Consider the following 72,089-nt stretch of genomic DNA (forward strand, 5'->3'; position numbering starts at 1 on the left):
AATCGTTTTGAATTTTAAATTATTTAAAGTCAAAAGTTTATAATGTTTAATTATTTAATTTTGAACGCTTTTAATTATTAATAATACAATTTAATCAGATTTTTAATGATCCAGTTTCCAAAATTGGAATCTTAAAATATTTCTAGGAATTCAATTATTATTACAAGATATTCTTAGATATTTTAGCACGATAGATTATTTAAATAATACTAAAAAAATATTAATAATTTCTTAAATTTGTCTCTAAAAGTCCATGAATTTGAATAACAATTCAAACAAATTTTTATTTTATCTACTAAAACTCAAAATTTAGTACATATTTAGGTAAAATTAATATAAATACTTTATTAAATTAAATTTAAACAGCTTAAAATTACAAACTTTACAAGTAAAAATTTTGGTTTTTAAATAGATAAATGTTTAACCAATAGTTGATTTTTCAAACACATAGCTATATTTTCAGTTTAAAAAATTAATTTTCTACAAAAAAAGATTTATTTTAAAAAGAAATTTAGTTTCACTTTCCACAAGTCGTTTTATTTTCACCGAAAAGAATTTGTAAATAACATGAGAAAAGAAAAATTTTCAACAAAATAGTTGAATCTTTAGATAAAATTATCAATCTTTAACTGCACTAGTTAAATTTTTAACCAAGACGATTAATTTCTACCAAAGAAGACGAATTTTCATGAAAATTCATGAGTTTTCAATTAAAAAGATAAATTTTCAACTAAAAATATGAATCTTCAACAAATAAATTTAATTTTGAACAAAAGAGTAACCTTCAAACAAATAATAAAATCTTCATTCCAAAAAGCTGAATTCTGAACGAAAAATGTAGTTGATATTTAAACCAGAAAAAATCAAAACAATGTAATACAAGGAAAAAAGAACTACTTTTTAAGAAAATACATGATTTTTCAAGTAAAACCAATCAATTTTCAACCGAAAACAGAACAGTTGAATCTTCAGTTAAAAAAATTAAATGTAAGCCAAAAAAACGCATTTTCAACAAAATAGTTTAATACAGTAATATAAAGCTACTTTTACAAATGAAGAATCATTGTATTGTACAAATATAATGTATTATTGTAAAAATTTAACATTTTCTAATTTATTAATTTATTTGAGACAAAAAATGTCTTTTCTACTATAAAAGGTGACTTTTTAACCAAAATTTATTAACATAAAAATTATACAGAAAAATAAATTTTCAAACCTATGACGAATTTTCAACATATAAAGATTTTTCACTCAAGAAAGAAATAAAAGTTTATCTACATTGTTGAACCTTCAACTTAAAAGACGAATTTTCTCTACAAAAATTAAATTTTCATTCAAAAAATATGATTTGAGCAAAAAATTAATTTAACAAGAAACTGATACATTTTTCCCAACAAACATGAAATTTCAAACTAAGAAAATTCTCTTTTTATCAGAAAGGGAGCATTTTCAGCTAAAAGAGATCAGTCTTTAAAAAATTTTAAAAGTTACATTTTCAGTTGAAAAATTAATTTTAAACAAAAAAACTTCAATTATTATTTCTTAACAAAGTAATTCAACCAAATCATAGAAGAATTTTTTAGCAAAAAGTTGTATTTTCATTAAAAAAAAAACATAATTTATACTAAAACAGATGAATTTTTAGATCAAAAAGATAAATTTTCAAAAAAATAGTTGAATTTTCTGCTAAAACAGATTTTAGTTGACTTTTCACAATCAAAATTTAAATTTTGAAACAAGAAATAAGTTTCTACGAAAAAAATTTAATTTATAATCCAAAAAGACATACAGATTAATTTTCTACCCAGAAGATTAATTTTCAACCCAGAAGATTAATTTCCACCAAAAAGTCAAATATTCAACTAAAAAATATATTTTTTTAAACCAAAAAGTGTATAGATACATTTTCAGTAAAAAAATTATTTTTCAATAATAAAAGACCCAATTTTTAGTCAAAAATATTAACTTTTAGCCGGAGAAAAAACTAATTTTCAACAAAATAGTTCAGTTTGGAACCAAAGAGATGAATTTTCAATTAAAATTCGGAATCTTCAACCGAAAAAGTTAATTTTAAACAAAAGAGAAACTTTCAACCAAGTGATTAAATCTTCATTCCAAAAAACTGGATTGTGAACGAAAAATGTAGTTGATATTTAAACCAAAAAATATTAAAATTAAAAAAAAACAATGTAATACAACAAAAAAGAATTGTTTTTCAAAAGATAATACACGAATTTTCAACCAGATACTTGAATTTTTAACTAAAATTATCAATCTTTAACTGGATTTGGTAAATTTTTAACCAAAAAGATGAATTTTCAATCAAGAAGATTAATTTCTACTAAAAAGTCAAATATTTAACTAAAAAAGATGATTTTTCAACTAAAAAGTGAATAGTTAAATTTTTAGTAAAAAAAAATTAATTTGCAACAGCAAAAACCCCAAATTCCAAGAAAATACTTAAAGTTACAACTGGAATAATTAAATTTTTAGTCAAAAATATCAACTTTTAGCTGAAGAAAAAACTAATTTTTAACCTTTCTCTTACATGAGCTGCATGATCTCCATTCGTTTGCAAGATATATCCCAAATATTTATACTCTTTGACTTCTAACTTTATTCCTTTCCATCTCCCTGCCCATTCTTTCTTCCTTCCCCCTCCTTTTCTAAACTTCATTATCTCTGTCTTTTCTACATTTACATTCAGCTTTTTCCCATCTAAGTATTTCTCTAATCCTGTAATTAATCCCGCCATCCCTTCGTCATCCGCTGCCATCAACACTATGTCATCTGCGTATGCCAGTATATATATCTTTTCCTTCCCTACCCTAACTCATCCCCAACCCTTTCTCCTCATTTCTTCTTCCAAGTCTGATTTTAATAAATTAAATAAAAGTGGGCTCAGAGTACACCCTTGTCTCACACCTCTCACCAACCAGAAACTATCTCCTACTTGCTCTCCTACCTTTACTCTGCTTCTTCTCTCTCTAAAAACTTCTGATACTCTCTTTATTAATTCCTCTCTTATCCCTCTTATCAAACGCCGCCTTTAAGTCCACGAACATTGCTATCATTGCCCTTTTGTCCTTTTTAATTCTCTTATTTACTATCTAGTTCAGAACATATATGCTGTCCATTACCCCCCTTCCTTTTTTAAACCCTGTCTGATTCGGTGACTCGATCTTTTTTTCTTTAACTTCTATCTTCAATCTCTCCGACAAAATAGTTACATATACTTTACACAGTGTTGGCATCAACGTCACCCCCCTATAATCTTTAACCTCCTCCCCCTTGCCTTTCTTTACTATTGGTATAACTACTCCTTCATTCCATAACTCTGGCCACTCCTCTCCTCTCCATACTCCATTACACATTATCCTTGCCCATTCCTCTAGTTCCTAACCTCCATGTTTCTATACTTCATTTGGAATCTCATCTATACCAGGTGCCTTTCCATCCTTCATTATTCCTAAAACTTTAACTATTTCTTCCTTATCTCTTTCTCTACCATATTTTCCTCCTTTACAACTTTTCTCTCTACTCCTCCTAGCAAATCCAAAAAATATATCTTCCATTCTATCATTTCAATATCTTGGTTTACTCTTTTTCTTCTTTTTCTTTCTATATTTACTACCTTCCATACATCTTTTTCAGTCCTAGCCTTCACCGCCTCTTCCTCAAACCTTTTAGTCTCTTCCTCTTTCTTTTGATAACACAACTCAGTATACTCTTTCTTTTTTCCCTATATTCTTCCCCATTACTTTTTTCTTTTCTCCACTTTCTTAATTCCTTTTTGACCTCCTTTTTTTCTCTTTGCAGTCTTATCCCACTAACTTCTATTCCCCCCTTTACTAACTTCATTTTTGTTTGTGCACTCTAATCCTATTTTTATTTCTCCCATCATTTTTTCCATCTCCTCGTCCACATTTCCCTCTCCCATTTTGATATTTCTTATTTTTTCTCTAAACTGTTCTTTTATTTCCCTTGACCAATCCCCCTTTCCTACACTTTTTAAATTTGCTCCCCTTTTACTCATATTACTATTGCTTTTTTGTGCCTCTAATGTCACTATTAAGGGAAAGTGATATATAAGTGGTATATAAGGTGGACACTAGGGGCAGACCGGAGGACGCCAGGAAATATGGTGAGAGAAGAAGCGCAAAGGGATAAGTTGAGTATTAGAGCGGGAAAGAGGGCATGGAAATTTGAAACGAAGCTGTGGGAGGGAAAGGGGAGGGGAGTTGGCCAGAAATTGTTTGATGGAGGTAGAAGAGAGGAGAGGGAGGGCGATCGAATTAACGAGATGGGAAGAAGAATGGAGGGAGTTCTTTAATGATAGAGAAATAGAAGACGGGACTGGAATAAATTATGAAGAATTGGAAAAAAGGGAGAGGGAAAGACAATTAATAGAAAGATGGGGGACCGATTGAGGAATCAAAATACAATAAATGGTATAAGATGATAAAAAGGGAAGGGGTTTCAAAGTCTTTAGAAAAGGGATGGGGAGAGAGAAGGTGGACCAGAATAGCAAGATTTAGACTGGGAAACGAGTTAAGGGAGAGGATGTACTGTGAAAAAGAAGAGAACAGAAAGTGTAGAATATGTGAATGGGAGGAGGAAACATGGGAGCATGTATGGGAAGGATGTAGGAGAGGAATGGAAGATAAAGGAAGCTGGCAAGAAAATGTGGTTAAGATTCTAGGGGAAGATGGATTAGATGAAGAATGGATGAAGGAGTTCGAGGGTGCTAGGGGAGCGAATGAGGGAGAATGAAAGAATGCACGTGAAAAATGTAAATGGAGGTATAAAAAAGTGAAAGGAAACGGAAGTCGCTTAGATTAGTAGTAATGGTAAAGTAAAATTTAAGTAGACTAAGATGCATTTGCGTTCTCATTCTCTCTCTCTCTCGCTTGCACTCTTGCTTTCGTTTGCTCGCTCACTCTCTTGCTAATAAGTCCTAAATTGCGCTATCGCAGGAAATAGAAATAAGGAACTAGATATAAGACTTTATGAAAATAGTTGTGAATAATTGTATATATAGAAAGGTTAAGATTGTAAAAAAATTTAGGTTTAAACGGAATGATTGTAAGGAATGGAAGTCATGTAAACCCTTAGGGGACACATTATGAATAAAGAAGAACTAATTTTTAACCAAATCGCTCAGTTTTTAACCAAAGAAATTAATTTTCAATAAAAATTATGAATCTTCAACCAAAAAATATTAAAATTTAAAAAACAAACAATGTTGTACAACAAAAAAGAACTATTTTTCAATAAATTACATGAATTTTCAACAAAACACTTGCATTTTCAAATAAAACCGATCAATTTTCAACCAAAAACATAACAGTTAAATCTTCAGTTAAAAAATTTAATTTAGGCCAAAAAAACCGCATTTTCAACAAAATAGTTCAATACTGTAATAGATATAAAGCTAATTTTGCGAATGAAGAATCATAGTTATTCAATTTAATTTTATAATTAAAAAAAAGTTCACACTCTATAAAATGCTCCGACTTTTCCAGGTATTTAAAAATTCCCTGACAAATCCAGGTTTAAATTGTTACTCTTTTTGAGACAAAATATCACTAATAGGCTTGATTAGATTTCTAAATTTTGTAATCAGAGCCAAGAAAGAAGAACTTAAAAATCATTTGCGAAAGAAAGAGTAAATACCACACTTTTAAGATTTGTAAAACTTTATTTTCCAAGATTTCGGCAAATCGATTGAAGAACGATGTCAGCTATTGAAATTTCATCTCCCATTAGATACTGTCCTTTGATTAAAGCACGTAGATTTTTCAATTTATTTTTACTATCCAAACAATGTAAACTCTCATTGATCCGATCAAGGAACGCGTCAATTTGATAGGCGTAAAGTGCCCCGTTGCTCTCATACCTTAAAAGATTTGGTTTCCTCTCTTCGACTAGACGATTCAAAAAACGAGCAATATTAGTTTCTCCCGAAAATTCTCTTATTGCCGAGATTTGCATTTGCGGATCGACCCCCACAATTTTCCAAATGAAGGTGATTTCAAAATCCACGTTTTTTCTACTCGTTCTAAATTCTGAACAAAATTCTACAAGATGATCGGGAAGTTTCTGAACCGACGAGTGCGAATGTACTGATACAGATATTGAAAAATCCCGTTTAAAAATTGATAGCAGAGTCTCCAGAGTATAGAGTGGATATTTTGGGTCGCAGAAGATGACAATGTCCTGAACACATGTTTCTTGTCTCTGATTGACAATGCTTTTCGACAACTCGTCGCTTTTTCTTCTCTTCTCTTGCACTGATCGGGGATCGTTTCTGTTGATGAGAGAAGACGCGTTAAATCATATAATAGGTTCTAAGATCCAGAAAAATTTAGAAAATTTAGAAGAACGATTTAAAAAATGGAACGATGAAAGAATAATGCAGTTTAAAGTCTAGAAAACGTTTTATTAAATAATTTTCAAATAATTTAATAACATTCCAATGAGAATATAAATCCAAAATATTTATTTACTTGTCTAGTCGACAGAGCGGATTGTCGTGTACCATCTGTAAATCGACTTTGGGTCCCACCAAGTCTCTTATGTTGTTTAAACCGTATTTAATCATAGTCGGCCTGTGAAATAAATTTTAATTAAAAAAAAATTAAATAACTATATCAGGGATCAGAGTGAAAAAGGAGCTAAAAAAAGGGAAAGTAGAGTAATTTCTTCAGGAAAAAGGGGAAAGATTAAACATATATATTTGTTAGAAATTTTTGTATTTTTAAATATAGTTAGGATATTGTTTAAAGATTTCTGAAATTAAAGAATTTATTAAAAAACATTGGATATACTTAAATCGTTGGAACTCCATTCATAGCGATGTAAAAAATCCGTCAGCAAATATTTAACATTTTAAATAGTTCAATGTTCAACTAAGAAAACAAAATTTTAATTTTCTACAGAATACTTTAATTTTCAATGCAAAAAGATGAATTTTCATTTTAAAAAAGTCTAATTTTAAGCAAATAGTTTCATTTCTTTAGCAAAATAGCAGAACTTAAAAGGATTTTCTAACAACTTATTGAAATTTTAATCAAAAAGATGAATTTTCAACCAAGCAGGTTACATTTTCAACAAAAAATGGAATGGTTCAATTTTTAGTAGAAAAAGTTAATTAAAAAAAAAAAAGTTCTATACCAAAGAAGTTATTTTTCAACTAAAATAATGAATCTTAAAAAAAATCCACCTTTTAACAAAGCGGTACAGTTTTCAACCAAGAAAGATTTTTCAGTTCAGAATAAGAAAATAATTTCAACGAAATTGTTAAATATTCAATCCGAAAATTTGAATTGTCAACACAAGTTAATTTTCAATCAAATATTTAATTTTTTTATAAAATACTTAAATTTTCAATGCCAAAAGATGAATTTTCAACAAAACAGTTGAATTTTCCATCCGAAAATATGAGTTTTCATAAAAAAAGTTCAATTTTAAGCAAATAGTTGAATTTTCATTATAAAAAAGTTTAATTTATTTAGCCAAATAGCCGAACTTTCAACAAAAAGAAGGATTTTCTAACAAATTGTTAAAATTTTAACCAAAAAGATAAATTTTCAATACAAGAAGATTAATTTTCTACAAAAACTGACGATTTTTCAACCACAGTTCAATTTTAACTGATAAACAAAATTTCAACTAAAGAAGGAATAGTTCAATTTTTAGTCGGAAAAGTTAATTTAAAAAAAGAACTTCTATACAAAAGAAGTTAATTGTCAACTAAAATAATGAATCTTAACAAAAAATTCACTTTTTAACAAAGCAGTTCAGCTTTCAACCAAGAAATATTTTTCAGTTGAGAATAAAAAAAAAATTTCAACCAAATTGTTAAATATTCAACCCGAAAATATGAACTGTCAACACATAATAATTTTCAATCAAATATTTTGTTATAAAAATACTTAAATTTCCAATGAAAAGATGAATTTTCAACAAAACAATTGAATTTTCCATCAGAAAATATGAGTTTTTATAAAAAAAAAGTTCAATTTTAAGCAAATAGTTGAATTTTTTAGCGAAATAGTTGAGTTTTCAACCAACAAGGAGGAATTTATATCAAAATTGTTGATGAGTTAACCAAAAAGATGAATTTTCAACGAAGAAGATTAATTTTCTACAAAACAGAATTTTCAGCCAAATAGTTAAATTTTCAACTAAAAAACATTAACTTCTAAGCAAAAATGGAATAGTTCAATTTTTAGTTGAAAAAGCTACTTTTCAAACAAAACAATAAAACTTTTAACCAAATAGATGAATTTTCAACTAAAATGGTGAATATGTAAATAAAAAAGGTAATTTTTTAATAAATTAGTTAAACTTTCAACCAAGAAAGATTTTTCAGTTGAGAAAGAAAAGCAGTTTCAACTAAATTGTTGAATTTTCAACAAAATACATTTTTTATTTTATTTCAAAATCTTAAAAAATGTACATTTTGTTTTCAATTATTTTAAATTATGTTAAAAATGTTTCAGAACTATTATATTTCTTTTTAAATAATTACAATTTTTCCTAAAATGTTGTGAAAAGATTCTGCAAAAAAATCGCTAAAATAGTCCAGATTAATTTTTTTTAATTTGGAAGTCTTTTTAAAACTTTTAAAATATTCTCTTAAAAATAATTTTTCAGAATATAAAATAATTTTAAATTTTCCTGGGATTCTTAACAAATTTAAATGATTTCAAATTTTTAATTATTTTAAAATGTTATCAAAACTTTTAAATATCACTTCGACTTCATAGAATTGTTTCTAGGAATAATAGGTGTTCAATATTTATTTATACATTCAAATTAAATAATTTTACTTCACAATTAAAATTCTTTAAATAGAACAATGAAAATTGTCAAATTTAAAGTTTACTTTCTTTGTTTCGTTTTGAAAATGTAATTAATAATTACTGATTTAAAATTAACAGTCAAATATTTCTAAATATTAAAATATTTCTTTTTCTTGATTGAAAAGTTCAAATTTTCAAATTGCACATTGAAACAATATTTGAAATTTATTAAAAGTCTTTAATTATGAATATATTATTTTGAATTTTAATAAATTTCCAATCTGGCATTTAAAATTAATTATTCACTTTTTAATCTTTTAAATTCTGTTCAATTTAATAAAGCATAAGGTTTATTCACAGTTGATCAACTAAAAATGTTTTTATGCAAAACTGTCGATTTCAAACGCTTCTAATTTGTAATTTTTTAATTCTTCAAAACTGAATTTTAAAATTCTTTAAATGAAAAATTTTGTAAGTTAAAAGTTGAACTGAAGAAATGAAACTTGGACAGATTTTTTTCCTACAAATTTGTCAAATTCCCGGTCAAAAAATCAATTCACTGCCATTTCCCGGACTCATTTTCCAGAAATGTTTTTCTAGTTATTCCTAGTAGAGTGAGTAGAGGATGCCCAAGAATTTATTTTCAAAATGTCCTGATTTTTCCTTTACTAATTTTCCATCTTCTTTGATTATTAATTTTCAAATAACAGCATTATAATATTGTTTTTTTTTAACATAAAATCTTATATAAACGCAAGAAAATGGAATTTCAGATACAAATTTAACATTTTCTAATTTATTAATTTATTTGAAACAAAAAATGTCTTTTCTACTATAAAAGATATGTTTTTAACCAAAATTTATTAACATAAAAATTATACAAAAAAATCATTTTAAAACCTAAAATACGAATTTTCAACAAATAAAGATTTTTCACTCAAGAAAGAAATAAAAGTTCATCTATATTGTTGAACCTTCAATCCAAAAGACGAATTTTCTCTACAAAAATTAAATTTAAAATCCAAAAATATGATTTGAGCAAAAAATTAATTTCCCAAGAAACTGATGTTTTTTTACCCAACAAACATGAAATTTCAAACCAAGAAAATTCTCTTTTTACCAGAAAGGGAGAATTTTAATTTTAAACAAAAAACCTTCAATCAAGAAAACAATTTTTTGAGAATGTAGTTTCACTTTTAACCAAATAGTTGAATTTTCAATTAAAATATAAATCTTCAACAAAAAAGATGATTTCTTAACAAAGTAATTCAACCAAATCAAGGAAGAATTTTTGGAGCAAAAAGTTGTATTTTCATTTTAAAAAATGAGATATCTACTAAAACAGATAAATTTTTGAATGAAAAAGATCAATTTTCGAAAAAAGAGTTGAATTTTCTGCTAAAACAGATTTAAGTTGATTTTTCACAATCAAAATATGAACTTTGAAACAAGAAAGAAGTTCTACGAAACAAAAATAAAAATTTTAATCCAAAAAGACGAATTTTTAAACATAAAGGATGCCTATTTAACAAAATTGTTTAATTCTCTACTAAATAGTTGCATTTTCGTCCAAAAAAATTACATTTCTCTTAAAGCAAATAAATGTTTATTAAAAAAAAAACAAGTTTAAAAAGCAAGAGTTGGATTTTAATTCAAAATAGATTCGAGTTGTCTAATCAAGAATAAAATATGAATTTCCTAACATAAAATAAGTTTCTACGAAAAAATTGTATTTTTCAATTTAAAAAATAAATTTTTTCAACAAAAATGCTGGATTTTTTAACAAAATAATTTATTTTTCAACCAAAAAGTTGAAGTTTTATCCACGAAAGATTAAATTTCTCTTCAAACAAATGAATTCTTAATGTAAAAAATATTTCAAAAATCGTTGAATTTTCATCCAGAAAAGATATCAGTTCTCTTTCAACGCCAAAATCTTAAATTTAAAGAAAAAGTACATTTTCTACGAAATTGTTCAATATTCAACAAAACAGCAGAATTTTCAACCAAAAAGTATGACTATTGAACAAAATAGTTAAATTTTTAACAAATAGTTGCATTTTTATCCAATAAACTTAAAAAAAAAAAGAGTTGAACTTTCAACCGAACAGTTGCATTTTTATTAAAGAAAGATGAAATTTCTTTTAAGACAGATGAATGTTTAATATAAAAAAAAAATCAAAATAGTTGAATTTTCATCCAGAAAATATTTCAGTTCCCTTTCAACACCAAAATCTTAAATTTAAACAAAAAGTACATTTTCTACAAAATTTTTCAATATTTAACAAAACAGCAGAATTTTCAATAAAAAAGTATGCCTTTTCAACAAAATTGTTGATTTTTCAACAAATAGTTGCATTTTTATTCGAGAAATATGGAATTTCTTCTAAAACAGGTGAATTAAAAAAAAACTTTAAAAAATGTTAAATTTCTATCCAAAGAAGATTCCAAGTTCACTACCCAACGCCAAAACAACAATTGTAAACAATAAGTTAATTTTCTTCTAAACAGTGGAATTTTTAAATAAAGAGTATGACTTTTTAATAATATGGTTTACTTTTCAAACAAACGGTTGCATTTTTGTTTAAGAAAAATAAAAATTCTACGAACACAGCTAAGTTTTTAAATAACAAAAGGAATTTTCAAAAAAAGAGTTGAATTGTTGCATCCAAAAAGATTTCAATTTAATTTTCTACACAAAAATATGAATTTTAAACAAAAGGTAAATTTCGTAGGAAATAGTTGAATTTTCAACAAAACAGTTGCATTTTTATTCAAGAAAAATGCAATATTTCTAATTAAAAATAGTATTCATCCAAAAAGATTTCAGTTGACTTATCAACAAAAAAATATATATAAATTTTAAATAAAAGGTTAATGTTCTACGAAAAAGCTCAATTTTTAATTTTAAAAAATACGAATGTTTAACAAAACAGTTGAATTTGCAAACAAACAGGATGTCTTTTTAAGAAAACTGTTAAATTTCCAACTAGACAATAAAATTTATGAATGGAAATTTTTATCATTTATCGATCACCGAATAAAAGTTTTAATAAAATTTCATTCTCATTTTTAATACTTGAAAAATATTTAGTTAGAAAATTGGAAATCCCGAATATCGCTTATTTAAAGAGAAAATAGAAAGTTTGTTAAAAATAGGAAAGACTATGATCCCTGCTATAACTTTTTTCCACTTTTAAGATCGTATCCTTACCTTTCTAAAGATAATCCCCAGGCAATGACATTGACATTTTCGGGGAGGCCCATGGGAAGTAACATTTCAGGTCTGAAAATCCCACTGTTTCCAATTTCGATCCATTTTCCCAATCCATTATGAAAACAAAATATTTCCATGCTCGGTTCGGTGTAAGGATTATAAGCAGGTTTGAATTCAAGCTGCGTGATGCCAAGTTTGCTGAAGAATTCGTAAAGAGTGCCGATTAAATCTCCGAGGGAAAGGTCAAAATCAGCCACGACACCCTCGATCTGATGGAATTCGGCAAGATGGGTCGCATCCAAAGTTTCATTCCGGAAAACCCTGTCGATGCTGAAATACTTTACCGGCTTGAATTCACCATCCTGCATGAGTTTGTACAACATTCGTGCGCTCACAGCTGTCGTGTGGGTGCGAAGAAGATTTTTTTGAGCTTCTTCAAATTTCCAATCGTATCGATAACCCTGGGATCCGTAGCCTCCAACGCTGTGCACTTCCTTCACCTTCTTCAAGTAATTCTCGGGGAAGCATGTACTCAATTTTGGCTCTGAAACAATAACAGAAAATTCATTTTTGGAATAATTTTCTGTTTTATGCATTTTATTGTAGTCTCAGAGATTAAAAACGATGAACAGGGTGGGTATTGGACGGACGATTTCAAATTGTCGGTCATTTCCCGGTCAAGTTTTTCAATTTTCCCAATTAACTAAAAGTAACATATTCATATTTAAATTTACAGTTAAATTTTCAACCAAAGTGATGAATTTTCAAATAAAATGATAAATCTTAAACTGGCATAGCAAATGAAGAAGATCAGGATGGCTGTTAAATCGAAAAAAAAATCCCGGTTCGCAAACATTTTTACGGCCAATGAAATAAAAAAAATTAAAATATATTCTAAACATTTTTCCATACAAAGTAATAAACAATAAATTAAAGCATTCAAAATGTTAAATGAAATTAAAATAAACTGCTCCATAAACTGTTCCAAAAATATAAATCCACTTTAAACTTTTCAATACTCTAAATTAAAGAATCAGGGAATGAACTTGAAACATTTTCAAAATTATATTATTTTAAATAATTTTAAGCTACACATTAAAAATTCAAAAAATAATAATTTTAATCCTTTAAAAGCTTTAAAATTTTATTTCAAAATCTTGAGAAATCTAGAAGTGGTTTTAAATTTTTCCAAATTCAAAATTATTTTTTTATTTTTTTTTGGAACTTTTAAATATATTTCAAAATGAATTAAATTTTTTCTATAACTTTTAGAAAATCCTGCAAATTAAAAATAAAAGGAATTTGAATTTATAAATAATAATAGAACACTTATTATTGTTTAAAAGATTAGAATATTTTTAAGAGATATTTAGAAGCTTTAAAAAGATTCGAATTAAATTTAGAACTTGAAATAATTTCAAATACTTACAGCTGAATTAAAAATAAAATGTAGATATTTTCAGATTTCGAGAAAAAATGTTGAATTTTTTAAAGAATTGTGAAAGACTTCAAAAGAATAAAAAAAATTCTTAAGATTCTTAGTAAAACAATTTCGTTTCAAGTTGTTTTCTTTGATTTATTTTGTTTCAATTTACTCGTCTCAAATGAACAGTGAAATGTTGTTAAATATGAAAAACTTATTATTTTTTCCACATTAAGACATTTGAAATTAAATGGGATGAAAATTAAATAATTTAGACACAAAATATTTTAAATTCAATAAAAACCTTTAGTTATGACTATATTATTATGGATTTATTTTTAATTTGAAAATAGTGAAACGCACGTTTACATTTTTTGATGGCTAAAAAAATTAATAGAAATAATATATTAATAAATTTATGTATTAAATTTGATATAAAAAATAATATAAAAGAAGACTTCAAACTCTGAATTAAAAATATATTATTGATAAATCATGAAAATTTTTATTCAAAAATAAAATTATAGGAATAAATACTATATGAATTTCAATTCTTATCAAGACTTCCATATTGAAACAGTTACAAATTGGAAATTCTCAAATTTTTAATAATTTTTTTATTTATATTTACAGTTGATAAAATAAAACTGTTTTTTATTTAACAGGACTTAACTGCAAATTCTTTTAATTTTTAAATGTTTAAATCTTCAAAACTGCACTTTAATTATTTTAAAAATAGTTAAAATCGAAATTGATCAGATTTTTCTTCTAAAAATTCGTAAAATTTTCGGTTTCCCGGTCCGGCGGACACCCTGTTTTTTATTGAAAGATCTTCGATTTTAAAAGCTTCTAATTTTTAATTTTTTAAGGCTTTAAAACTGCATTTTAAAATTCTTTAAATTAAAACATATGATTTAAAAACTCAAAATCTAAAATGTAAAATTTTTAAATTAAAAGATTTTTAAATTAAGCATTCTAAAGTGAATGATATAATAATTTGAAAAATCACAATTTGAAAAATTATTTTAAAAACGGTTGAAATCAAAGTTGTATAAAATTTTTATTCTAAAAATTTGGTAAAATTCCCGGTCAAAAAATAAAAAGATTAATTTTTCAAGAAAATACCTGAATTGTAAACGAAATAATTGATTTTCTAGTTAAAGAAGACAAATTTTCTACAAAATAATTGAATTTTGAACTAAAAAATAATTTTTAACCAAACATAAGAGTTTTCAACCAAAAAAATTTATTTTGACTAAAAAAGATAAATTGTCAACCAAAACTTAAATAATTAAATTTTTAGTTAAAAAAATTAATGTTTAACAAAAATATAAATTTTCAACTACAAGTATAGAGTTTTCCATTGGAATGAGTAACATTTTGAGTTAAAAAAATTCCTTTTAACAATCAAAAAAACTAACTTTCAAAAACAAAAAAACTAAGTTTCAAAAAAATAGTTACCTCTTCAAACAAAGTGATGAATTTTAAAATAAAAATGTAAATATTTAACTAGAAGAGTTGCATTTTGAACCAGAAAGATGAACTTTTAACCAAGAATATTAATTTCTATAAAAAAAGCGAATTTTCAACTAAAAAATATCAATTTTCCACTAAAAAGTGAATAATTAAATTTTTAGTAAAAAAATAAATGTTTATAAAAGAAATGCATTTTTATAAAAAAATTATACAATATTCAACTTGAATAATAGTTACATTTTCAGTTTAACAAACTAAATAATTTTGAAACAAAAAAGACACAAATTTTCAACAAAATAATTAAATTTACGGCAAAAAGATCCTTTTCATCCAAACAAAAAACAAGTTTTCAACCAAATAGATCATATTTCAAGTAACTAAATAAATTTTTAATTAAAATTATGAATTGTCAACAAAAAAATTAATTTTAAACAAAAGAGTTCAACTTTCAACCAAGTAATTTTTTTTCTAACCTTAAAGATGAATTTTTAAATAAAATGATAAATATTTATCTTCATTTTATATTATATTTCTACCAAAAAGTCGATTTTTTAAACAAAATACGTGAATTTTTAAAGTCATATTTAAATTTTCAATTTAAAAAGACACATTTCCATCAAAATTGTTGAATTGTGAACTAGAAAAGATCAATTTTCATCCACAAATGAAATAGTTAAATTTTCAGTTGAAGAAATTAGTTTTCAAACAAATTGATGAATTTTCAACTGCAATATTTAAGTTCCATACCTTTCAAACAAATAGTTTAATTTAAAAAAATATATATATAAATTTTCAACCAAACAGTTGAATTTGCATTAAAAAAAGAGAAATTTCCAACCAAAAATAGAAAAGCTGAATTTTGTTTAAAAATCGAATTCTTAACAGTAACAAAAAACGGACTTTATTCGTTCAATTTTCTGCTGGAATAGTTAAATTTTTTTTAGAAATTGATTTACAATAAAGTAATTAAATTTTTAAAAAGAGTTAAATTTTCAAGTAACATGATGTGTCTTCAAACTTTCTAAATTGACAAAAATGATTAAAAAAATAAAAACTTGAATTTTACTACGATCAGAAGTAAATTTCCGTTTTTTTAAATAATTTTTGTATTAAATTTACGGTCATTTCCTGTTCTTTCCCGTTCAAGTCGCCACCCTCCAAATGTTTTGTAGAAAAAGACTAAGATATCTTTATTGGTTGATAATTCGTCTTTTTTAGTTTGAAAATCAATTTATTTTTATAGAAAATTAATTTTTCAGGTTAAAAAAGCATTTGTTTAATTGAAAATTCATCGGTTTCAGTTGAGGATTCAATTAATTTATTGAAAATTCAACAACTTGGGTGAAATATATTTTTTTTCTTGACTGAAAAATCTTTTTTTTGCAGAAAAACTGATTATTTGGTTGAAAAGTCGTCTTTTCTTTAGATAAATTAAATTTCGCTACGTTAAAAAATCATTTTTCTGTTTGTTGAAAATGTAAGTTTTTGGTTTAAAATTAATGTATTTTGTTGAAAATTCATATTTTTTATAGAAAGTTAATCTTCATATTTTAAAATTCATCTTTTCGGTTGAAAATTCGACTATTTGGTTAAAAATTAATCCAGTTTATTGAAAATTCATATTTTTCGGGTTAAAATTTCGACTGTTTTGTAGAAAAATCATCCTTTTGGTTGAAAATTCGACAATTTGGTTGAAACCTGAACTCCTTTATATATATTTTCTTTCTTTATAATTTATAATTTTAGTTGAAAATTGATATCTTTTTTCAAAAATTAATTTTTCCGTTTGTTGAAAATTTAAGCTTTTTAGTTGAAAATTTAACTATTACATTTTTTGTTGAAAATTCATATAATTTGAGTGAAAAATCAACAACTTGGTTATGTATTGAAATACCTTTTTGAAAATTCATATCTTGTTTGAAAATTTAATATTTTTTGTAAATAAAATTAAAAATGTTGGTAAAAAATGAATCATCTTGGATGACAATTCATATTTTTGGTTGAAAATTCAACTGCTTAACTAAAAGTTGACCTACTTCGTTAAAAATTCATTTCCTATGAATATAAAATCTTTTTTGTCAGAAAAATCAACTATTCTGTTGAAAATTCGTCTTCTTTATAATACTCAACTATTTTGGTTGATTTTTTTCACTGTCTTGACTGAATATTTTTTGGTAGAAAAATCTACTATTTTTCTGCAAATTCGCATTTTATGACAAATTTACTGTCTAATTTAAAATAAAAATATTTCTTTGTTGAAAATTCAACTGCTTGGCTTAAAGTTGAACTACTTTGTTAAAAATTCATTTCTGAGGGTTAAAGATTCATCTCTTTGGTTGGAAATATACTTTTTGTTGAAAATTCATATTTTCAGGTTAAAAGTGCCACTTCTATGTAGAATTTTTTTTCTTTTTTGGCTCGAAACTTGAACAATTTTATTGAAAACTCTTCTTTCTTGATTAAAAAATCTTTTTCGATGGAAAAACTAACTACTTTCTTGAAAATTCTTCTATTTTAGATCAATTTAAGTGTTTTTATTAAAAATTAAAATATTTTGTGGATGAAATATCAAACAACTTAGTTAAAAGTTGTATTACTTGGCTAAAAATTAATTTTTGGTTAAAGATTCATCAATTTGGAAGAAAATTCATCTCTTTGATTGTAAATTCGCCTATTTGGTCATAATAATAATCTTGAGGGCTAAAAATTTAACTATTTGATCAAAATTTATCTATTTTATTGAAAATGTAACATTTTTACTTCAAATGTTAGGAATTTGAATATAAGTTACTACATTAATTTTATTTAAAAAAATTTATTTCCCTATTTTCGTAAAAAATCTACTTATTTCCTCTGCTTAAAAAATATTTCAAATTTATACCATCAAAATAAATATTTTTCAAAGCATCTTGTGTTATAATACCTAGACTTTTTGTTTATGATTCTTAAAACAATAATCAGAACTTCGTAAAAAAAAGAAGAAAAGGGTAAAAATAATAAAAAAGGGAAAAAATAAGATAAAAAATAGCGAGATTACCAGCAACAAAGAACGTATCATGAGCGTCTCTCGCAGGATGTTGTTGAGGTTGGAAAAGAGCGTCAAAATTCCAAAAGGAACTCTCAACATAATTGTTTGTCGGCATCTCAGTGAATCTGCAAAAAATCTCTTTTCATTTCGACGCTCTTTGCATCTTAAATTTACTTATTTGTTACTATTTTTTTATATAAAATCATCATTTACGAACCCCATTTCAAGGAAAATTTTCCTAAATTCGGCACGAACTTTCAGCAAAGGATGTAGATGACCAACATCGAGAGCTGAGCCCAGGGCGTCAAAGTTGTAAGGTTTAAACTTTTTCTCCTTCCAGGCATCGTTGACTAGTAAATCGGCTGTCACGTCAGCTTCTTGTTTTTCGACTTTAGTGGAGAAGGATTCGCCTTTGCTTAGCAAGACGCTTTTTATTACGCTATAAATAAAAACGTTGGGCATAATTTAATTAGAAATGGTTTTAAGTAAATAAATTATTTGATAATCAGTGTGTCTACTCAAATCTTCGAAATAAATTCCCTGACAATTTCAGGGGTTTTCAAGCTTTTCAAGATTTTTCAAGATATTTTTTATAGCAGGCAGCCATTTCAATATTTCGAAACAAATTATTCAACACAATTTTCCACAAAATAGTTAACTTTTCAGTTAATAAAAAAATAATTTTTAACTAAAAATATATTTTTTAACGAACTAGTTCAAGTTTCAATCAGACTGATGAATCTTCAACTGAATAAGTTGAATTTTCAACTAAAAAAGATTAATTTTCAACCAAAAATTCAATAGTTGAATTTACGCTGAAAAATATTGACTTTGGTTGAAAATTAATCTTTCTTGTTGAAAACTGAACTATTTAACTAAAAATTCTTCTTTTTTCTAAAGTCGCCCCTTTTGGTAGAAAATTAATATTCTTTGTTAAAAATTTATCTGCTGTGTTTAATATTCAACTATTTCACTTAAAAATTTATTTATTTTGGTTGAAAACTCACCTGAGAATTTAACTATTTTATTATTGGTAGAGAATTGACCTTTTTTTAATTGAATTTTCAAACAAACTGATGAATTGGTAAATGAAATAGTTGAATTTTCAACCAAATAATTGAATTTTTTACAAAAGAAGACTTCTTTGTTGGAAATTGTTGTTTTTTTTTTATTAATTTTGACTGAAAATTGAACTAATCCAGTTGAATATTCCACCATTTTTATTGAAAATTCTTCTCCTTAGGATACAAATTAATTTTTTAAATGGACATTTAACTATTTAATTATTGCTTAATAATTGACCTTTTTAGTTAAAAATTCAACAGTTGATTGAAATTTAAACACTTTTATTAAAAATTCATTTTCTCGGATAAAGATTCATCATTTAAATTAAAAATTCATCTCTTTGGTTAAAATCAGTTTTCAAAAAACATTTACAAAGAATTTAGGTTTTTAACCAAACAGTGGAATTTTTAATTAAAATTATAAATCATCCAACAAAAGAAAATAAATATTTTTTAACAAAGGGGTTTAACGTTAAACCAAGTAATAGAATTTTTGACCAAAAAGATAAATTCCTAACTTAAACTATAATAATTGATATTTCAACCCGAAAATATTTTTATTTACATCGAAAACAGTTGAATTCAACCGAAAAATACATTTTCAACTAAGAAAGATTATTTAGCAAAGGGAAAAAGCAAAATTCAATCAAACTTTTGAGCAAAAAAATTAATTTTCTACCAAAAAAAAGACGAATTTTTAACAAAAAACATTAATTTTCAACTAAAACAGATCAATTTTCAACCAAAAACCGAATAGTTAAATTTGAGGTTGAAAAGATTGCTTTTCAACCAAAGAGATGAATTCTTTAATAAAATGATGGAATATTCAACTAGACCGGCAAAAACTACAATTTAAAAATTGATTTTCAACAACGAAGAAACGAATTTTCAACAAAATAGTTCAATTTTCTACAATCTTCGACTATGAAAAATTATTTCTTAACAAAATTATATATTTTTTAATCAATTGTTGATTTGTCAATCAAGAAGATTAATTGCATACCCAAAAGGAAGAATTTTCAATAAAAGACATGAGTTTTCAACTAAAAAATATAAACCTCCAGCCAATAATTAATTAATTAAACTTTCAGTTAAAAAACTAGTGTTCAATTAGGAAGATGAATTTTCAACTAAAACTAGGGAATATTTAACTAGATCAGATCAATTTTTAGTTTACATTAATTTGAAAAAAAATGTTAACAAAAAAAATCAACAAAGAAGTTAAGTTTTATTTTCTTTTGTAGAAAATTGGACTATTTGGTTGAAAATTAATCTAAATTGAACTATTTGATCACAAATTCTGGTATTTTTTGAAAATCCGTCTTTATTTGCAGAAAATAAATCTTTTTGATTTAGAATTTAATTAAAAAACATAAATTTTCAAGCAATAGTTAAGTAGTTAATTTTCTATCTAAAAACTATTTTTAAACCAAAGAGATTAATTTTGAACTTAAATTATGGAATATTCAACTGTAGTTTAATTTTCCGTTAAAATTAATTTTCAAAGAAGAATAAACCATTATTAATAACAACGAAATTTTTAATAAAGAAGTTAAGTTTTATATTCTTTTGTAGAAAATTATTATTATTATTATTATTATTATTATTATTGGTTTATTATTATTGGTTCAAAATTAATCTAAATTGAACTATTTGATTAAAAATTATTGTAATCTTTTTGAATTGATATTTCGCTAAAAATATTAATTTTTAACCAATAATTAAATAGTTAATATTTCAGTTAAAAATCGTTTTCAAATAGATGAATTTTTAACTAATACGATGGAATATTCAAGTGGGTTAGTTTAATTATCAGTAAAAACTAATTTTCAACCAAACATAAACCATTGTTCATGACAAAATTTTCAATGAAATCTTATCTTCTTTTTTAAAAAATTTGACTCTTTGGTTGAAAATTTATCTAAATTGAACTATTTTATTAAAAATACTTGTATTTAAAAAAATTCTTTTTGGTTAAAAATTCAACTAATCCACTTACAGATTCATCATTTTGGTTTGAGATTTCGCTAAAAAAGATTTATTTTCAACCGAAGGTAAACCATTTTTAATAACAGCAAAATTTTTAATTAGGCCTGATTTTCTTGTCAAAAATTTGACTATTTGGGTGAAAATTTATCTAAATTGAACTATTTGATTAAAATGATTGAATTTTAAACTAAAATGATGGAACATTCAACTGGACTAGTTCAAAAAACAAAGAAAAATTGAATTTAATAAAAATAGTTAAATCCAATAATATAAGGCTAATTTCAAAAATGAAAAAAGATGTTTATTTTTATATTATAATTTTTTTAAATTTATACACGGTTTCGAACAAATTTCCTGAATTAAAAAAAAATCCCTGAAGTTTTCAGGGTTTTCCAGGCATATAAATGTTCCCTGGCAATTCTAGGTTTCCGAGGTGAGTAGACACCCTGAAAATTAGAAAAAAATCGTCTTACACTTCCTGAAGGAATTTTCTCTTCTTGTACTCCTTTTTAATATTCTCTGGAACTTCAGAAAGGTTCATTAAATGAACTTGAGGAGTATCGATGATGGAAGCTACTTTTCTTTTGACTACGGACTTGTCATTTTTGTCTATTTCTACCCAGCCAGCTGCAAGTGCCTTTGACAGTCCTACTTTTGCGTAAGTTACGGTTTTCATTATCTCAGCTTGCGGTGAACCGTTTTCCGAAATTGCGTTATAAACCGCAGCTTCGTGACTTCCAAATTTTAAAACGTGCTGACCTTCCTCTGTCAGTTCCCATCTTTTCGTATTTACTTGATTCGCGTTGATTAACTAAAAGCAGGATAAATAGAACGATATTTCCAGAAAATAGAGGAATCAAATATTTTAATAAAACTGATGTTAATACCATATTGAATTTAATATGAAATACTTAAAATTCCTATACTATCAAGAATCAATAAATGGCATTTCCAATAAAATAGTTGAATTTTTGACAAAATAGATAATTTTTAACCAAGAAAGGTCAATTTTCAACCAAATAGTTAAATAAAAAAAAAACTGTTAACCAGACAAAAGTCTTGAATTTCAAAAAAATATTTGACTTTTTAACCTGCAAAGATGATTTTTCAAGCAAAAGTTATGATTTAAAATAAAAGTTGAATTTTCAACCTATAAAGAGGAATTGGCAACCAAATCGTTTTTTTTAAAGATCAGTTGAATTGACAACCAAAAAAAAATGGATTTTTAATTTTAAAAACATGACATTTTCTCGAATTAGTTAAATTTTAAAGAAAAAAAAAACTTCACTTTCGACCAAAAAAGATAAATTTTCAATCAAAAGGTAAATTTTTTATCAAAATAAATGAATTTTTAACAAAATAATTAAAGTCTTCACCAAATAGTTGAATTTAAAAAAATAACTTTTAAACAGACAAAAGTCTCGAATTTCCAAAAAATTTCAAAAAATATTTGACTTTTTAACCTGCCAAGATGATTTTTAAAAATAAAGTTGAATTTTTAACCTATAAAGAGGAATTTGCAACCATATGGTCCAGTTTTCAAACAAAAATGATTAAGCTTTAACCAAAAACAGGTTCATTTTCAATCTAATACGTACATTTTCAAGCCAAAAAGATGCATTTTATAGATCAGTTGAATTTACAACCAAAAAAAGATGCATTTTTGGTCAAAAAGATAGATTTTTATTTTAAAAACATGACTTTTTATCAAAATAGTTGAATTTTAAAGAAAATAATTCAAGTTTTAACAAAATAGTTGAATTAAAAAAAAGCAATTAATTTTCGGACTAAACAACCATATAGTTGAATTTTTAACATATTAAGAGGAATTTGCAACCAAATAGTTGAACTTTCAAGTCAAAACGACGTATTTTATAGAACAGTTGAATTTTTAACAAAAAAGTTAATTTTCAATAAAAAAATTAATATTCTATCCAAAATAATGAATTTTTTATCCCGAAAGACGAATCCTCAACAAGATAGTTAAATTATCGACAAAAAATTGACTTTTTAACAATATAGTTAAATTTGAAAGAAAACAGTAAATAATAAACCGAATGGTGGATTTAAAGAAAAATGAAAATTCAACCAAAAACAGTCGCTTTTCTTAAATAAAAAGTTGAATTTTCCAGTAAAAAAGGCGCATTTTTTAATGTCAGTTTAAATATCATAAAAAAAGAGTTAATATTTAATGAATTAATGAATGAATTTAATTAAAAAAATGGATTTTTATCAAAATATTTGAATTTTCAACAAAATAGTTAAATTTTCAACCAAACATTTGAATATTAAAAAAAAAAACAATCATTTTTCAACCGAACCAAACAAAAGTTTAACTTTCAAGCCAACAAGATTAGACTTCAACCAAAAGTAGTTGTATTTTCAAAAACAAAAAAATTTTTAACAAAATACGTAGTTGTATTCAAGTCAAATAGTTGAATTTTCAAGTGAAAAAGGGGGATTTGTTTAAATACAGTCAAATTATCAACACAAAAATGTTCATTTTCAACCAGAAAACATAAATTTTCTATTAAAAAGTTGAATTTTTATCAAAATAGTTGAATTTAAAAAAAGAATTAAAATTTAAAACAAATAGTTGCATATTTAGAAAAAGGCAATGAGTTTTCAACCAAAACCAACAAAGAAATACGTTGAATTTTCAAGCAAAAAAAATTGGATTTTATAGAATAATTGAATTTTCAACAAAAAAGTTCATATTCAACCAAAAAGATAACATTTTAATCCAAAAGAACGGATTTTCTATCCAAATGTTCAATAAAACAGTTTAATTATCGATTAACAAAGATGACTTTTTAAATAAATAATTGAATTTAAAAAAAAAATAATTAAAAACTTAACCAGTCAAATTTCTAACCAAAAGAGATGAAATTTCACTTAAGAAGTTATTTTCAACCAAGAAATATCAATTTTTAACCAAACTTATTTAAATTTTAACCAAAAACATTTGCATTTTCAACTAAAAAGCTGAGTCTTCAAGTCAAAAATAGACGAATTTTATCAAACAATTGAATTTTTGGTTTTCTGCAGTTTTCCACTTCTCTGGCCAATTTTTCAGGCGTATGCGAGAGCTTCTAATAAAAATCTAGCTTCAAATGGCAGGATATTTTAGAAATTGAAAACCCTCCATGATTTTAGATATGTACCAACCCGAAAAGGGTATAAAATATAGATGGAGCAAAAAATACGATATAATCTAATTTATATAAAATAGGAAAAAGAATGTGAAGCCTACTATAATATTAAATGGCAGTTTTTATTTATTGTAAAACTTAGATAACTTACGTTTCCAATAGCTTGGAGACTTTTAATTGCCCCAATCACTTTCTGGTGATCTTCTTGGAAAATTTTCGCCAAATCGAGTGAATCGATCTCATCGCATTTGGATAAATACTCCAGAATCTTTTCTGACAATTCGCTTGTCATCTTACAAATTTTAATACCTAGGCTATATAAAACACTGGCCTAAAAGAGAAAAAATTTTATTTTATTTACAAAAAATCTGGTGAAAATCACAATTTAAAGTTTAAACCTGCTTTAATTTAATATTCTTAAATTAAAAACAAACTAATTTTTTACAATATTTAAGTTACAAAGATCCTTGTAAATTAATTTTAAACAGGATAAATGGCAGCCCTCGGACTCATTACAAAAATTAAAAATAGTGTCAATAGTAGCACAAATTCTGAAAAATGGTAGGAAAATAGTGTCATGCAACTTTCTAAATATTAAATCAAGTATCATTATTTTTGTGATCCGATATAATTCTTATAAAAGTCTGAAACACTTTGAATTTTTTTTAAGTTCATAAAAGTCTATTGATATTTTCTGTAATCTTATAAAATCTTCAAATTCTTTCAAATCTATTGAATCTTCTGAAATCTTACGAAATCATTTGAAATTTTTAAATCTCTTGAAATTTTCTATGATCCTACAAAATTCTTCGAAGTCTCATAAAGTATCTAAAAATATTTTTAAGTACACTATATTCTTTAAATACTTGTAAATTAAAAAAAATCCCTAACATCTTAGATACACTTTTAAATCTCGGTAAATTTCTTGAAAGCTTAATCCCTTGAAATTAATCAAATCCATTAAATCTTGTGAAATCCCTGGTAATCGTACTTAAATAAAAAATCCTGTAAACATCTCGAAATCTGTAATAATTCTCAAAATTCCTTAATAAATTATGAAATCTTAAAATTCCTCTAAAATTCCGTAAACTCACACAAAATCTAATAAAGCCCTTTGATATCCATGGAAATCTTCGTTTTTTTCTGATATTCCTTAAAATCTTATAAGATACTCTCAATGCTTTGAAATCCCTTGAAATCTGTGTAAATCAAAGGAAAACTCTCGAAATTTTCTTTAAATCCCTAAAAATCTATTTAAATTTCTTATGATATAATGGAATCTTTTAATTTCTTTTTAAATCCTAGGAATCCCTTAAATATTGCAAAATTCCTTGAAATTCTATAGATCTTCTGAAATAATTAAAATTCATGAACAAATTTGTAATCATTTGCAATATACTATAATCCTACGAAATTCTTTGAAATCTTATGAACTTCATCGGAAACATTTAAAACACTCTACATTCTTTAAAGTTATTTAAATTTTTTTTTCAACCTTTAAATTTCTAATATCTTTTTTAAAAACTTTGCACATTTTGAAATCTTGTAAAATAACCCAAAAGCTTTGAAATAGATTAAAATCCTCTAGAATCTCTGCAAAACTTTCCAAATTTTTTTTAAACCTCTAAAAATCTATTGAAATTTCTTATAATCTTATGAAATTTTTTAATTTCTGATGCAATCCTATTAATCCTTTAAATATTGTAAACTTCCTTGGAGTCTTTTAAATCTTCTAAAATTTTACGAAATATTTGAAATTCCTAAGAAATCGTTAAATCTCTTAAAATTTTCTATAAACCCACGAAATTCCTTGATATCTATTTCCGTTGAAATGTCATAAAATCTATTAAATTTTGTGCAATCCTAGGTTATCCCACAAGAATTGAATAAAATTCCGCAAAACATTTGGAAATCTGTAATATTTTTCAAAAATCCTTTAAAAATTATGAAATCATGTAATACTTCATAAATTACATTCATGTAATATTTCCTTGAAATCCTATAAAATACCTTAAAAGCTTTGAAATCCGTTGAAATGTTTTGAATCTTCTGAAATCTTACGAAACCATTTTAAATTCCTAAAAAAAATTGGCTAATCTCTTAAAATTGTCAATAACCCTACGAAATTCTTTAGAATCTGTAAAATCCCTTAACATCTGTTGAAACCCTCTGAAATCTCTGAAAACCCATCAAATTATTTTTAAATCCCTAAAAATGTATTCAAATTTGGTATAAGCTTATGGAATCTTTATATTTCTTTTAAAATCCTATTAATCCCTTAAATATTGTAGAATATCTTGAACTATTTTGAATCTTCTGAAATCTTACGCAATTCATTTCAAATTCCTTCGAAATGTTTAAATCCCTTGTAATTTTCTATATTATTGCAAAATATATATTCTTTAAAATACTCTGAAATTTTTGCATCCTTTGAATCTTAATACCCTTTTTAAATATTTTAAAATACTCTAAAAGTGTTGAAATCCTCTAAAATATATGGGAAACTTTCCCTATTTTTTTCAATTCCTAAAAATGTGTTTAAATATCTTATATTCATATAGAATATTTTAATTTATATGAAAATCCTATTAATCCCTTAAACATTGCGAGATGCCTACATTCTTTGAAATACTTTGGAATTTAAAAAAAATCTTTAATAGATTTTTTACGCTTTGAAATCTTCTAAAATACCTGGAAAACTCTCCAATTTTATTTAAATCCTTAATTAATCGAAATCTTTTATAATATATTATATTATTTGCAATTATTTTAAACTTTTTAAATCCTTTCCACATTTTGAAATCTCTTTGAATCTTGGAAAATACTCTAAAAGCTTTGGAATACATTTTTTAAATCAGTTTCCAAGAAGTTTAAAGATTTCTATAGAATTTTAATCATTTCCTAAGAGTTAAAAAAATCTATAGGATTTCACGGAATTTTATCATATTTAAGGGTTTCATAAGATCTTAAATAAAATTAAGATTCCATAAGATTATACAGGGTGGCCTATTTAATAAAAAAAAAATACTCCCGGTTATTTTCTGTTTTTTCACGGTTCGCAAATATTTTTCATGGTCAAAAAAATTAAAACATTCAAACTCTGAAGCTAAATATTTTTCCATTTAATGGAATAAAAACTGAGCTGCAAATTAAAGCACTCAAAGTGGAATTCTTGAACGCTTTTTAACTGAACAACTTTAAATTAAATGCTATTAAAGTGCCATATAAAATTTTTTATACTTTTATAAGTCGTAGAGTTCAAAGATTCAGATTCAGTTTCAAAAATATAAATCCACGTTATAATTTCCAATGCTCTAAATTGAAGAATCAATCAATGGTTAAATAGTTTTCAAAATTATATCATTTTGAGCAATTTTAAGCTGGAAACATTAAAAATTAAAAGATTATATTTTTCTTATAAATTAAACACGTCTTAACTTACAAGATGTTTTACTTTTGTTTAATTTTAAATTATTTCTCAAATTTTTTCAGGACTTCTAAACGTTTTTTTAAATTATTTGAATTTTTTTTAACATTTTTTTAATACCGCTAAATTTTTAAAAATTCTTTACATCCTCCACATTCATTCTTGACAATTTTGTAAATCTTTCTAAATCTTTTTAAATATTCTTTTAAAATTAGGTTGTATTTTTAAAGTTTATTTGTTTATTTTTGACTATTTGACTCATAACTACTGATTATTATTTATTATTTATAATTTATTATTAGTATATTATATTTATTATTATTTATAATTATAATTCATCATTAGTAATTTTAAATTGTTTCAATTTTTAAAACTGCATACAAATTTTTTTAAACTAAAATGTACGCTTAAAAATTAAAACAGTTTAACTAATTGTTTAAAAATCAGTTGAAATTAAACTGGGACCATTTTTTTCTAAAAATTTCTACAATTTCCGGTAAAAAAATTAATTCACTGTCATTTCATCGATTTTTAAGGGTTTCCTAGTAATTTCAGAGGATTTCAACAGATTTAAAAGATTTCAAGCATTTAGCATATTTTACCAAATTTAAAAGTGTGCAAGGAATTTTGAAAAGGGTATTCAAGATTTAAAGGGTTTTAAAAATCTCATAAGATTTCACAGATTATAACGTATTTTAAAAGGTTCCAAGGAATGGCATGAGATTTCAAATAATTTGTTATAATTATAGAGCATATCAAGATGAATTGAAAAATTTCTGATAAATTTCAAATAATTTCATAAGATTTCAGAATTAAAAATTCCAAAAGTTTAAAAAAAATTCTCAATTTTTTTTAAATACACTATAATGTTTGAAATAATTTGAGATTTCTTTAATACTTTGCACATTTTGAAATCTCTTGAAATCTTAAAATCCTCCGAAAACCCTGAAAAATTCTCCAATTTTTTAAACCCCTAAAAACCTATAAAAATATCTTATAATCTTATGAAATCTTTTAATTTCTTCTGAAATCCTATGAAACTTTGAAATATTGTGAAATTCGTTGATATCTTTTCAATCTTTTAAACTATTACAAAATCATTGAAATGCTTTATATAAAGTTTTTAATATCTTGAAATTTTCTAAAATCTTATGAAATTTTCTAAAATCTGAAGAAATTTCTCGGAATCTTTTAAAATACATTATATTCTTTAAAATCGTTTTAAAAATTTTAAATCCTTCAAATTCTTGACACTTTAGAATGTATAAAATAATCTTAAATTAAAGAAAAGTTTTCATATCGAAACAAAAAACCATTTCTTTGAACCAAGGCAATTTCTGTTATTCAAGTAAACTTTCCTTTGGCAGAGAACCAATGATTAAAATCTTGCAGGTCCTTAGAGATCATAGAAAATGTCTTTAAAATCCCGAAAATTATTTTGAAATTTAGAATATTTCTTAAAATTTCTTCAAAATTTTGAAATTATTTTTAAAAGCAAATTGAAAAAATAGTAGTGTTCGTTTCGTTAATTCAAGAAAATAAATCACTTTTCAGTGTAAATTCGCAATTTTCGCAACTATTAATTTTGATAAATTAACATATTTCGAAATGTATGATTACATAACAAATAAAATTCGCACAGAATTCTATAATCTGTCTTATCTGTTAAATTTGCAAAAAAATTAGTTTTGACAGTTTCTCGTCTGAAGGAACCACGTGACCCATGCAAAAGAGGTTATGTCACCCGAACTTTATTCCATAAGATAACTTTTCTAAAATTACTATTGACTTTCACCATTTATAAAATTTAAAATACAAAAAGCGAATATTATTAATTTACCGGTTGCACCGACTCCTTTCAGTTTTCCTGTGAGGAAACGAAAACTATTCAGCCTATTTACTATTTAGTTTACAGGTTTACAGCTGTTCTCGAACGCGCCGGAAGTGTCATCAAATGTCGCCGTTTCAGGTCACTTTGGGTCATCGTAGGTCTTCGACACTGGTCGGGATTTCCGGCGATTAGGTAAATTAGGTTAGGAGTAGGAATTCGCGACAAGTTTTCAAGTGATACGCAACTAATAAATTAAAAAATTCGCGATTAAAAATAAAATCCACCTCATCTCTGGTAAAACGTAGAGTTCCTTGAATCCGAAAAGAGAGACACGAAAAACAAAAACGGAGAAAATAGAAGCATTTCACTATGGAGAATTAGTTGTGCTCTGGGAACGGGTCTTTGCACCCTGGGAAACCTTCACAAAAAGTACATAAAATTCCTAAAATTCACCCTTTTCCTTCCTCCAAAATGTAACTCGTGATTCCTGGCATAAAAAATAACTTTATTTTGCCGAAACCCCAGTTCTTCAATCTTTCGCGAAGATCATTTTCTTAGATGATACAATTTTGAGGTTAGAATGCCAGTAAATTTTCCCGAGATTTCACATCTCTTTGCACGATAAGTATGATGGGATGTGTCAAAGTGCGTAAAGTTCAGTGTCCCTGTTTGCTCGACATGGCTCGCCAATTTTCACATCTATCGTGATATCGTCTATTTAATTAGACCCTAGGAATGTCCACGTGAACATGAAGTGAAAGCCTTTTTAACGAAACAATGGAAGACAGAGGAGACAAATGTTCTCTCTCTGTTTGTTGACCAGAGTTCGGCTCCGACCTGCACAACGGTAGCCACATTCAGCCACGTTTAGTCCTATTTATATTCCAAGGTATGTAGCACAAAAATTCTGAGAAAAACCAGACAAACGTAGTGTTATTCTCCAGTGGAAAATGGTCCTTGCAGGAGGCATTCCTTTTGCTTCCTCCGAGAATGACAGGTTCAATACTTCACATTGATCGACACTGATTTAAGTTTTTTACTTGATTTCTGCCTTTCATAGACATTTTTTTTGGTCCACATTCCGATAGGGTAAACAAAATGAACGCATTGTATCAATTCTTAAGAGTAATTTAGTTGCTTGACGTGTGTGATCAAATTCCATTATTGATAGAATCTAATAATTTCGCAAAACTCGAACTCAACATATTATTGACACTTATTTTAAGCGATGACACTATTTTCAGGGTGTCTTCCCTCCCTGGAAAACGTGGAATTGTCAGGGAATTTTGTCGAGCGCGTGTTTATTATTTTTTTAATTATAATATAAAATTAAATAAGAATAATTCCAAATTCAGGGTGGCCGCTGGACCGGTAAATGATGGAGAATTTTTTTTTACTGGGATTTTACACATTTTTAGAAGAAAAATCAGCCCAAGTTCGATTTTAACCGTTTTTTAAAATAATTAGTTAAATTGTTATCTTTTTCCATTATTATATCATTCACTTTACAATTCATAATTTGAAAATATTGTACTTAGAAAATTTTCCATTTTTGTTTTTAACTCTACATTTTTATATTCATATAAATATATAAATTATTTTTAAAATGGACCTGTACTTTAAGTATTAAAAAGTGAACAATAATTGATTTGGCAAAACGATTCTAAATCCGTTCGGAATTAAAGAATTTCTAGATTTTAACTTTAAAACTGTTTTTATTCGAAAGTCTTAGTTACAAAATGTAAACCCCTGATTGAAACTTTATGAAATATTTTGAGCATAAAAATAGGTTCTTAATAATATATGCGTAATTAAAGTATTTTATGAAGTTTAAAATATTGTTTCAATTGAAAATATTCAATTTTTAACCCATTGAATTTGAAATTTTTTAATATAAAAAAGGATAGCTATTTAGTATTTAGAAATCTTTTACTGTTAATTTAAGAATAGTAAATTGAAACCAAATATATAAAAGTAAACAATTTTAAACTTAATTTTTTGACATAGAAAACCTTCAATCATTAAAATTTTGAAGAGATTATAAACTTCGAAAGTTATCATTTTAATTTTGCTATTTAAAAAATGTTTATTTTGTAAGTGAAATTGTTGAATTTTGATGTATAAATTACAGTGAAACATTTATTATTTGTCGAAAAAATGTTGAATGATTTCAAATAATTTAAACAAAGTATGTGTCGATAAAATTCGCCTATTCGTACCGAAATTTCGGTAAAGTGGCCTCAGCCTAAGTTAAAGCAAAATATATTTTTGCAGATTTCAAGCAAAAATTTTTTTAACTTTTTAGGAATTTTGAAAGGCTTAAATAGAATAGAAACATTTTCTTAAGATTCCTAGGAAAATTGAAATTTATTTTTCATTTTGAATAAGTATTTAAATAGACTATTTAAAAATACTTTTAAAGATTTCCAAAAATATCAAAAGAGAATCTGAAATATCCTAAAGGTTTTTTTTTTAATTTTCAGGATTTTTTAAAAATTGTAGAAAAAATGAGATAAATATCTTTAAAAATTATCCAATTTTTCATTCAATTAAAAAAAACTGCATATTTTAAACATTGTTTCTTAAAATCCATTAAGCTGTTCTCTTAACTAATTATTTTGAAGCTTTTCACAATTCTTAAAATTTTAAATTTTTTATTGAAGTCTGGAAAAGTCTGAATTTTATTTTAAATTAGGCTGCGGCTATTTGCACCGAAATTTCGGTATGAATAGCCAGATTTTGTCGGTACAATAAACTTTGTTTAAATTATTTGAAATCATTTTAAATTTTAAATGAATTTTGAATCTTTTCAAGACTTAAAATGATTTAAATTTCTTTCTAAAAATAGTAAGAAGAATTTTATAAAAATTGTAAGAAAAATTTTATTAATTGTAAAAGATATTTCGAAGTTCTGAAAAAAATTCCAAAAATAATTTGAAATTTGAAAAAAAATGTAAACGACTTCTAGATTTCTCAAGATTTTAAAATAAAATGTTGAATATTTTCAAGGATTTTCAAACTATTTAAAATGAGAATAACTTTACTTCTAATTTAAGAAGTATTTATTTTAAAAAATGTAAATTACAATTTTTTTTATGTTTCTAACATAAAATTTCTAAAAATAATTTAATTATGTAAATTAAAAAGTTCATTAATTGATTGTTTAATTCAGAACAGTGAAAATGATAACATGGATTTATATTTTTGGAAATGAATTTGAATCTTTGAACTCTATAATTTATAAAAGTTAAAAATTCTAAATTTCGCTGCTTATCTGAATTTCATTTAAAATTGTTCAATAGAAAAATATAATCACCAAACTTCCATTTTATACGTGTAAATATTTGAGCATTTGAATATAACAATTTTTAATCAAAAACTTGTAAACTTCAATTTTCAATCATTTAAAATGATTGGGAGTTTTTTTTCTACGATTAAAACGGCCATCCTGATTTTTGTTATTTTTTTTATTTTTTTAACTGGAACTTTATTATATTTTTGGTTCAGTTAAATTAAATCTTTGCTGTTTTTTGAAAGACTGATTGACCCAAGTATCATAATTGCACAGAAGATTTTTTAATTGATATTAGGATCAATAATATATTTTTTTCTACAGCATAAAAAATCTAATTTTTATTTGAATTCTTTTTTTGGTAGAAAATTGATCGTTTTAAGTTGAAAATTCTAGAATCTGGTTGAAAAATCACGTATTTCGTTGAAAGTTCAACAGTTTTTTGAAATTTTTTTTTCCCCTGGACTGAAGAATCTTTCTTTGTTGACAATTCAAATATTGAAAAGTCGTATTTTCTTTTATTGAATTCAACTGTTTTTTAAATAAAAATTACAATCTTTTTTGGTTGAAAGTTAAACTATTTTGTTGAAGATTAATTTTGTTGGTTCAAGATTCACCATTTTAATTGGAAATGCATCTGATTGAAAAATGAGCTTTTTTGTTTGAAATTCGTCTTCTCGTTGGCTTCAAATTAATTTTTTTACTAAAAATTTAACTATTAACGTTAAAACTTTAACTATTTTGTATACAAAATTTAGATTGCAAAGTTTTTGGTGGAAATTCCATTCTTCCAGTTAAATATTCTTCTTTATTTTATCGTCTTAATGTTAGAAAATTAATTTTCTTGTTTGTACATTATATTCTTGTTTCAAAAATCAGTTTTTTATGTTAAAAATTCAATTGCTTCAGTTGAAAATTCATCATTTTCATTCTTTTAGGTGAAAATGCAAGATTCCAGTTAAATATTCATCATTTTGATTTTTTTTTGCTCGGAAAATTAGCTTTTTGTACGTCTTTCTTAATAGAAAATAATCGTTTCAGAAATCAGAAAAGAAGAATTTTTAACAAAATAGTTTCACTTTCAGCTAAAAAAGTAATTTTTTGGCTCCAAAAAAAAATTAATTTTAAACTAAATTTATGGATCTTCAAGAAAAAAAAAGAACTTTTAAGAAAGTAACTCAACCTTGAATCCAGGAGTTGAATTTTCAACTTCAGTATAATTTTTCAGGAAAAAATGTTATTGTTGATATTTCATCAAAAAAATATTTTAATTAAAAATAAAAAACAGTTTTATTTAACTAGAAAAGACGAATCTTCAATAAAATACTTTATTTTCTACACACACACGCACCAAAAACTATTTTGTAACATATTACATATATTTTCAACTAAATAGTTGGAACATGGGATGTGGTGTTAGTCCAGATATTATTAGAATCATTTTTACTTTATATTTTTTTCGTTTCTAAAATTTTTAAACTAAATAGTTGATTTTTTTAACAAAAGATATTATTGTTTAACCAAAGATGAAATAGATCAATTTTCCTTAAGATTTATTTTTCAATAAAAAAAAAAAATACTTTTTTTTACAAAATAATTGAAATTTGTACTAAATTGTTGAATTTTTAAGCCGAAAAGACGATTTTTTCATAAAACAGTTGAACTTTCAACAAAATATTTAAGTTTTAAGTTAAAAAATTACATTTATACACACGAAACAATTGCAACCCAAAAATATTAATATTCAACGAAAAATGTAATAGTTTATGTTTAAACAAAAAAAAATTTAATTAAAAAAAGAATAGTAGGATTTACCCAATAATTACGTTGATTTGAACAGAATACTTAATTTTTTACCAAAAAATACGCGTTTTTAACCAAAAGAATATATTTTACCCATATTGTTCAATTTTCTATCAAACTGTTGAATTTTCGAGTCAAAACTATGCATTTTCTAAAGAAAATTTAATTTTTCTACAAAAATGTTAATTTATAAACGAAGCAGATAAATTTTTAACCGAAAGACGGAAATTGTTTGAGAAAGAGATGCATTTTTAAACCAAAGGAATGAATGTTCAACAAAATAGCTGAATGTTCAATAAAAAAATGTTTGAATCAAGAAAGAAAAAAATTGAAATAAATTGTTGACTTTTCAAGCCAGAACAAAAATTTTCAACCAAGAATTATGACTTTTTAACCAAATTGTTGAATGTTTAACAAAATAATTAAATTTTTATAAAAAAGAAGAATTATAGATGATAAATAGGAATTTTAATCATTTATAGACTAAGGAATAACATTTCTAATGAACATTGAAGTTTATTTTTGACATTAAAAAAAAATTATGATACATCCTGACAAGAATATATATATATATGTATTTTCTTTATTTATTAATTAATTTTTAACGTATTTCTTATTTTACTATTGAGAGCAAGTTAATTTGATGGATTGTATTCACTTTTAATCATCGTTTTGAGCCATGTTTAGAGCTTACGTATTTATTATGCATATATAATTCTTGGTATAACCTCCTTACGTGTGACCCTGATATTTTAATGAGATTACTTATTAAGAGACTTGCTTAAGAGGGAATTAAAACATTAGATCTATGTTCAAGAATTCAAAGTTGCAATTTGCGATTTATAAGTTTTAGAAATCTTAAAGAAAGATTCGAAAAATAAAATATATATTCGTCTAATTTATTTATTAAAAAGGTTGTTAAATCTTTTCAGGCTTTTAAAATGCAAAAATTGCATATGAAAATAAATTACAGGGACCGTTATACAACTTTCCTTTCAATTCTTTTTTGGAAACAAAAATGAAAGTCTGTTCAAGTTCCGTTTCGATTTCGAAAAGAAACGAAAGTATCTAGTAATTTCTTTCCAATCTCATAAGTAGACTTCACACGCTTTTCTTTGTTTTCAAGAATTTTTCTTTTCTCTTTTTCTCGTTTTTTCGCTTAAATATGAATCGAATTAATAGAAGTCATCTTTTTTGGTTGAAAATTCTCCAGTTCTGTTGAAATTTAGTCTTCTTGGATACATAATTCGTCTTTTTGGATAGAAAATTTGTCCTTTTGGAATGAGAAATCATTTTGGCAGAAAATTATTACTTTTTTTTTTAATTGATCGTTCGTCATATCAAGTGAATTTTTTTAAAATGTGAAGTGCAATATTATATTTTTGGTTCAGAATTTGTTTATTTTTTTTTTGCTGAAAAATTCTGATACACGTTTGATTGAACATTTTATTACGAATTCACCCTTTTTTAATTGAAAATTCAATTTATTTCGTCAAATATCGCCTTTTTTATAGAAAGTTCTTCTTTTTGTATTCATAATTCATATTTGAGCAGAAAACTCCTTTGTTTGCATTCAAAATTAATCTTTTATGGTTTAAAATTAATTATTTTAAATATTATATTTTTCGGTCAAAAATTCAACTGTTTTGGTGAACATTGGTCCTCTTGGTTAGAAAATTTATCCTTTTGGGATGAAGTCATCCTTTGGTAGAAGTAATCCTTTTTCGTTGAAATTTAATTCTTTTTAATTGGAAAGTCTATTAGTATAATTTTGGTTCAGAATTCATCTGGTTTGGTTTTTCTATTTTTTATTGAAAATTTTAACTATTTTGTTAAAAAGTAATCTTTTTGAACAAAATTTTTTTATTAATAGAAAAATTGTCCTTTTGGATAGAAAATGAATCTTTTGTTGAAAAATGATTTGATTGAAACTTGAAATCTTAGGGATATGGTATCTGCATTAATTTGTTTAAAAATAATAACTAATTCCCCTATTTTGTGAAAAATCCTATTTCCCCCTGCTTTGAAAGCATTTTGGTCATGTTTTTGATCACTTTAATGAAATTTAAGCTTTATAATTGCAGTGTGTTTACCCTACCTGTAATTCCTGGAAAACCTGGAATAATCAGGCAATATAAAATTGAATAAAAATGATTCTTCTTTTATAAAAGTATCTTTATATTAGGGTAAACGTCTCAGTAATCGTGATGCCAATTTTCTTGCTTTTTATTTAATTTGAATGAATGTCATTTCTATTCGCTATTATAAAATGCTAAAAATAAGTGATTTTTATCATTAAATTTTACTTTTAACATATTTTTTTTAACAATATATTGAAATTATAACTAAGTTTCATGATTACTGGAACATTTATTATATTTGACTATATTGTTGAAAAATCTTTTTTTTTCAATTAATTTGTTGACTGAAAATTAATACTATTTTATTTTCATTTAAAAATGATCGTTTTTAGTCGAAAATTCTATTGTCTGGCTAGAAATTTGTGTATTTTGTTAAAATTTCATTCTTTTTGGTAAAAAATTAATCTTTTTGGTTAAAAATTCAATTATTCTACTCAAAGATTCATTATTTTAGTTGGAAATTCATATTCTTGGTTGAAAATGTAACTTCCAGTTGAAGATTTATAATTTTAGTTGAAAATTCCCCACTTTGTTTAAAAATTTAACTTTTTTGTAATTCGTCTCTTTGGTTTTTAAATTCAACTTCTTGGGTTGAAAATAAATTTTTTTCACTTAAAATTTGACTCGCATTTTTATTGAAAAATTATGTATTGTATTAACGATTCGTCTTTTTTCGTAGAAATTAAACTTCTTGTTTGAACATTTATTTTTGGGTTGAAGATTCAACTATTTCTGTTGAAGATTCATAATTTTAGTTGAAAAAAACATCTTTTTTGATAAAAATATAACTAATTCAGTTGAATATTAATCATTTTAGTTGAAAATTGATCAGTTTGTTTGTAAAACTAATTTTTTAAACTGATAATTTAACTATTTCATTTTTTTTGTTGAAAATTGTTATTTTTTAGTACGAAATTCAACTTTTGGTTTGAAAATTTGACTTCTTTAGTTGAATTATGAACTATTTCTTTAGAAATTCATGTTTTTTTTTGTTTAAAAAATCGACTTATCTGGTATGAAATTAATTTTATTGATAGAAAAATAAACTTTTTTATTGAAATCTTAAATATTCCAATTAAATATTCATCATTTGAGTTGAAAATTCATCTTTTTTGTTCAAATTTTATCAGTTTGGCCAAAAATTAATTTTTTTTAAACTGTGAATTTAAGTATTACATTTTTTATTGAAAATTAATTTTTTTTAGTTCAGAATTCAACTATTTCGTTGAGAATTAGTCTTTCTTAGTTTAAAGTTAAACTATTTCGTTGAAAATTGGTATTTTTTGGTTGAAAATTCATATATATTTCAGTAAAAATTCGTCATTTTGGGAGAAAATTAATTTCTTTTTTTGTTGTTGTGGAAAATGAATGTGTTTAACTGAAAATTCAACTATTCCGTTAAAAATTCATATATCTTGTTGAAAGTACAATATTTTAACTTAAAAAGTTAGGATTTTGACGTGGTTTAAATAGAATTTAATATAGTACCCTATTTTTTTCGAAAACATGCACTGAATATTAAATATAAGAATATGAAATATTACGTTTTTAGTATTATTTAATTACATAATTAATCGATAATGCTAATATATTTAGGAATATCTTGTAATACAATGGGTCAAAGGTTTCTAAAATCTTAATTAAACATTTTAATTGAATCTCTAGAAACTGAAAAAAAACACATTATTTTAATAGCTCCATACTTTAAAAATTATACATGGAAAAAACTTGATATACCTACAGAAAAACCTGGCATTGTCAGGTAATTTTTGTTCAACATTTGAGTAGACACCCTGAATTTAAAACAATTTTAATTTCTAAATGAAATTGAAACTTTATCTTTAAAAAGTGGACAATAAAGTCTGTATTTTTCAGGGTCCTTTCTAAGTCTGCCATTTAAAGAAAAAGAGGAAAGCAGCTCAATACGTATCAAGAATGGATAGTTCAGAATATGAATTAGTTCGGAATATGACGCTCCTCTTCTTCTTCGAGCGACTCATGGACAAGGGCGGTCCGCGAACCCTGCACGATTTAAGCTGCCAGTTTGGAGCAAAAGGTTTCACCAAGGAGATGCGACAAATAGCCGGAGGTTCTCAGAGTGGGCTGAAAAAATTCCTGTCTCAGTATCCATCCCTTTTCCTCATAGACGAGGATTACGTGTCCGTAAATACGTTTCAGCCAGTAGTCGAGGAAGACAGTGGAGCTAAAATAAGTGGCAAACGCGACTATGCACGAGAAGCCGTCGAATATTTCTCCAACAAGCTGATGCAGTACGGAGCCGGAACTGAAGTCCCGATAAAAAGTCTCCTCGGTCATCGTTCTCAAGCCTCGCCCGAAGTTCGTCACATTTCCGGTCAACATTACAAAGAGTTTCAAACTTTCCTGATGAAGCATCCAGATGCTTTTGTAGTGAACGAGGATAATGTGATTCTGAAGCAGTACGAAGGCATGAAAGCTGAACCCTTTCGGGAATTGGAACCCGATATCTCGATAGATCCAGAGGTGACTGCAAGATTGCTGGATTTCTTTGCTCAATCGATCGAACAGAAGGGTGTCATCATGGTCGATCAACTCTTTGTCATGGTGAATGAAAAGTTTCCCCAAGGCACGATATTCAACACTTCCCAGGACCTTTCCACTTTTCTGAAAATGTTTCCCGATGCCTTTCATGTACAGAGCAACTTGGTGACACTTATCGGCCGACCCAAGTCTTACACGGACGGAAAAGTGAAGAAGGAGAATGCCAAGAATCAAAATCAAAATAACAATCAATTGCAGAATAAGAATCCGAGTCCGATGCAGAATCACAGCCCGATTCCGAATCAGAGTCCAATTCAGAATCAGAGTCCAATTCCGAATCAGAGTCCAGTGCAGAATCAAGTTTTGCAGAATTCTCAGTGTATTCAGCCGGACAGTATTGTTTCGAATAGTTCAACCTCCCAGCCTAATTCTCTTCAAAATACTTTTCATTCGCCGCCTGAGAGTAATAACAATTCTCCGCCGGTTAGTCTGCAACAGCAGACCCTGAAGCAGAGGATAAATACTCTCGTGATGAAGACTTTGGCTGATAATACTGAGAGAGATCGTAGTTTGCAGAGTATGCAGATGGGCGATGCCTGGAAATTGAAGATTCTTCAGCAGACGACAGTCATCGTTAATCCGCGAGAGTGCCTTCGAATTGTCGATGATATCATCAATCCGAGAAGACCACCGCCTGATGGGAAAATTGCAATTTCCTTCGATTGCGAGGGAATTAATCTTGGCGTTAAAGGCCAGCTGACACTTATCCAGATCGGAACAATGAGTGGACAGGCTTATATTTTCGATCTGTGCACTTGTCCAAGTTTGATTCAGGCCGGTGGATTGCAGAGGCTTTTGGAGAATGAAAATGTGATTAAAGTAAGTAACTTTTATCATCTGATTTTAGCAAAGGACTGATTAAAAATATATAAATGCAGGGTTCAGTCTTCTTTTTTTCTTTTCTTAGTTTCCTTTTTTTCTTGGATTTTCTCCTTTTTTCCCTTTTCTATTTAAATGTACGATATTTGAAAATAGAATATTTGTATTGTGCAAAAAATTCTCTTAAATTAGTCAGTGTACTTATCATTAAATAATGATTAAAGCAATTATATCACTTATATATACTCTTAAAACATGCATTTATCATTTAATGCACTTACCTACAAAATTTAACAATTTTACCATGAAAGCCCGATAAATGACCGCATTCTTTTTATTATTTAAAAAGAGAACTTATCATATGATTTAATGAATGTAATATTCCTTGAGTTTGATTTCATACATTTTTAAATATATCTATACTTTATTAGAAACAGAATTTTTTTCATTATAAGGAAAGTTTCTTTCTATTTAAAAAAATTTTTAAAAGAATTATTATTCATATTTAAAAGTAAAGGTGTTGAAAAAAATCTCTGTTTTCAATGTTGGAATTCGTCGCAATTTAAAAATTCCCTCTTCCAAATTAAAAAAAAAAAGTACTTCAAGTAGTTTGAAGAGTAAAAGTAGTATTTCAAAGAAGAAATATTTCTGAATTATAATTGACAACTTTGTTGTTCTGTTCGTTGCAAATCCATCCTTTCTTAGTTAAAAATGCAACTATTTGGTTAAATTTTAAACTCTTTTGTTGAAAACTCCATTATGTTATTGAAAATTTTACTATTCGATTGAAAATTCCTATTTTTTTGCTGATTTCAACTATTTTTGATTGAAATGATTTTTTATTGAAAATTGACCGTTTTTTGCTTAAAGTAGAACTTTTTTCTAAAGAATTTGCTTTTTTGATTTGAAAATTCAACAGTATAGCTGAAACTTTGTTTATCTATTGGAAAAAATGTTCTGGATAAATATTCAACTATTTTGTTGAAAATTGAACTATTTTGTTGACAAGTTGTCTCTTTTGGTTGACTAACTGTTTTGTATTTTTTATTAAACATTGTTTTCGTTGCAAAATCAACTATTGTAATTTTCATTGAGATTTAATTTTGTTTTATTCAATACTATTTTGTTCAAAATTTAATTATTTGGCTAAAAATAAAACTATTTTGTTGAAAATTCGTATTTTTTTGCTGTAATAAACAGTTTTTAATTGAAAATGAAAATCTTGTTGGTAGTAGTATCAAGAATATTACATTTTTCGTTTAGGATTCATTTTTTTGGTCAAATTCTGTTGTTTTTGACTTAAAATTAAAATTTTTTCGTGCTTAGAATATCAACTATTGTATTTTTCGTCGAGAATTAATCTCTTTTAATTGAAAATTCAACTGCTTGGTTGAATATTGATTTTATTTGTTAAAACTTCATTTTTGTTGTTAAATATTCACAGTCACTACAGAGTGTCACTTTGTCACCTTTTTCTCCTATTTTGGAGTTTTTCATCTTTTGTTACCTTTTTCAGGTGAAAAAGTACAATTTTATTCAAAATTTCAACTTGCACACCAAATGCAGTTTTTATTACACTTTCATAATCGACGAATCTTGAACCAAATGATCGAATTTTCAAACCAAAAATTTTAAACTTCAACCAGGAAGAGTTGCATTTTCAAGCATAATCTTCAATTTTTTATTTGAAAAGATGAATATTTTACAAACCAGTTTAATTTTGAAGCAAGGAAGACGAATTTTCAACTAAAAAATATGACTTTTCTAACAAATGAGGATTATTACATCAAAAGGATTGATTTTATCAGCTTTCAATCAAAAAGGATTAATTTTTAAACAAAGAAGACTACTTGTAAACAAAACAGTTAAATTTTCAACCAAATAGTAGAATTTTTAACCAAGAGATGAATTTTTAGCCAAAAGGTGATATTTTTTTTTTGCAAATAGTTGAGTTTTCCACCCAAAAAGACGATTTTGAAAGTAACAGGGAATTTTCAATCCAAAAAGTATCAATATTCGACAAAAAAATATGACTTTTTAAGAAAATAGTTGAATTCAGGTTAATTCTGAAAAAGAAATATAATACTTTTGTTTTTGATAAAAAGAACTAACCATCAATCGAAATAGATTTTTTTCAACCAAGAGGTTAATTTTAAAGAAAAATATGAAGTTTCAATAATGAAAATGAATTTTCTGCCAAAAAATATAATTTTTTGTCCAAAAACGATTACTTTAAAAAAAAAGACTTTAATTTTCAATAAAATAGTTAAATCTTTAACTAAATAGTACAATTTGTAACCAAAAAGAAGAGTTTTGAAACAAAAAAATTATTCATGAAAAATTCCACTCCTTGGTTGGAAGTTAAACGAATTTTTTTTTATTTGATTTTTTTTCATTGAAGATTCATAATTTTAGTTGAAAGTTCGTTTATTTTTGCTAAAAAATTAAATTAAAAATTCGTTTTGTTGTAAACTACAAATTAAAATATTTTGTTTATAATTCAACTGATTAATTGTAAATTAACTTTTTTGTTATTATTTCATGTTCTTGTTTTTAAAATTAAATTGTTTGATAGAGAAATAGGCTTTTTGGCTAGAAAATTCTACAAATTGGTATAAAATTAAACTGTTTCGTAGAAAATTCGTTTTTATTTTTATTGAAAATTCATTCTCAATGAAAATTTATCTACTCTATTTTTGGTTAGAAATTCAACATTTTGGTTAAAAAATTAACTTTTTTGTTGAAAATTAATCTTTTTTTCTTGTAGAAAATCAACTCTTTTTTTCAAAATCTAGTCATGTTCAAAATATATACTGTTTGTTCAAATCTAACTGTTTTTTATTTTTCATTAAATATTTGTAGTCGAAATATCAACCATAAAGTTTGTTGATAAACATTAATCTTCTTTGTTGAAAATTCAACAATTTGTTTAATATTATTTTTCATTTATGATTGAAAATTTTTTCTTGGTAGAAAATTCACTTTTTGGTAGAAATTTCATAAAAACATAAAAAAATTTAGTATAAAATTCAACTTTTTCATAGAAAATTCGTTTTTATCGTTGTTGTTTTAATTGAAAATTAATTTTTCTCAGTAAAAATTCATCTGCTTAATTTTTTGGTTAAAATTTGAACTTTTATGGTTTAAAAATGCAGACTATTAATCTTTTTTGTTTGAAAAATCAACAATTTGGTAACGGATTTAACTATACTGTAAACAATTAAATGGTTTTCTGAAAAATAGTTTTTATTTTTGTTTAATTGAAAATTAGTTGTCAGTGGAAATGTAAATACTCCATTTTCAGGGTGGCCGTTTTAATCAAAGTACAAAATTTCTGGGCATCCCTCGATTTATAAAAAATCACAACTTGTTTGTCTTATTTAATATTTGTTTATCACCTATTTGGTAATGTGATGACTGCATTCATCTTTTAAATTGAAAATCCAATTTTTTTTAAGATTAAAAATTAAAATCTTATTTTGGTTGTGATATCATCTATTGTATTTTTCGTCGAGAATTAATCTCTTTTGATTAAAAATTCAACTGTTTGGTTGAAAATTGATCTTTTCTGTTAAAACTTCATTTTTTTGTTAAAAATTCATATTTTCAGTTCAAATTGTTAATTTAGATTCAATTATTTTGTTCAAAAAATAACTTTTGTTGAAAACTCGTTTTTCTCGGTTGAATTCAACTGTTTTTTATTTAAAATTAAAATCTTGTTTTGGTTTTGATATCAACTAATGTAATTTTCATTGAGAATTAATTGTTTTAATTGAACATTCAACTAATTGGTTGAAAGCGGAACTTAATTATTACATTTTTTTTTAAGATTCACCATTTTAGTGAAAAATTGAACTATTTTGTTAAAAATTTAATTATTTGGCCAAAAATAAATCTATTTTGTTAAAAATTCGTATTTTTTTGCTGTAATAAACTGTTTTTAATTGAAAATAAAAATCTTTTTTGTGGTAGTATCAAAAATATCACATTTTTCGTTCAAAATTCATTTTTTTTGATAAAATCCGGTGGATTCTGACTTAAAATTAAAAATGTTCTTGGTTAGTATATCAACTATTGTATTTTTCGTCGAGAATTAATCTCTTTTGATTGAAAATTCAACTGCTTGGTTCAAAATAGATTTTATTTGTTAAAACTTAATTTTGTTGTTGTTAAAGATTCGCCTTTTCAGTTGAAAATACAATTTTTTTTAATATTTAATTATTTTGTTGAAAATTCGTGGTTTTCGGTTAAATTCTACTATTTTTAATTTAAAATTAAAACCTTGTTTTGGTTGTGATATCAACTATTATAATTTTCATTGAGAATTAATGTTTTGTTCGAAAACTCAACTAATTGGTTGAAAGTGGATCTTAATTGTTAAAAAAAATTTTTAAGATTTATAATTTTAGTAGAAAATTGAGCAATTTTGTTGAAAATTTAATTATTTGGCTAAAAACAAAACTACTTTGTTGAAAAATCGTATTTTTTGGCTATTATCAACTGTTTTAAATTTAAAATGAAAGTCTTTTTGGTCACGTATTATATTTTCATTGAGGATGATTATTTTTATTGAAAATTCAACTACTTGGTTGCAAGTTCAACTTATTTGTTAATTTTTTTTAAAGATTCGTCATTTTAGAAAAAAAAACTATTATTTGGTTAAAAATTTAACTATTTTATTGAAACTGGGACTGTTTTATTATACATTCGTTTTTGTATAGCAAATTCGTCATTTGAATTAAAAATTCAATCTTAAAAATAATTATCATACCACTTTAATCTTTTTTGGTTAAAAATTCATCTTTGTAGTTTAATGATAAAACTTTCATTGGAAATGTAATTATTTTCTTCAAAATGCAATATATCTTGAGCTATTTTTTCAAACGTGGGTATGTTTTTCTTTCAGGTGATTCATGACTGTAGAAACGATAGTGTAAACCTCTTTAACCAGTTTGGAATTATTCTCAATAATGTCTTTGACACTCAGGTATTTTTCCTATTCTATAAAGTAATTTCCCACAAGTACTTTTTCATTTACACCCAAATTTGTCCGTTTTTTTTAGGCTGCTCACGCGATTCTTCAATTTCAAGAAACGGGCAAGCCTGTTTACAAAGTCAAAAATGTGAATCTGAATGCACTTTGCGAACTTTATGGTGCGCCAAGCAATCTTCTAAAGGAACAGCTGAAAAATATTTATCGAAGAGATCAGAGATATTGGTCTAGAAGACCAATGACTCGTGAAATGCTCATTTATGCCAGCAGTGATGTCCTCAGTCTTGTTCCCCTGGTTTACCATGCCATGAACAAGTGAGTTAAGAAAAATTTTACTGTTTTTTTTAGACTTCAAATTCCTTCCCCTTTTTCTTATCTTTTTTTCTCTCTCATTTTGATCGTTTAAATGCAAACTGAATTAATTGAACCCAAATAAAAAATCCATTTTTTGTTCGTTAAAAATTAATTCCTTTTTCATTGGAATGTCTACTATTATATTATTGGTTCTGAATTCATCTCGTTCAACTGTTTTGTTGAGAATTCGTCATTTTGGGTTGAAAATTAATCTTCTTTTGTTTAAAAAATTCAACTATAACTATTTTATTCAATTATGTTGTTGAAACAGGGTGTCTAGCGACCTTGAAAACCTGGAAATCTCATTGAATTTTTCAAGTGAACCTTGAATTTTCTTTTTTTTTTTTTTGCTTTTTAAACAATTATTTTATTGAAATGCGAAGAGTAATTTCAATATTTTAGTCTATTATGAAATAAACATCTTGTTTAGAAGAAATATTGCTACTAAAAAGTTTTTTATTTATCGAGTTATAATTTACCTTTTGTTTACTACAGAATAAATAAAGACAGTTCAAGGGATGTAGTACACCAGATTAAAAATATTTCAAAACAATGAAAGATTTTAAGAGATTTCAAATTTTTTTAGAAGATTTCAAAAGATATCAAACATTTTGAATGTTTCAATGATTTCAAACAAATACAAAAGGCTTCAGAAAGATTTCACAAATATTTTTAAAAGTTCATAAGGATTTCAAGAATTTCCGAGATTTTAAAAAGATTTCATAAAGAATTCGTAGGGATTTAAAAAGATTGAAAGAGTTTCAAAGATTTCAAAAAGGAAACAGTACTCCAGATTTCAAAGGTTTTAAATGATTTCGAATTTTTTAAATAAGATTTCGCAAATATTTTGAATGTTTTAGTTATTGTAAATGAATGCGAAAAATTTCATAAATATTTTTAAAAATTAATAAGGATTTCAAAAGATTTCAAAGAAATTACACTAGATTTTAAATATTTGAATTTATTTAAAAAATTAAAGAAATATTTCACAAATATTTTAAAGATTTTACAACAATTTTAAGATTCTAAAAGATTTCTCTAAGATTTTACAGAAATTTCAAGATTTTATAAAGATTTTAAATACTTCAAAAGATTTCTAAACACTTTAAAGATAATAATTACGTCAAAGACTTTCCAAAGATTAAAGAATAATTCCACAGATTTCACAAAGACGATTTACGTTCCTGAAAAATTAAGAATTTGTTTATGTATGGTTCTGATTTCTGTAGAAATTATTGTCTAATAAAAAATTAATCGGCTCATGTTTTAAAATTTATAACAAATTGTTCTTTTATTATTTTATGTAAAAATAGAGACCTGGAAAAACTTTATTTCTTGACCTGGAAAATCTGGAAAAGAATCGATATTTCAAATTGAAAATTGATCTTTTCTAGTTGAAAATTCGCCTTTTTTTGTTGAATTCAACTGTTTTTGATTCCAGATTTAAAATTATTGAGAATTCATCGTTTTGGTTAATAATTAATCATTTTATTTGAAAATTTATCTTCTTGGCTTGAAAATTCAACAATTTGGTAGAATATTAAACTATTTTGTTGAAAATTAACCTCTTTTTGGTTAAAAATTCATATTTTAGGTTTACAAATTTAATTGCTTTATAGGAAATTTAACTTTTTTGTATTAAAATTTATTTCTTTTGGTAACAATATTATCTTTTTTGGTACGAAATACAACGATTTATTTGAAAATTTAACTATTTAGTAGAGAATTAATATTTGGATGAAAATTTAACTATTTTGTGGAAATCTCGCCTTTTTGGCTTGAAAATTCAACAATTTGATTCAAATTATTTCTCTTTCTTAATTTTACCATCTTTCTTGGTAATACATTCAATACCAGGTAGAAATTAATCTGTTTTAGTTGCGGATTCAACTATATTGTTTTGAAAATTCATTTTTTTTAAATTAATTTTTTAAACTGAAAATTTAACTATTCCATTTTTGTTGAAAATTTAAGTATTAGGTGGAAAATTGGTATTTTGATAAAATATGCAACTATTTGGTTAAAAATTCTTGTCTTCTTTTGATATTTGATTTTTTAACAAACATCTCGACAATTCATCTTAATGGTTAAAAATGATAGCAATCTTATTTTCAAACAAATTTTTTGCAATTTTTTTTAACTGGAAATTTAGCTATTCCATTTTTGGCCCATAACTTATCGCGATTAGTTGAAAATTTAACTACTTAATTGAAAATTCATGTATTTTGGTAAAAAATATTCCTCTTGGTTGAAATGATTCCTCTTTGTAGGTTGAAAATCTAATTATTTTGTTGAAAATTTATTTATTTTCTTAAGAAGTAATTTGTTATGGCGGAAAATTCAATTTTTTGGTTGAAAATTAAACTTTCTTTTTAAAAGCTTGTTTTTTGGCTTGAGAATTCTACTGTCTTGTACAAAATTCGTCTTTTTGGATTGAAAATCTAACTTTAATGATAGAAAAATGAACGTTTTTGGTTGAAAATTCGTCATGTATAAATATTCGACTGTATTCTAAAAAATGTTTTTGCTTTGAAAATTCAACTGTTTTTTTGAAAATTTATTTTCTTAAAAATTATTTGTCATGATGGAAAATTCTACTGTTAAAATTGAACTTTTTTGTTGTTAGTTCAACTGCCTTCTAAAAAATTCGGCTTTTTTACTTGAAAATTCAACTATTTGGCTAAATTTTTAAATACTTGGTTAAAAATTAAACTATTTTGTTAAAAATTCGTCCTTTTGGATTGAAAATCAATCTTTAATGATAGAAAAATTCTCGTTTTTGGTTGAAAATTCATCTTGGTTGAAAATTCTGTCTTCTAAAAGAATCGGTTTTGGCTTGACAATGCAACTATTTTGTTCAAAATTCGTCCCTTTATATTGAAAATTCATTTTTAATTATAGAAAAGTTATCGTTTTTAGTGTACAATTTATCTTGGTTGAAAAATTGACTGTCTTGAAAATTCAACTATTTTATTAAATATGCATCCTTTTGGATTGAAAATTCATCTTTTATGGGAAAAAATCATCTGGTTTGGTTGAAAATTATTTTTTGTTCTTGAAATTCATCTTTTTTCATTGAAAGCTAACTTTTTTGTTAAAAATTCATTTTTTTCAGGTTTATGAGTCATCTTTTTCTGAAACATTCAAGTTTTTGTTTTAAAAGAATAACTCTTTTAATAAAAATAGAAAATTTAATTATGTGGTTGGAAATGCAGTATATTTTCATTGGAAATATTAGTTAATAAAGGCTTATAATATTGGATTTAGTATGGTATCTGATATAAAATTATAATTTTTGTTAAAAGAATATATTCCCTTATTTTCCCCTTATTTTTGTGAAGAGTCATCCTTTTTTTCCCTGTTTTAAGACCATTTTGGACCGTGCAGTCTGTTATTTAAAAAAGAAGTTGAATACTTTGCTTCGTTTCTTCTATTTTCTGGTGTTTCAGACTCATAAAACCAGAGATGCAGACACTCTTCGTAGAATTGTGCGAAGAGCAGGTTCAAATGCACATAAAACCTCTGGAAGTGAAGGCCCGGAAAAAACAGCGCAAGGTCGAAACAGAAGTTGCCGATCTTCGAAAAAGAATGGAAGAAACAACCGGAAAGAATATCGTTCTCAGCAATCGGGAAATTCGACTTTTGCGATATTTGTCACTCACAGAGGACGAGAAGGAGAAATTGAAGGGCAGCTATAAAGTAGCAAGAAAACTGGAAAAACTGGAGAGCATGGGACAGGACAAAGGAGATTCGAGCGACGAGGATGACGACGATGACAGAAACGATGACGCGGAATATCCTAGTCTGGATTCTGAAACTTCACATTCAGGTATTAAAAATAGCAAATTTCTTCTTTTTTTAACCCTTAAAGGGCATACTGGGTGTAATTCACCCAGAGACTTATTTGCGCTTAAACAAAACGTAACAAATTCTAGAAAATGCAACATATGGCGCCAGATTAACAAATTACATGAAAACCTATTTTTCTATGCCATTTTCACATAATTTTGATTTTTATCATTTTTATATGCAGTTTAAGATCAATAAAATCGTTTAATCACGCAAAGTACGATGTTTCATTTTTCATTGAATTGAAGTTTTTATTTTTTATAATAAATACCTTCCTTGGAACGAACACTATAAGACTAATTTTATTTTCGAAGCATCGTATCTCGGAAGTATTCGAGTAAAATTTTAAGTAAAAATATCAAAAACCTAAAAAGTGATTAATTTTAGAGTGAAAGAAGTCATTTTTTAATTTTTTTCAAAAAGTATTCTTTTAACTACTTTAAATTTCAAAAACTGGTATGAAACCTTTTTCTCCTTAAACTAGATAGATTAAACATCATTAATTGATTTTCTTGTAAATAACTATCGAATACCGTCGGCACAGTACACGTTTGAATACCCTTGGGTGTCTTAACACCCAGTATGCTCTTCATGTAATTTTACGGAAGTGTGCCCTTTAAGGGTTAAATCCCCTATAATCCCTCAATTTAAGAGTTTTGTCCATTTTTTCCTTTTTTATGATTAGCTTAGAGAGATTACGTTCCAAAAAATCTCATTTTCGAAAATTAACGCAAACAAAAATAGAAAAAATTATATTGAAGATGATTGATTGGATAGTGAGATAATTTTGTTCTTATAACATTTATTTTATTAATGTATTTTTTTATAATCATTTTTTCTCACTGTTTATTACTCAAAGTTGGTTTATATCTTAAATTTAAAAATTAAATGTAAGAAAAATTATTTTTTCTGACACACGAACGAAAAGTTCGATTTTCGAGGCATGTATTGCGTGCGGGAAGTGACCAATTCCGAAACTGTGGCAAACTTTCCATAAATTTTCAGAAATTTTTTTAATTCTTCCAAAAATCTTCGGATACACTAAATTTCTATAAATTTTCGGTAATTTACCAATTTACCGAAAATTTCCGGAATTTTTAGGTAATGTTCGTAATTTTACTATAAATTTCCAAAAATTACCATAGATTTTCCAAATATCCTGTCCCACAGGAACTAAAAGTAGGCAGTTGAAACTCTTGTGAAGTTTACAGTACTTTCCATCGGCTCATCTTCGGGCCGTCTCTGGCTCGTACAGCTAATTTCACACTCGTGTGAAACTGCCTACTTTCCGCACTTGTAGCACAATATACTATTAAAAAACCTCATGTGAATTAAGAAACATTTGTGCCTGTTAAAAATTCTGGGGCGGTTAAATGAAAAGTTTCGAGTTTTTTACTACATTTTTTTGTAATGTTCTTTGTTATTGCATTTTACTGAAAATTACTATTTTTTCAAACAATTCTAATTAAAAAATCAGAAAGTTTTGAAGCAGATTGAAAGTTTCGAAAAAATGTCGGTTGTGGATTTTTTTACTAGAAATTTAATTTCATATTTTGGTTAAAAATGATCGTATTTTTGGTAGAAATTAATCTTCTTTGTTGAAAATCAATATTTTTGGTTGCAAATTCAATTATTCTGGTAAAAATTCATAATTTCAGTTGAAAATTCACCTTTTTCGATGAAAATTCATTTATTCGCGTAAATATTCAGCATTTTAGTTGAAAAATCATCTTTTTTGTGTAAAATTCTTTATTTTAGTTAAAAATACATCACTTTGTTTGAAAAATGATACTTCCTTTTTAAATTATTTTTGTAACTTAAAATTGAACTATTCTAATTGAATATTCATTATTTTAGCTGAAAATTCATTTCCCTCGATAATCATTAATTTCATTAACTGAAAATTAAATTTTTCAATTTTTGGATGAAAATTTATTTTTTTAGTTGAAAATCAATTAAAATTCAACTATTTCAGTTGACGATTTATGATTTTAGTTCAAAATTTATCAGTTTGGTTGACAATTTTTTTTCTTTTAGCCGAAAATGTAACTATTCTATTTTTGGTTAAAAAAAATTTTTTAGTTGAAAATTCAACTATTTTATTGAGAATTCATGTATTTTGTTGAAAAATCTTCTTTTATTGTAGAAAATTAATCTTCTTGTTTCAACATTCATCTTTTTTAGTTGGAAATTCATCAGTTTGGTTGAAATATAATTTTTTAAAGTGAAAATTCAAATCCTTTTTTGCTTGAAAATTGGTCTTATTTAGGTCAAAATTCAACTATTTGGTAGAAAAATTTCCTTTTTTAGTTGAAAGTTCATATATTTTGTTGAGAAATCGTCTCTTGTTAGAAAATTTATGTTGTTGGTTGAAAATTAATTTTTTTGAATGTTAACAAACTACTTGGTTGAAAGTTAAACTATTTTGATAAAAAATAATTATTTTGACTTAAGTCAAATCTATTCCAAATCTATTCCAGTTAAAAAATTGGTCTTTTTAAATTCAATATTTAACTATTTTATTGACAATTCACGTACTTTGTTTAAAAAATTGTATTTTTTTGGTAGAAAATTAATTTTTTGTTTGAATTATTATTCTAATTCATGACTTTAGAGAGAAATTCATGAAATAATTAATTATTTGTTGATATTCTTTAATTATTTAGTTAATAAGTTCAATGTTAAACCAAATAGTTAAATTTTCAATTAATAGGTTACATTTTACCCCCCCCCCCCTCCCCCGGTTTAGTTTTTAACGTAAAAATATGAATTTTCTACAAAATATGTAATTATTGATATTTCAACGAAAAAAGATTTTAATTAAAAATAAATAATAGTTTGACTTAAACAACAATTAAGAACTTTGGGCAGAATACGAATTTTCAACCAAATATATCAATATTAACCAAATAGTTAAATTTTCTAACAAGTTGTTGAATTTTCTAGCTAAAACTATAAATGTTCTACATAGCAGTTGCATTTTTTTTAACAAAAAAGATCATTTTTAACCAGAAAGTTTCATTCCTAACAAAAAAAGGAAAGTTGCTACAGAAAGGGCTGAATTTTTAAAGCAAGGAAATTATACTCAGGCTGCGTATTTCGAAAATCTTTCACTTAAAAAAATGTTCTATTTGACATTTTAATTTTTAAGCGTACATTTTAATTAAAAGGATTTTAAAATGCAGTTTTAAAGGCTTAAACAATTTAAAATTAGATTTTTTAGTTGATCAATTATGAATATAAATTAGTTTATGATTTTTAAAATTGAAGAAGCACTTCAAGATTTAAAAAGTGAATAATAATAATTGATTTTCCAAGACGATTCGGAATTAGTTCACATTTTAGAATTTTCAGATTCTGTCGTTATAAATTAAACTGTTTCAATTGGAAAATCTTAATAGTTAAAAAAATGTGAACGTCTGATTGAAACCTTATAAACTATTTTCAATTTTAAAATAACTTCAAAATAATATGTTCATAATTAAAAGCTTTTTATTAAATTTCAAATATTATCTCAGCCTAAAATATTCCATTTTTAAACTATTCAATTTTCATTTTTTAACAAAGAAAAAGAACAATTACTTAATATTTAGAAATATATACTGTTCATTTGAAATCGGTAATAATAAATTTAATATTAAAAAATAAGCAAAACTAAAAACTAGACTTTAAACGTTACAACTTAAATGGTTTTATTTTAAAAACATTTAATTTGTAAGTAAAATTATTGAATTTTTATGTATATTATAAATTACAATTGAACATCTATTATTCTTAGAAAAAATTAAAAACAAAATATAGATTTTGCCAGATTTCGAACAAAAAATTTAGAAGCTTTTTAAGAATTTTTCAGAGGAATGAAAAACATTTCCTGGGAAAATTGAAAATGTTCTTTTATTTTAAGAATTTAATTTTAAGTGAATATTTAAAAAGGTTTAGAAATAAGATAACAATATTTAGAAAAAATTTTAATCATTTTAAAGGATGCTTAGAAGCCCCGAAAAAATGTCGAAAATAATTCCAAATTTGAAAAAATATAAAATAAGATGTAGATGTTTCAAGATTTTAAAATAAAATTTTGAAGAATTATAAGGTTTTTTATACTATTTAAAATAAAAATAATTTAACTTTTAATTTAAGAAGTGTTCGGTTTATGAAAAAAAGTTATTCTTCAATTTTTAATGTTTCTAGCTAAAAATTGCTTTAAATGATACAATTTAACAAAATTTTAATTAAGTGATTGATTCCTTAATTTAGATTATTGAATAAAAAAACTCTTGAACTTCAATTTCAAAAGTTTAAAATTTAATATTTCTATTTTGAGTGCTTTCATTTGCAGCTCAGTTTTTATTACTTCAAATAAAAAATTTCTAGCTTTAGAGTTCGATTATTGTAATTTCATTGACCCTGAAAAATGTTTGCGAACCGGGGGAAAAAAAACCGGGAATTTTTTTCTTTGATTAAAACGGCCATTTTGTATACCTTTTTGGAAAAAATTATTCCTGAGAAAAACCCTGTAATTGTCCGGGATTTTTTCAGGGTGGCCGTTTTAATTGAACAAAAAAATTCTCGGTCATTTCCCAGTTCGCAAACATTTTTCACGGTCAATACAATTTTAAAATTCGAATTCAAAAGCTAAACATTTTTCCATTTAAAGTAATAAGAAATGAAATTAAAAATTAAAGCACTCCAAGTGGAATTATTGAATTTTAAACTTTGACATTGGTGTTTAAAAGTCAATAAAACAATATTAAATGAGCTGCAGATAAACTGAAAAATGTATATATTTTAACTTTAATGAATTATAGAGTTCAAAGATTCAGAAATAAATTCCCGGTTTTTAATTTGATTCCCCTTCATTTCCCGGTTTCCCGGTAATGTTTTCCTGGGTGAATTTTCATTTTCAAGACTATTATTTAACTGTAAATATTGCAATTTAAATATAGATGATGTTTTCTTTCATTTATTATAAACATACCATTTTGATTGTTAATGAACAATCAGGGTGGCCGTTTTAAACGAAGAAAAAAATTCACGGTCATTTCTCGGTTTGCAAACATTTTTCACGGTCAATGAAATTAAAAAAATCAAACTATAATCTGAACATTCTTCCATTTAAAGTAACAAACAAATTAAAGCATTCAAAGTGGAACCCTTGAATTCTAAACTTTTAAAATTGAACTTTCAAAGTTTTTCAATTCAAAAATTGCGTATTCAAATGCTCAAAAATGTACACGTTCAAAATGGAAGGTACTAACACTTTTCAACGTTAAAGCTTTCAATACTCTAAATTAAAGAGTCAAGAAATAAACTTTAAACATTTTTAAAATTATATTATTTCAAGTAATTTTAAGCTAGACACATTTAAAATTGAAAAATAATTTTTTTCACCTTAACAGTTTTTAAATTAGAAGTTAAATTATTTTAATTTTAAATAGTCTAGGCATCCTTCAAAAGCTTCAAAATGTTATTTCAAAATCTTGAGAAATATACAAATGGCTTTAAATTTTTCCAAATTCAAAATAATTTTTGAATTTTTTCGCAAGTTTTAAATATATTTTAAAATAAATTGAATTTTTTTCGATAACTTTTAGAAAATCCTGCAAATTACAAAAAAAAAATGCTTAAAATTTTTATTTATAAATATCAATAGAACACTTATTATTTGTACAAAAATAGAATAATTTTAAGAGATATTTATAAGTTTTAAAAAGATTTGAATGAAATTTAGAACTTAAAAAACTTTGAAATACTTACAGCCGAATTTAAAATAAAATGTAGATATTTGCAGATTTCATTAAAAAAATATAGAATTTTTTTAAGAATTGTAAAAGACTTTCAAAAGTTATTGTAACAGAAAGTTTAAGAAGATTTTAAAGAATTTTTTTTTAATTTGCAGGATTTCCCAAGAATTGTAGGAAAAATTCGATTAATTTAAAAATATATTTAGAAGTTCTGGAAAAAATCTTAAAACATTTAATTTAAATTACTTGAAATCATTTCAATTTTTTAATTAATTTTGAATCTTTTCAAAACTTCTGAATATCTCTTAAAGTTACTCAAATTTTTTCTACAAATGTTAAGTATTCAATTGTTATTTATACGTCAAAATATAACAATTTCACTTGCAAATTAAACAATTTTCAAATAGAACAATAAAACTTTTAACGCTAAAAGTTTTAAAGCTCTTAGAAATTCCAGAGATTCAAAGCTTTCTACGTAAAACAATTCAGTTTAAAATTGTTTTCTTTTAAATATTTTAATTCTATTTAATCGTCTTAAATGAACAGTAAAATATTGCTAAATATTAAATACTTATTCTTTTTCTACATTAAGAAATTTCAGATTAATTGGCTTAAAAATTAAATAATTTACATTCAAACAATATTTGTAATTCAATAAAAACCTTTAATTACGAATATATTATTATGGAGTTATTTTCAAGTTGAATGAAATTTATTAATTAAATTTAATTTAAAGGAAGACCTGAGACTCTGAATTAAAAATATTTTATTGATAAATAATGAAAATTTGTATTTAAAAATAAAATTATCGGAATAAATGATATATTAATTTCAATCTCTGTGAAGACTTTCGGATTGAAACAGTTACAGATCCCTTTTAAAATTCTTTAAACTAAAATATATGCTTAAAAACTAAAATGAAACATTTTAAACGTGAAAGATTTTTAAAATTAAGAATTCTAAACTGAATGATATGATAATTTATAAAAATCACAATTTAACAAATTATGTAATAAAAAACGGTTAAAATCAAAGTTGAACAAAATTTTGTAAAATTCCTGGTCAAAAAATGAATTCGCTGCCATTTCCCGGTCTCATAAAATTCCAGGTTTCCCGGTCCAACGCCCACCATGTTTTTTGTCCAGAATTTAAGTAGACATCCTCGATTTATCATAATTTTATTGATTCTGTTTTGTTTAGGAGGAGTTATATCGCCTCGAAATTCGGAAGCTCCCAGCCTGACCGAATCGATGCAGATGGTGGACGAAATTCTCTCGGACGGGCAGATGGACCGATTTGAGAAAATCGAACGACTCGAGGCCATTCTTTCGGCAGTCACAGCTCCATCGAATGACGTCGAAACTGCCGAGCCGACGACGACGACGACGATTGTGGCTTCGCCAACAAAATGTACCATGTGCCAAGGAAATAAGATTTCACAGAAATCACAAAGTGTTCCAAAACCGGGCAAAGAAGTGGCGTGTCAAACGCTCAGCACAGGCGACATTGTGATCACGAGGATACATTTCTCGGAAGAGGAAAAAGAACGCGAAAGATTACTCAATTCACCCAAGAAACAGGTAGCTTAGAATCTAGAAATAGCCTCATGAAGCTTTCATTGAATAATTCGAAATCACGAGATCCCTGAGGGGAGAAAATAGTTTGTGACATTTTCTTTTCTTTTCTTTTTTTTTCTTTTTGATGATGAGAAAGTATTTATAAATCGTAATTATTTTCTGCTTTCTCTTTTTCTCTTTTTTAGATGTTTAAAAGTTTTGTTTTCGCGCCAGAGTTTCTTCGTTTTGTCTAATTGAAAGCAGCATTATTTCTATTTATTTAAACTAGTTGACTTTTTCTCGGGGGGTTTTTTTTCGTCAAATTGACGGTGTTTTGATTCAGAACTGTGCCATTTATAAATTTTGATTTCAATTAAGTCAGTCCGAAAAGAAAGGAAATTCACCTCCCGTTTCGAAAATAAACTTGAGTAATTTGTAAATATAATATATTAGATAATAATTACAGCATCATCTGGAATCAAAACTAATACAAGCCAAATTCGATTAATTTCTTAATTCGTTTTTAAAAAGTTTTTTTGTGTGTTTGTTTATTTGAACTGTGAATTTTGGACACTGGAACTAGTGATGTCACGGAACGTATTTTTTTAGTTTTTCACAAAAAAAAGGTTTTCATGATCCTAGGGCTACTTGAATATTTAGGTAAATTATTTTAAAAATTAAGAAAAATATTCTTTTTACAGTCGTATCTTGCAGCGTAGTCTAGATTCTTTTAAATTCAGTAAAAAAATTTGAACATTTTCGAAAATTACCAAATTGGCGTGCATTTTAAAAAGGCCACCTTCGATTTTTTTTTTTTAATTTAACATAAATTTGTCAAAAAGATCAATTCTTTTTCTAAATATTCACTGTTCGGTGTCTCAAAGGATCTATAATTATATGTTATGATATAATTTAGCTGAAAATTACCGAACTAAAAAATGTTCAAAATTTCAAATACCGAAAAAAAGTGGGGAAATATTCAGTAATTAAATTGAAATATTCCAAAAGTGAAATTTTAGGAAAAATTTCGATAACCTAAAATCTTTTGTTAAAAATTCATCTATTCCAGTTGAAAATTAAATTTTTTTAGTTGAAAATTTAACTGTTTGATTGTGAATTCATGTATTTTGTTGGAAAATTCTATTTTTTGGTAGAAAATTAATATTCTTGTTTGAACATTCATCGTTTTTATTGAAAACTCATCAGTTTAGTTGAAAATTAATTTTTTAACTGCAAATTTGATCATTCTAATTTTGGTTCAAAATTGGTCTTTTTTAGTTCAAAATTCAACTTTTTGTTTGAAAAATCATATATTTTGTTGAAAAAACGTATCTTTTGGTAGAAAATTAATCTTGTTTGAAAATTCATCTCTTTGATTAATAATAAAACTACTTGGTTGAAAATTAAATTCTTTTGTTAAAAGGTCATGTTTTTTGTTTAAAATTCATGTGTTCCAATTGAAAATTAATTTTTTTCAGTTACAAATTCAAGTGTTTGATTGAGAATTCATATATTTTGTTGAAAAATCTTATTTGTGTGTAGAAAATTAATTTTCTTGTTTGAACATTCATCTTTTTTATTGAAAATTCAACTATTTTAGTCAAATAGACATGTTTTTAGTTAAAAATTCATCTTTTTGGTTCAAAATTTAATTTTTCCAGTTAAAGATTCATCATTTTAATTAAAAACTCATCAGCTTAGCTGAAAATTATTTTTTCTAACTGCAAATTTAATTATTCTAATTTTGTTTCAGAATTGGTATGTTTTAGTTCAAAATTCAACTTTTTGTTTTAAAAATCATATATTTTGTTGAAAAATGGTCTCTTTTGTTAGAAAATTTATCTCTTTCATTAATAATAAAACTACTTGGTTGAAAGTTAAATTCTTTTTTTAAAAGATCATATTTTTTGTTTCAAATTCATGTCTTCCAGTTGAAAATTAACTTTTTTTAGTTAAAAATTTAACTGTTTGATTGGTTAATGATTTTAGTTGAAAATTTATCGTTTTGTTTTAAAATTCAACTTTTCCAGTTGAAGATTCATAATTTGAATTAAAAACTTAACTTTAAGTTTAAAATTCAACTCTTTGTTTGGAAAATCATAGATTTTGTTGCAAAATCTTCGCTTTTGGAAGAAAATTAATTTTGTTTTGAAAATTGGTTTGATTGATAATAAAATTACTTTGTTAAAAGTTAAATTCTTTTGTTAAAAGGTCATATTTCTTTTCATATCTGGAGTAAATTTAAAAAATCTAAAATTGAATTTATTTAAAAAGGCAAACTTTTATTTTATTTCTTGATTTTTTTTAGCTTCATAGCAATATTATTGTTTTATATCTCAAAGGAGCTAATATTTTATCGTATGATGTAATTTAGCCGAAAAAAAACTAAAAATTTTTTAAAATACCGAACTAGAAAATTTCCGAAATTTCAAATACCAAAAAAAAACTGCGGAAAATATTTAGTAATGAAACTTAAATATTCCGAAAGTAAAAGTTAATGAAACTAGAAAAATTACGAGACTTTTTTCGTGTTCCAAGGTAAGTTCACGAAAATTCCGTTACAATTTCGGAATTTTATGAAAAAGTTACATTTCTTACATTATAATTTCGTAAATTTCAGTATATTTCTAAGAGAGTCAATTTAGAGTTTTTTTAACTGTATATTTTGTAAATGTATAAGATTCTAGTTTCGCTAAGATATAAAACTTAAAAAGTTTAAAAAAATAATTGATATTATGAAAAAACTGTTTTATATTATGAAAAAAAAAGTTTTTCCTCTATGAAGAAATAATTTGGCAACGACAAGGCTCACGGGTATTCGTAATATTACTAGAACTATAAAAAAAATTTTAAAATAATTTTAATAATAAATTATGCCAATTTATTTCCAAGATACAACTTTTTAAAGAAAATTTTCGTTAAATTGTTCAGAATTCGCCAAATATTCAATTAGCCATAAGTTAATGAATATTTTTTTTTTGTGACAAATAAAAAAAAAGTCTCAATAGAAGAGAACAATTGGTTAGATAACCCTACAGTGGATAAGGAACCTACAGTAGATAATCATTAATTAAAAGGACAAATATACGTGACATAATTCAAATTTTAATTTATTAACGCGTATGGTTTCTTAATTATTAATTAATTTGCGTGAATTCTTTTTCATAAATTACTAATTTTAATTAATTTACGTGATATCACCAGTCAGACTGTCCTATTTTAAATGAAATCGACCATAAATTAAATTTTTAATCTAGTTTCGTATAATTTGATGTACAATCTGTAGTGCAAGATTTTGATTTCTCTATTAACTCTCTAATCTCGATCTAATCTCAAAACACGCACATGTGTTTGCACTACATTCTCCTCTGCTGTCTCGAAGGTTTATCAAGTTAACACTTTTAATAAATAATTAACTGTACATACATCTAGAGCCAATAATGCAACTGGAGTTGTAACTTTCGGGAGATTTTGCATTTCAAAATCACTAGGATGCATGGAATTTGAGTGTTCCATAAACTACGTTACCAATTTGAGGGGGGGGGGGGGTCGCACCAGAAACTATGGTTAAAGTTTTAATTAATTTAATATTACTATATATATCATAATTATATTTAATATTTTAATGTTTTTAAATTTTCTATCGGGAGGGGAATCATGAAAAGTAACGTTACGAACTTACAGAACTTTTCGTACGTTTTATGATGATAAATTTAAACAAATTTAAAGAATTCTTCTTTCCTTTTTTTTCATTCGCCGATCATTCTACTATTTCGTTGAAAATTTAATTAATTTGTTATGAAGTCAACTTTTTTTGGTCTAAAATTCAATTACTTGAATAAATACTCTTTAAAAATTCACTTTTTTAGCTGAAGATTGATCAATTTAGTTGCAAATTTTACTGTTTTCATAAAAACTTGTTAGATTTTTGATTAAAAATTAATTCTTTTAACTTAAAATTTAATTATTCCATTCTTAGTTTATATATTTTAAGTAAAAATTCAACTATTTGGTTAAAAATGAATCTTTTTTACATATAAACTCAACTATTTGGTTGAAAATTCATATATTTTGATATAAATTCATTTTTTAAAAAAGATTTCTTATTTTAATTAGAAATCCATCTCTTTGGATGGAAATTTAACTTTTTTTCAAATTCGTTTTATTTTGTTTGAGAATTAATTTTTTCAATCCCAAAATCTGATTTTTCATTTTGGGTTGGAAATTTATACTTTTTAATTGAAAATTAATCGTTTCTAGTAGAAAATTCATCAATTTAATAAGAAATGTAACTATATGGCTGAACATAAACTTTTTGTTAAAAATTCAACTACATGGTTATGAATTAAAACTATTTACTTACATGAAAATTTATCTTTTTATTAGAAAATTAGCTTTTGTGTTGAAAAATCATATTTTGGGATTGAAAGTTCAAATTTTTTGTATATAATTCGTCTTCTTGGTTTTAAAAATCAATTATTTGGTTGAAAATGAACATTTTGGTTAAAAATGCAACTATTTTGGTAGAAACTAAATCTATTTGTTCAAGAATTAAACTATTTGTGTATTTGGAAATACTATTTGTTTGAAAATTAGCTTTTTTGTTGAAAAATCTTATCTTGGGGTTTTAAATTCAACTGTTTTTTAGATAATTCGTCTTTTTGGCTTAGAAATTCAACTACTTTGTTTAAAATTAATTTGTTTGTTTAAATTAATTTTTTGATTAAATATTCTATTTTTGGTTGAAAATTGATTTTCTTTAAGTTAAAAATTAATCTATTAGAAAATTATTGTGTTTTGTTGAAAATTCGTCTTTTTGAGCAGAAAATTATTCTTGTTTGTTTAAAAATCATCTTCTGGATGAATGATTTAACTATTTTTATACAAATTCATCTCTGTTCAACTGATTAAAAATATGTTTTTCCATTTTTGGATAAAAACTGATGTTTTTAGTTTAAAATCCAACTATTTAATTAACAATTCATCTTTTTGAATACAAAATGAACCTTTATGTTGAAAATTCGCCATTAACGGATGAAAAGTCTACTGTTTTCTAAAATTTTCGACCTTTTGGTATAAAAGTTCAATTCTATTATTGAAAATTCATCTTCTTCGTTGGAAATTCACCTATCTGGTTGGAAATTTGTCTTTTGGTTGGAAATTTGTCTTTTGGTTGAAAATTATCATTTTGAGTTGAAAATTCAACTTTTTGGTTCAAAATTTTAATATTTTGTCGAACAATTAAATTTTCTTGTAAATTTAAGTTTTTTTAAAACATTAATTGTTTTGTTGTTGAGAATTTGTCTTTTTGGTAAAAAAATCTTGTTTTGGTTAAAAATTCAAGTCAAAGTCTGCGTTACCTTCGGGGTATGGTTGGGGGGGGGGGGGGGGGGGGGGGGGGGGGGGGTATCAAAATTATGATAACGTAGTTTATGAACGGTCCCTTATGGAAATAATCATAATTATTAGCGAATCCAGAAATGGTTGCGTGGTGGAAAATAATTTAATTTGCAAAATAAAAATTTCATCGAATGTATAAGAGTGATTGGAATTTGACGAATACTTTTTTTATTATTATTTTTTTTTATTTGCAATGTCTTATTTGTACATAAGTCATTTGTCTAATCAGTAGAATAGATTAACGGTACTAAATTAATCACGAGGCCTTATACGTCATAGCAAAGCAGCCAATAAGATTTTACGCGCGATTCAGTAATAATCTTCTTTATTCTTAAATTGTCAATTGTTACTTATGCTATATTAGAGTTGTTAAGCATAGGTTTGCCATTATTTATGATGTAGAGGAAGGAACCTTGGATTGATTTTTACTGCCGAATTCTCGGTTCCGCTTTTTCGTTATTGAAAAAGTTTTAGTCAAGTCCATTCTGGTGAAAAAGAATTATATCAACTATTTGGTCTAAGAATTAATTCGGTACCTTTACTTTGACGTCTTGTAAGATTTCAGGGATTTCAAAGTTTGCGCAAAGATTTCTCTTATTTCACAAAGCCTTTTAAACTTTCAAAAGATTTCAAGGATTTTAAATATTTTATAAAAGGTGCAGTACACAAGATGTCAAAGATTTTGAACGATCTGATTTCAAAGATTTTAAAAAGGTTTTAAACAATTTCAAAAGGTTTCTATAATTTTGAGATTTCAAAAGATTTTAATTATTAGAAACGGACACAACAGATTTTACAAACAGCGATTAAAGAAATATTTCACAAATATTTCAACGATTTCATAATGACTTCAAAATATTTTAAAACATTTCACAAAGATTACAAAGATTTTGGAAGATTTAACCAAAGTTTCAATGATTCAAACATTTTAAAAAAATTTCAAAAGATTTCACAAAAATTTCAAATATTTTAATGATTTCAAAGGAATACAAAAGGTTTCACAAATATTTCAAAGATTTCGTAAAAATGTCATAATGATTTAAAATACAAAGATTTCAAAAAATTTTAATAATTTTAAACGATTTCAAATTTGTTTAGAAGATTTAAAAATATTTCGAACATTTCACAAATATTTAAAAACGTTTTTAAAATATTTCAAGGATTTCGAAGATTTTACCCAAATTTTGAGATTTCAAAATATTTCACAAATATTTCAAATATTTTATAAAAATTTCATAAAGATTTCAAATTCAAAGATTTCAAAATATTTTGATAATTGTAAACGATTTAAAATTTGTTAAGAAGATTTAAAAAGATTTCGAACATTTCACAAGTATTTAAAAACATTTTAAAAAGATTTCGAATATTTTACCAACGTTTTAATATTTCAAAAGATTTCACAAATATTTCAAAGATTTGGTAAAAATTTCACAAAGATTTCAAATTCAAAGATTTTAAAACGGGAACTACGCCAAATTTAAAAAATTTCAAGAAATTCTATAGATTTTAAACGATTTCAAATTTGTTTAGAAGATTTCAAAAGATTTTGAACATTTCACAAATATTTAAAAATATTTTAAAAAGATATCAAGGATTTCGAAGAGTTTACAAAAATTGTAAGATTTCAAAAGATTTCACAAATATTTCAAATATTTTATAAAAATTTCATAAAGATTTGAAAACATTTTAATAATTGTAAACGATTTCAAATTTGTTTATAAGATTTCAAAAGATTTCGAACATTTCACAAATATTTAAAAACCTTTTAAAAATATTTCAAGGATTTGGAAAATTTTACCAAAATTTGAAGATTTCACAAATATTTCAAATATTTTATAAAAATTCAATAAAGATTTCAAATTCAAAGATTTCAAAACATTTTAATAATTTTAAGCGATTTCAAATTTGTTTAGAAGATTTCAAAAGATTTTAGAAAGATTTCAAGGATTTAAAATAATTTCAAAATTTTTAGAACATTTCGAAACATTGCACAAATATTTCGAAGAATCTATAAGTATTTCAAAAGATTTCATGAATTTCAAAAATTTCAAAAAGGTACAGTACGCCAAAATACAAAACATTTCCAAATTTTAAACGAATTCACTTTTTTTTTAGAAAATTTCCAAATATTTCGCAAAAGTTTCAAATATTCCAATAATTTCAAACAAATACAAAAGATGTAGAAAAGATTGTACAAGCATTTTAAAGCATTTATTAGGATTTCAAAAGATTTAAAGAATTTAACCAATTTAAAAATATATTTTAAAGATTTCACAATTATTTCAAAGATTTCACAAACATTTAAATACTTAAAAAACCTAAAAAATTACAACATTTTCAAAGACTTTACAGAGCTTTAGAAATATTCATAAAGACGACTTATGTTCGCAAAAAATTAAGAATTTGTGTTTATTCAGGATTCTGCTTTCTTTAGAAATTGTTGGACAATAAAAAGTTAAATGTTTTATCTCATACATATATAACAAAATTTTATTTGATTATTTGGATGTAAAGAAAAGGAGACCTGGAAAATGTGGAAAATACCTTTTAATTTTGTTCCTAGAACCGAGAAAAAAAATTCAAGTTTGAGTTACAAGAAATAAAAATAATAAAAGTACCGAATCAATCTGTGAACCCAATATTTCAGAAGTTTGGTTTCAGATAATTTCTCACCAGATAGGCTTGGACTTGCCATAAAAGAATCGTTTATCTTTTATTAAATGAAAAAGAGAATGCAACTTTGAACAAAACGACTGTTGAAATTTGACGTGCTTTCTTCGCTGCGGAACGATCGATAAATATTTTTATATACAAGCGTTAATTGCCTTAATTGCAGAAGGTGCTTTCGATTTTCATCTGGATCATTATAATCAAAGAAATTTAGGTATTCATGTAGGCAAACTAACATTTTTATTGTTAGGGGAAATTGTTTTTTCTTTTGTTTAGTCTGAACAAAGTGTTGTGTTTTATTTATCGGGAATGCAACGAATAGTTATTCTCAAGTTGGGTATGGATGATAAAGTATTAAATTCAAATTTATAATTGAAGGCATAAAAAATCATACAGAAATTAGAATTTGTAAGTATGAGATAAAGTGGATTTGCGATTTTCGAATAAAATTCTTTGGTGCTTGGAAAATTAAATTTTGAAATCGTTAATTCTAATTTTAAGGACGAAATTTTGCCTTTTCGCTTTGGTGAAAGGTGGTTTGAATATGATTGACGCATAATATCGTGTGATACTTTGCATATCGAAAAAAAATTGACTGCCAGTTTACGAGATGGCAAGCGATTTGGCATGGATTTATTTTTATTTTTTTGTATAGATACGAATATGCGACTAGTTTTAGAGGACTAAAATAATAATTAAAAGTCATTCGATAATTCCTTTTGTATGTTTGATAAAAATAGACAAAGGAAATTGTGGTTGGCAAAGCGAGATAAGATTGCAATTTGCAATGGACCGTGAAATTAATTAATTCTAATATTATATTACCCAATTTGTAGAGTGATCGCTGATTCGAGAGATTTTTGTAATTTATAGTTCCGGCCTTTCATACGTAAAAGGCGGCGAAATCATCGGCAATACTGTAAATAAAGCGACGGTAGTGATACTAGTAGAAATTCCAAGCGAAACATGTAATTTGATAACAATTCACTTTATATCAGACATTTACATAATAACAATTATACATTAAAAATTATAATATAGAAATATTTACACGATGTTATAAATAACGCATTTAATTGTCTATTTAAAAGGAAACTGCGAAATAAAAATGTATTTTTAACATTATTAAAAAAAAAAGTTATACACAATTATTCTATGAATAAGTGGAAAGTCTTTAATACAGTTTTACTGTTTTTAGTATCAAAATATTTAGTCTTTTAGTATTTATCACGATATCGATTGAACATCATAATGCTATGACTTGATATACATTATAATATTTTGTCGAATCATTTTATAGAGGTTTTTAATTTATATTAAGATTTTGAAAAAAATGAAGTGGATATAATAAAATCAGCAAGTTCTTTTTGAACTAGATTTTTTTTGTTAAATTAAAAATGAATATTTTATCTTTACATAATATGTATTTACAGCACCTACACGACTCTGTCGCGATAAAATGACATGACCATTCGGGTGATATTGATTCCTCCAGCCAAAGTGGTAATATAGAGAAGAAGCGCGATCGGCAGTGCCGATAAAATAACGTGTGTTCTGGACATAATTTCTACATCTGAAATTTGTAAAGGGTTAATAAGCTTTTTCTAGGCTGAGATTCATTTTTTTTTTTTTGGGTGGCCGCAAGTTATGGAAATCAGGGAAAAGTCAGGAAATTTAGTTTATCAGGGAAAATTCAGTGATTTCGATTTTTTTTACTAAATTCAGGGAATTACTGCAAGAACAACTTTTTCAAGACTAATCCGAGCTGCTACACAGTCATTTTTGTTCTCAAAGAACTTTTTCAAAACAGACACTTTAAAAAAATAACACTTTAGTCACTTTTCTTCCAATAACTAAACTAATGCGCAGAATTCCTTAAAGTTAAATCAAGAATCCAACGACCAAATTTGGACAGTCAGCAAAAAATATTCCCATTTTAATCTGAAAAAATACCTTTTTTTCCTAAAAAAGAAAAGAAAAATAAATTTTCCCTTTTTAGGGGAGAAAAGACATTTTTTCAGATTGCAATAGGAACATTTTATGCTGATTGTCCAAATTTGGTCGTTGGATTCTTGATTTTACTTTCAGGAATTCTACTCGTTAACTTGATTATTGGATGTTCATTAGGATTTCAGGTTTGATTTTAATCTCATTTAAATTTCTTGAATAATAACTAAACTACTATCGAATTCTGATTTCTATCTATTTCTGAATTATCCTAAATTCTTCAAAAATATTTTAGGATATTTGAAAAAATGTCAAGAAACTTTTTAAAGCATTTAATAATTTGAAGGGATTCCAAAGGATTTGAAAGATTTTTTGATATTTTTAAATCATTCAAGAAATTTGCAAGAGCTTTAAAATTTACAAAATATTACAAGGGAATTCAAAGGATTTGAAAAATTTCAGGGTATTTTACAAGATTCCAAGGCATTTTAAATAAAATTTAAAATATTCAAGGATTCTAGGGTATTAAAAAAATTCCAAGGAATTTTCAATATATTTTAGTTTAATAATTTGAAGACTTCAAAAGATTTAAGATTTTTTAATTTTAAAGAATTTGAAGAATTTAAAAAATTTTCAAGGAATTTCAAATGATTTGAAATATTTTAGTTTCTTTTAAAAGATTCCAAGGCAAATATATATACATTTTTTTTTAATAAAGAATTTCAGGATATTTTAGGACATTCAAAGGAATTTTGAATACATTTTAATAAAATAATTTTAAGGGATTCCAAAGGATTTAAAAGATTTTTTGATATTTTTAAAGCATGCAAGACATTTTCAAGAGCTTCAAAAAGTTGCAAAACATTACAAGGAATTCAAAATATTTAAAAGGATTTGAAATATTTTAGGGTATTTTAAAAGGTTCCAAGACGTTTTAAATAGAATTAAAAATATTCAAGGATTTTAGGGTATTTTAAAATATTCAAGGAATTTTCAATAGATTTTAGATAAATAATTTGAAGACTTCAAAAGATTACAGATTTGTTTTTAAATTCCAAAGAATTTGAAAGTTTTAAAATTTTCCAGGAACTTCAAATGATTTAAAATATTTTAGGACCTTTTAAGGGATTCCACGACAACAAAATTTTTAATCAAGAATTTTAGGATATTTTAAAAAATTTTCAATTTTCAATACATTTTAATAAAATGATTTGGAGATATTTCAAAAGATTGCAGATTTTAGGGCATTTTTTAAAATTCCAAGAAATTTTTGAAGAGTTTTAAACATTTTCAAGGAATTTCAAAGGATTTCAAATATTTAAGGGTATTTTAAAAGATTAAAATTCATTTTTTATATATTTCAATAATTTGAAGGTGTTTTAAAGCAGGATTTGAAATATTTTAGAATAGTTTAGAAAATTCTAAAGAATTTTCAATAAATTTTCATTCAATAATTTGAAGGGATTCCAAAGGATTTGAAAGATTTTTTGATATTTTTAAAGCATCCAAGAAATTTATAAGAGCTTCAAAAAGTTGCAAAAGATTACAAGGAATTCAAAATATTTCAGGGTATTTTAGAAGGTTCCAAGGCATTTTAAATAGAATAAAAAATATTCAAGGATTTTAGGGTATTTTAAAAGATTCAAGGAATTTTCAATAGATTTTTTTTCTAATCAAGAATTTGAGGCTCTTTCAGAAGATTCTAAGGAATTTTCAATACACTTTAATTCAATAGTTTGAAGGGATTCCAAAGGATTTAAAAGATATGCTGATATTTTTAAATCTTTCAAGAAATTTTCAAGCGCTTCAAAAAGTTACTAAATATTACAAGGAATACAATTCATTGTAAATAGAATGAAAAATATTCAAGGATTGTAGGGTATTTAAAAAACTTCTAAAGAATTTTCAATAGATTTTAGATAAATAATTTGAAGACTTCAAAAGATTACAGATTTTTTTTTAAATTCCAAAGAATTTGAAAAAGTTTTAAAATTTTCAAGGAATTTCAAATGATTTGAAATATTTTAGGATCTTTTAGATAATTTTCAATTTTCAATACATTTTAATAAAATGATTTGAAGATATTTCAAAAGATTGCAGAATTTAGGGCATTTTTTAAAATTCCAAGAAATTTTTGAAGAGTTTTAAACATTTTCAAGGAATTTCAAAGGATTTGAAACATTTGAGGGTATTTTAAAAGATTAAAATTCATTTTTTATATATTTCAATAATTTGAAGGTATTTCAAAGCAGGATTTGAAATATTTTAGTATAGTTTAGAAAATTCTAAGGAATTTTCAATAAATTCTAATTCAATAATTTTAAGGGATGCCAAAGGATTTGAAAGATTTTTTGATATTTTTAAATCTTCCAAGAAATTTTCAAGAGCTTTAAAAAGTTACAAAAGATTACAAGGAATTCAAAATATTTCAAAGGATTTCAAATATTTCAGGGTATTTTAAAAGATTCCAAGGCATTTTAAATAGAATTGAAAATATTCAAGGATTTTCGAGTATTTAAAAAAAAACTCGAGGAATTCTCGATAGATTTTAGATAAATAATTTGAACACTTCAAAAAATTACAGATTTTTTTGTTTAATTCAAAGCCATTTCAAAAGCTTTAAAAATTTGCAAGGAATTTCAAAGGATTTGAAATATTTTAATGTCTTTTAAAAGATTCCAAGGTGAACAACATTTTTTTTAATCAAGCATTTTAGGATATTTTAGAAGATTCTAAGGAATTTTCAATAGATTTTATTTGAATAATTTAAAGACTTTAAAATGTTTCAGGTATTAGGTATATTTTTTTTAATTCCAAGGAATTTGAAGAAGTTAAAGGAATTTCAAAGGATTTAAAATGTTTTAGGGTCTTTTAAAAGATTCCAAGGCAAACATATTCTTTTTTTATCAAGAATTTTAGGATATTTTAGAAGATTCTAAGGGTTACAAAAGATTACAAGAGATTTGAAATATTTCAGGGTATTTTAGAAGATTCCAAGGCATTATAAATAGAATTAAAAATATTTAAGGATTTTAGAGTATTTAAAAAAATTCCAAGGAATTTTCCATAGATTTTAGTTAAATAATTTGAAGACTTCAAAAGATTTGAGATTTTAGGTTTTTTTTAAAATCAAATGAATTTTAAGAGCTTTAAAAGTTTGCAAGGAATTTCAAAGGAATTAAAATATTTTAATGCCTTTTAAAAGATTCCAAGGCAACAACAACTTTTTTAATAAAGAATTTTAGGATATTTGAGAAGACTCTAAGGAATTTCCAAACAATTTTAATAAAAAAAAATTTGAAGATATTGCAAAAGATTGCAGATTTAAGGGAATTTTTTTAAATTCCAAGAAATTTTTGAAGAGTTTAAAACATTTTCAAGGAATTTAAAAGGATTTGAAATATTTCAGGGTATTTTAAAATGAATTTTGAATAGATTTCAATAATTTTAAGGATATTTCCAAAGAATTTGATATATTTTTGTGTATTTTTAAAACTTCTAAGGAATTTTCAAATACTTTTAAAGAGTTTCAAGGGATTGCAAAAGATTCCAAACATTTTAAAATGTTCCAATGAATTTTGAATACTTTTTAATTCAGTAAATTTAAGGGAGCTTTAAAAGACTTCAAAAGATTTCAAATTTTAGGTATTTTTTTTTATTTCAGAGGAATTTGAAGAGCTTTAAAAATTTGCGAGGAATTTCAAAGTATTTGAAATATTTTAATGTTTTTTAAAAGATTCCAAGGCAAACAAGTTTTTTTAAATCAAGAATTTTAGGATATTTTAGAAGATCCTAAGGAATTTTCAAACACTTTTGAAGAGTTTCAAGGATTTAAAAAAAAATTATTTTAAAGATTTTAAAACATTCCCGAGAATTTTTAATAGTTTTTAATTCAGTAATTTGAAGGGATTTCAAAAGATTTATAATTTAAGGGAATTTTTAAAAATATAAAAAAAAAGAAATTTTTAAAAGCTTTACAAAATTTCCAAAAAATTTCGAAGCACTTGAAATATTTTAGGGTCTTTTAAAAGATTCCAAGACAAACATTTTTTTTTAATCAAGAATGTTAGGATATTTTAGAAGATGCTAAGGAATTTTCAATAAATTTGAATTCAATAATTTTAAGGGATTTCAAAGGATTTAAAAGATTTTTTGATATTTTTAAATCTTCCAAGAAATTTCCAAGAACTTAAAAAAGTTATAAAAATTTAAAAGGAATTAAAAATATTTCAAAGTATTTGAAATATTTCAGGGTATTTCAGAAGATTCCAAGGCATTTTTAATATAATTAAAAATATTTACGGATTTTAGGGTATTGTAAAAGATTCCAAGGAATTTTCAATATATTTTAGATAAATAATTTGAAGACTTCAAAAGATTTCAGATTTTTTTTTAATTCCAATGAATTTGAAAAGCTTTAAAAACTTGCAAGGAATTTCAAAGGATTTGAAATATTTTAATGTCTTTTAAAAGATTCCAAGGTGAACAACATTTTTTTTAATCAAGCATTTTAGGATATTTTAGAAGATTCTAAGGAATTTTCAATAGATTTTAATAAAATAATTTAAAGGTATTTCTAAAGATTTCAAATTTTAGGTATTTATTTTTAAATCCAAGGAATTTAAAGAGCTTTAAGACTTTGCAAGGAATTTCAAAGGATTTGAAATATTTTAGGGTATTTAAACATTTTTAAGATTAAAATGAATTTTTAATATATTTTAATAATTTGAAGGTATTCCAAAGCAAGATTTGAAATATTTTAAAATAGTTTTAAAAATTTCTAGAAATTTTTAATAGATTTCAATAATTTACAATTTTATATATTTTTGGGTATTTTTCAAATTTCTAAGGAATTTTCAAAAACTTTAAAAAATTTCAAGAAATTTCAAAAGATTTGAAATATTTTAGGGTACTCAAAGACATTCCAAGGGATTCTGAAAATAATCTGAAAAAATGTCAAGGACATTTAGGATATTTTAAAATATTTCAAGGCATTTCCAAAAGATTACAATAATTTGAAGGGATTTCATAGAAATTTAATCATTTTTAAAAATTCCAAGAATTTTTCAAGTACCTTATAAAGTTTCAAGCGATTTTCAGGGGATTTAAAAAGATTTTTAATTTTTCAGGGAATTTTAGAATATTCCAATGAATTTTCAATTGATTTCAATAATTGAATGGAATGTCAAATATTTTAGCATATTTGAAAAGATTTCAAGGTCTTCTTTTGGATTCTGCTGAGTTTTTGCAATCCACTGTGAATTCTTTTGAACTCGCTCAATTCAATGGATTTTTTGTTTCCTTAAATTTTTCTAAATTAATTTCAAACTTTTTTCATATTCTTGAATTGTGTTCAAATCAGTTGATCTTTTAAAATTAATCTGAATTTATCTTGAATGAATTTGAAGTTTTATGTATCGAATTCTTTTGAATTTTTTTTTCAAGTCAACAGAAAATTCGTAACCTTTTTGAGTTAGAAATTAGACACTTTTGGTCACTTTTTCGATTTAAATAGGTGACT

At 25.0% G+C, this 72,089-nt stretch overlaps 3 protein-coding genes across 3 annotated transcripts in view; 1 reads left to right on the plus strand and 2 right to left on the minus strand.

The window, feature by feature from the left end:
- Positions 1–5,689: 5,689 nt before the first annotated feature.
- LOC117171190 (phenylalanine--tRNA ligase alpha subunit) lies at positions 5,690–29,706 on the minus strand. The gene is made up of 8 exons (XM_033358267.1): positions 29,430–29,706; positions 24,314–24,493; positions 21,484–21,821; positions 18,175–18,396; positions 17,967–18,082; positions 12,028–12,574; positions 6,513–6,614; positions 5,690–6,313 (listed from the first exon to the last, which is right to left on the minus strand). The coding sequence occupies exons 2-8, from the start codon at positions 24,452–24,454 to the stop codon at positions 5,704–5,706; spliced, it is 2,076 nt and encodes a 691-aa protein (XP_033214158.1). The 5' UTR covers positions 24,455–24,493; positions 29,430–29,706; the 3' UTR covers positions 5,690–5,703.
- A 489-nt stretch (positions 29,707–30,195) lies between these two features.
- On the plus strand, positions 30,196–57,519 carry LOC117171189 (egalitarian protein homolog). Its single transcript, XM_033358265.1, has 6 exons — positions 30,196–30,309; positions 38,532–40,055; positions 44,962–45,042; positions 45,119–45,363; positions 48,852–49,231; positions 56,196–57,519. The coding sequence occupies exons 2-6, from the start codon at positions 38,592–38,594 to the stop codon at positions 56,582–56,584; spliced, it is 2,559 nt and encodes an 852-aa protein (XP_033214156.1). The 5' UTR covers positions 30,196–30,309; positions 38,532–38,591; the 3' UTR covers positions 56,585–57,519.
- A 7,946-nt stretch (positions 57,520–65,465) lies between these two features.
- The window catches only part of LOC117171751 (protein unc-50 homolog), a 13,408-nt gene continuing 6,784 nt past the window's right edge, over positions 65,466–72,089 (minus strand). The window contains exon 5 of the mRNA XM_033359349.1: positions 65,466–66,194. Coding sequence (XP_033215240.1) covers positions 66,058–66,194 — 137 coding nt within the window. The 3' untranslated portion in view covers positions 65,466–66,057. The remainder of the gene's footprint in view (positions 66,195–72,089) is intronic.

Source organism: Belonocnema kinseyi, chromosome 4 (genome assembly GCF_010883055.1).
Source record: "Belonocnema kinseyi isolate 2016_QV_RU_SX_M_011 chromosome 4, B_treatae_v1, whole genome shotgun sequence".
Classification (NCBI taxonomy): Eukaryota; Metazoa; Arthropoda; class Insecta; order Hymenoptera; family Cynipidae; genus Belonocnema; species Belonocnema kinseyi.

Coding starts and splice junctions, on each gene's coding strand:
- LOC117171190 (XM_033358267.1), bottom strand. CDS start 24,454: ATGACAAGCGAATTGTCAGAAAAGATTCTGGAGTATTTATCCAAATGC. Junction 18,397..21,483: donor AGAAAATTCCTTCAGGAAGT/GTAAGACGATTT, acceptor TTTTATTTATAG/CGTAATAAAAAGCGTCTTGC. Junction 6,615..12,027: donor TGGGGATTATCTTTAGAAAG/GTAAGGATACGA, acceptor TTTATTTCACAG/GCCGACTATGATTAAATACG.
- LOC117171189 (XM_033358265.1), top strand. CDS start 38,592: ATGGATAGTTCAGAATATGAATTAGTTCGGAATATGACGCTCCTCTTC. Junction 45,043..45,118: donor ATAATGTCTTTGACACTCAG/GTATTTTTCCTA, acceptor CGTTTTTTTTAG/GCTGCTCACGCGATTCTTCA. Junction 45,364..48,851: donor GTTTACCATGCCATGAACAA/GTGAGTTAAGAA, acceptor CTGGTGTTTCAG/ACTCATAAAACCAGAGATGC.